The 64,188-nt window shown below is 42.2% G+C and overlaps 1 protein-coding gene across 2 annotated transcripts; it reads right to left on the bottom strand.

The window, feature by feature from the left end:
• Nucleotides 1-3,633: 3,633 nt before the first annotated feature.
• On the bottom strand, nucleotides 3,634-55,872 carry stox2b (storkhead box 2b). Of its 2 annotated transcripts, none has more exons than XM_063498653.1 (4): nucleotides 54,912-55,872; nucleotides 28,323-28,475; nucleotides 14,068-16,456; nucleotides 3,634-7,403 (listed from the first exon to the last, which is right to left on the bottom strand). In XM_063498653.1, the coding sequence occupies exons 1-4, from the start codon at nucleotides 55,246-55,248 to the stop codon at nucleotides 7,199-7,201; spliced, it is 3,084 nt and encodes a 1,027-aa protein (XP_063354723.1). In that variant the 5' UTR covers nucleotides 55,249-55,872; the 3' UTR covers nucleotides 3,634-7,198. The 2 variants fall into 2 exon arrangements, with proteins under 2 accessions (XP_063354723.1, XP_065325992.1); XM_065469920.1 differs by lacking the exon at nucleotides 54,912-55,872 and adding an exon at nucleotides 32,692-32,819.
• Nucleotides 55,873-64,188: the final 8,316 nt, after the last annotated feature.

Raw genomic sequence — 64,188 nt, 5'->3', positions numbered from 1 at the left:
TTATTTTATTTTATTTTCACTTGCTAAACATGGGACAGACTTGACTGGGGAAAAGAAAAGGGAGAAAGAAAGAGGGAAAGAAAAACAGCGGGGAAGAGGGACGGTGATAAAGGGCAAAAACAAAAACCAACAAAACAAAAAGACAAAAAATACAAATATCAATCACCTGGATCACCTGTTGAGAAAGAAAAAAGAGAAAACAAGCAAAGAAAAAGAGCAATATAATAAACAACATCATCGCGATGATCTATGTGAATATAACAGTAAATACTAAATATTAAACATTATTGTGCAGCACGTAAGATCGACAGCGCACAGTGTGCTTTGAGGTAGGAGCCAAAAAGGGTGTAGTTTGTGTGTGTGATCACCCGTGTGTACACCTGTGAGCATGAGCGCGCTTGTTTTTAAAAGGTTCCTTCATGTAATGATCTGCTAGAGGGTGTGGGGGGGCCACAGCCCCGTCCTCCAGGACATGAAGCAGGTATGGAGGAGATCCATGCTCCAGACATCCAGAGGCCCCCAGAACACAAGAGACCAAGGAAGACCAACAGAGGGGCAGCCGCGCCACTATCCCAGAAAGAGCTGAGGAGAGTCCCAGATGAGGGGTCACTCAGCAGCCATGGTGCAAAAGCCAGCGGGGGTTGCAGTGACGTGCCCGTGAGCTCCGCCGGCAGCCAGCTGTGCCAGAGTGACTGAGCCCCAGGCTCCAGGCCCCGACAAGCAGCCACCAGGAGTGAGCCGGTGGGTACCTGGACGCCCATCCCCGGACACCAAGAACCACCAACGCACCGATGTCTGAGGGCGTCTGCCACTGGCAGGGGGAGTGGTGGGGGGAGATAGGCCTCCATACCTTGGAGAGCCTGAGATGTCCCCAGAGAGGTGGCGTCTGATACCTGACCTGACATATAGACACAGACATACAGGCACACACAGATACAAACATCCATTCCCACCCTCATGCTCTCATATGCAATTACTCAGCACTCACCCAACGTGGAGACAGACATAAATAGACACTGTACACACAATCACACTCCCCAAGTGTACTCTAAGAACCGGGTCTAGGTACCCTTGCCCCCGGAGGGGGAAACTGCACCCAGACCCAGGTAGTGTTACCCTTTTCCCTGGGGTGGGGAGAAGCAGACCGCCCCGACTCCGCAGCAGGGAGGCCCCTTTATCCAGACCCCAATCGGACGGCCAACTCCTCCTCCCAGCCCCCCCGCTCCAACAGAATGGGGGTGTGTAAAGACTCCAAACCTCCCTCCGCCCACTCATATGTAGTGTTGATGCATGTGTGTCCTAAGGTGCATTTAAAACCCAGGAGGGCATGGAGCTACCTGCCAGAGCAGCAGGTAAGCGCATAGCCCCTCCTGCTAGCCCTCAATGTCTACGTGTATTTAAAACTGAGAGGTGGGCAACGACGCCAGGGGTGAGGTGTACACCCTGATGGTCTTTTGGATTCCGTGTAGCGTGCCCACCCCCAAGATCCTATATGTATGTGTTATGAGAGTGTGAGTAATGTGAAAGTTGTGAGATAAAATTGAGGCACAGGCAGCCAGAAGAGGACAGGGGGGGGATGCCTCCCCTGCACCCTGGTGATACACCTTTACCCCAAGGCCCTGCATGTGTGGGTGATTGTGGTGGAGCGGGAAGAGGGAGGCAGCTGGAGATGGGGAGGGAAGGAAGGGAGAGGCAAGTGACCCCTCCCTGGGGCCAGCTCCCCAGGGAAGACGTAAAGCCCATCTTGAACATCCGATGACCTGTATAGTGCACTCTATGTAGTATTTTGTATTGAATTAATTGAAGACTGGGATTTCTAATTAGATGAAAGGTTTTTAAGCATATCTGAGACCAGAAGTTTTGGTCTAAGTTAACTGATAAATCCGCTTCCCATTTTGATAGTGATATTGATTCATCTGTTTTAGAAAACATTCTGTATATTTTGGAAAGTAATTTTGGGGTTTTAAGACTAAGAAATTGTACCACACTTGGTGGTGTTTGTAGTTCAACTTGACCCGGTTTAAATCTCTTTTTTACTATGGTATACTAATATATGTTCTAAGTATTTAATTCCTTTACAACTCCAATCTGAAAAGTTTATCATATTATTGTTTTGTAATATGTCAGGGTTGTTCCAGATAGGTGTACGTTTGCATGGGATTAATGAAGACTCCGTCAATTTTACAAACTCCCACCATGCTGTCAGAGAAGAGCTGATGTTGACGCTTTTGAAGCATTCATGTCGTTGGATGTTTGAGCTGATAAATGGTAGATCTGAAATCTCTAGATTATTGCAAAGTGCTTGTTCTACATCTAGCCAAGGTTTGTCTAAGAAGGTATGTTTTAGCCATCCTGAGATAAACTGAAGCCTGTTGGCTAAGAAGTAGTGCTGAAAGTTAGGTAGTTCTAATCCTCCTTTATCCTTGGTCTTTTGTAGTGTTTTTAAGCTTATACGTGGGGGCTTATTTTTCCAAAGGAATTTGGACATATATGAATCTAGAGATCTGAACCAGTCTTGCGGCGGTTTAGTTGGGATCATTGAGAATAAATAATTTATTTTTGGTAATACCATCATTTTTATAGCGGCAACCCTTCCCATGAGTGATATGGGTAGACATTTCCACCTAGCCAGATCGCCTTCTACTTTCTTTAAAAGTGGGATATGGTTTAATTTAGTTAGATCTGCAAGTTTGGGAGAAACATTAATACCTAAATATTTTATATTTCCCGATTGCAGTGGTTTAGAGGAAGAATTATGGAAGGAGCAATTAATCGGAAGGACTGTAGATTTTGACCAGTTAATTGAGTAATCTGATATTCTTGCAAAAGAGTTTATCAATTCAATCACCCCAGAGATATTGGTTTGTGAGTTTTGGAGAAAGAGTAACACATCATCCGCATAAAATCATCAGAGCAAAAACATAGTAAAACCAAGAAGCCCCAGACTGGTCGCAACTGATAGCAAAGACTAAGAAGCACAGAACACCAGTGTGCTATGTGAGAAACCTGTATGAAGCACTGCACAGATGTTTAAAGCCCCCACAGAGATCTACCTGAGTACCACTCTCCTGGAACAGAGCAGCACCCATCCCAACCCAGAGAGCGAGGCGAAGAGACAGAGTACCAGGCCGGCAGGGAGGACCCAGGCCTGCACCACACCAGACAGCACAATGTATTGGGGGGGGGGTGCATCAGCCTAGACCTACTGAAGCATAGCTAATGGAGGATAGTCCAGCCAAAAAGTAATAAATGCATGAACTCATTTTTCAGCATCACTCTGAGACAGGATGTGCAATACTGCAATTCTTTTGTTGAACCCTTTGAATTAAAGCTTCAGTTACATATTGGTGTTTGGTGGTGTACTGAGGCAAAGCGACAACATACTCATGAAACTATGTTGAACTCAAAGATATGATGCAGACTAATGACATGTATTTGTTTTATCCACATTGAATATCAAAAGAAATGGTGTTTTTAAAATGTATCAAACAGTAAAATCACTCAAGTGGCAGATTCCACACATACATGCATCCGTTTCCATTTTATCTGCATGACCCCTTCTTATGCTGGGCTGCAGGTCTGGCAGTATCGCTTTAAGGAAGGCTGTAATAATGGAATGAAAAGACAGCGATGTAACCAAACATTGTTATTTTATTATCATAAAAAGTAACACAATCCCCATTAGGCATTACATACACTACAACAACAGTAACACCAGTACGACACATCAAAGGGACTTTTGGATATTATAGACATTTTAAAAAAATCCCTCCTTTTTATTATTTAAATTGTTTTGACTAGTTATAACAGATGAACATAATTTACAGGTATGACATATTGTCACCATTAGAAACATTGTTATTGTTGAGAATCTCCAGTCTTAAAAACAACCGCTAATGTTAAGGGAAGACATTTCATGGACTGTCACTGTAGAAACAGGGATTGTGCTGGAGAAGACAAAGGGTTGATGTAAGGCCACTGGGCCAGGAGACAATGTGGAGGCTCGGGGTAGGGAGCAGTGCAAACATTAGAGATGAGAGACGTAACACGTGTTCCAGCAGGCAGACACAAAGCCCTATTTCACTGGTGGAACAAAGAAGAACCCCGCTGCTGTGGAACAAGAGCTAAAAACCTTCAAACATGGTAAAAGAGATGCAGAGATTAATTTCTACTACTGAGGCTTCAATAGCTGTAATAGTAAGCCTAAGATTTGTTTGAAAATACAGAGTAAAAATCCTGTATCTGCAGGGACAGGACTCACTCTCAGTGGTGAAGGTGGAGCAGTGATATCAGGACTTATTCTCATCTTTCTATAGTCTTTCTATAGTCTTACAACGTGGGTACAAATGGCACAAACAACCTATGTGTAAAAGTATAATTGGGACTAAAATCCTAGTGTAAAGGTAGTAAGAAAAACTACCTACTCTAGGGAAAGAGGAGAGACAAGAACCTTATTACAGATAGATAAAGGATGTTTCGCAGATTTGTTGAATACTGACAAAAGGTGACTAAAACTGGTAAAAGTGGTAGAAACCTTCAGGCATGATTGACTAAGGGCTACAATTCTAGAATACTTAACATTGAACACTCTGTTCCAGAGAACAGAACATCCCTGAGGGATACAACCCAAGAACTGCAGGGGACCCAATGTAGAAGAATACTGGGGAAAAATGCAAAGACCAAAAAATGATGTCAGTTACACAACAAGTGAAATGTAGATGTGAAATAGTCTTTTAATGAGAACTTTTCTGAAGGTCAGCACTGGATGGAGTCTGTTACTGTTGTAACATGTAAAGGAAAAAAACAGTGACTTCAACACTTTGATATGTAGTGTGATAGTATATTTATGGTGCCCTCTAAAAGTCAATTGGAATCCAACACAAGCAGCGCCCGGCTTCAGCTTTTACTCCACACTATTCATGTGTGAGTTGAATATGCCGTATATACACAGACGGTAGGTTGAAATATCACTGTACCGTTAACCTACTCTTGGAGAGCACTGAATACATGTGTTTGTAAGACATTCACAGGCTAGAGGCTAATGACAGTGATATTTCAGACTGTCTTTTCGCTTCTATGGAGGTAGTTGGTATAAGTAGAGAGAAACTTACCGGATGGCAACAATGGAAACAGTCAAACGGATGAGAGGAAATCACTGCTCTAAAACACTACAGAGGTTTCTGAACCCAATTTCAAGCATGATTTATAACAATTTTCAAATGTAGCTTTTAGTTCACATATCACTGTGACATAGTCAGGTGCTCCACCTGTTCAGTCAATCTGGACTCTCTGTGCTGCTGGCCAGTAAAAGGGAGAATGGTCAGTGCCAGAGATATGCAAGTACAGCAGCCGTATGATACTATAATCTTACCATATTGTCTTTATTTGTAATTATAGTCTTTATCATGGCCTTCACTGACCATAATACATCTTAGCACCAGGAGTGAATAGCTCAAGGTTTTGATTCAAGCCGTTTGAAGACAAACTGAAGTATTTATAAACTTGATAAAAATATAAATTGGCGAAAAAGCTGTGCAAAAATACTAAAAATGTCAAATCCCTGTCTTTTTCTCTGTGTGTGTATATAAGACTGGATGTTTTGTTTGTTAGATCTTGCATTCTGTGTTGGACTCTTAAGTCACTACAAGTGCAACTGCAATGTTGTACATGGCACATTAACATGTAGCACAGACTTTGCTGTTCTCATACAAGGATTTATAACGTGAATTCTCATGCACGTCCTGTCTCTGGAACATGGGTGGTTATTTTAGTTGGTTAAAACGTCAAAAACATTTAAACAAGTAAACGTTGACCCCTCATGTCCACTGAATAAAGCTGCTTCACATCAAGGAGTCTAAATTTTGTTGTTTGGTTTGCTTGTTCAGCGTTTTTTTTCCTTTATTGTGTTGTCTTGTCGAGGTAGTATTTCCAACATCGCACTGCTTTTAGTCTCCAGATTGTTGGTGGTGGTTACTGTGACTAGAATGACGATATCTGTATTATAGGAGGAAAGACGTAGTGGACAAGCAGTTAAATAGGCTGTAATAACGCCTTTAGAGCCTCAACAACTTGCATCTAAAACTCATCTTATAAATACGTCCAGAAACTGAATGAAATGAATCTCAATGAGAAAAACGACTCAGGATACCAAGAAATATTTCATGTTACCTACACACATAATATACTACACAAATGTAGTTGTCAGTGTAGAGTATTGTAATGTATATAATGCATAGATTTATAATGTAAATCTGATCATTAATATTGTTTTTTTTTTCTTCTATGAGACTGGACAAGGGACTCTATATCCACTGGACTAATAACACAGTTTTTGGATGGACTGTACCCAATGGACATGAAGGGTAACAAAAAGAAAAAAAGGTAAAAGTCTAAACAGTCTGTAATCATAAATCTCATCTCTGGACCTACAGCTGTCCATGTTTAACTACTGCCTGAACAGAAACCGCCAACAGTGTCGGGGAGTTCAGATGGGCACCATAGACATAAGAAATGCTTACATACATTCTACAGAAATGTTCTCGTGTAAAACAAAACAACTGTCCTTTATAACCACTTCACATGTGTTATCATGTTTTGGAGTGATGGTAAAGGTTTTTATTGCCATTTTCTGTGGCACTGCACCTTAAAGGGTGTTGCCATTGGCAAATGTTAGTTGAGGGCAAACAGAGACAAGTAATGAGTAAGAATTGGTTAGTGAAACTCTGGGAACCCCTTATAAGTCAGGAGAACTGTTGCTTCTCAGTGTGTAATACCAGTTGACACCACAAGAGGGGGTTAAGTAATCTTAAGCAGCTGAATGGGCGTGAAAATAACATAACCTGAGATTACAGATTATCCAAGCATTCCCTATTCAGTCACTCGCTCAGTCACTCACTTACTCACTCACTCGAACCCACACGTATGAAAAACACAAAAGCTGTAGTGTGTAAACTAGAGGCTAGAGAATGACAGTGTGCAATATCCTGGTGTGTGTAGTTCTGTGTGAACGAGCTGCTTCCTGGGGATCTAACTTCCTGTCTGTGTCCATCCATATGTGTGTTAGCAGGTATAATCACAAAGGACCTGTCACAGCTCCACTGCCAGTCAGTCTGTCAGTTTTCACTGTAACAGTCAATGCAGATTGGATTTTCTGACCAGTCCACTGGCTCTGTGTCCTGCCCAGCTCTTAGTTCTGACCCTAGACGCTGGTGATTGACGCAAGGCAGGCACTGGGCTTCTGGAGTTTTTCTGGTTGGGTGCCAGCAGGTTCCGGAATGGCACGGAAGGAGAAAGGAGGACCATTTCCAGTAGTGATGTTGAGGTGGCCTGGGCTCAAGGCCAGATTCTGCCGTCGGTTACTCTCCACTATTGAAGAGGTGTTAGATGCTAAGCTCTCTCTTGTTCTGCAGAGTGACAGAGACACAATTAGAAATAACACAACCATAAAAGAAGGTGCTTCAAGCTGACATTGGTGTGTGTGTGTCTGTGTGTGTGTACATATATATACACACACATGTATGTGTGTACACATGTGTTTGTGTATATAAACTACTAGTTAAAAGTTTGAGAACAGCCCAGTTTTTCCAGTTATTTGTTGCAGTCGTTCAAGTCCAATGAACAGCTTGAAATGGTACAAAGGTAAGTGTTGAACTACCAGAGGTTTAAAACAAAGGTAAGGTTACCAAACTGAAAAATAATGTACATTTTCAGAATTATACAAAAAGGCCTTTTTCAGGGACACAACATGGGTTAACAATTTAAATCTGTTCTGCAGCAACAGAGGCTGATCAAGCCTTGAAAGCTGGTGCTGTTACTTCCTACATGCACCTAGTTGGTCAGGGCTTCATCCTACAGCAGGATAAAGACCCCAAACAGTCCAAGCTGTGCCAGAACCACCTCAGGAACAAAGAACAAGATGGTGAGCTTGAAAACACGGAGTGTCCAGCACAGTCTCCAGACTTAAACCCCATCGAGCTGGTTTGGGATGAACTGGACAGAAGAGTGAAAGCAAAGCAGCTACAAGGTCCACATTTATGGGAACTTCTGCTACAGATATGGGAGAAGATTTGATTTCTATTGTAGAAAGAAGCCACGACTGTGTTCAGCTGTTATATCAAAGGGGGCGACTTCGATGAGTCAGAAGGTCAGAATATATTTGGTCTATAAACTGATTCCACGATTTCTTTTTTTTTTTTACTCCAATTGCTTATTTGTACATGCTTCCATTTCAGAGTGCAATGAGACATTAAACTGTATAATTTTCAATAAAAAACTGGAAAAATTGGGGTTTTCTAAAACTTTTGATTGGTATATATATATATATATATATATATATATATATATATATATATATATATATATATATATATATATATATATATATATATAGAGTAGATGTTATTGTTATTTATCACTGCTAAACTGATTTGCACAGCTACCTCAAATCTCACCTTCTATTGCACATAATTTTTTGTCTAATTTTATTATTGTTATTATTACTATTATATTTATTATTATGACCAACTTTTGTCTTTATTTGCATTACTTCATTTTAGAATCACTCAGAATCAGAATACTGTGGTGACAGCCAACACAGTACAGACAGTAACTGACTAAACTAAATGAAATAATACATTACAGAGTTACAACATTTACAAAAGTATTGGCCTCTTTCCAGATTTCCTATTTTTTGTATGTTTTTCACATTTAAATATTTCTTAAATGTTTCTTGAACTTAAATTTAAACATTAGACAAAGATAACAAGTTAACACAAAATGCAGTTTCTAAATAAAGGTTTTTATCATTAAAGGGGAAAAATTGAATCCTACATGGCTCCGTGTGAAAAATACAAATAGCTCAAATATAATTATCCCAGTACAAAACACAAAGTATCAAAATGTAAGACTTTGTTGTGCAACCTGAATGATCTGAAGGATGATTTGTAGAGGCTCCCATAGGGTGGCTGGGATGGGAAAGAGGGCAAAGGAGACTAACTAAACCTTTGTGTTTACAGTGATCCAGAGTAGGATGGCACGGTTTGCTCCTTCAACTTGAATGGGCTCACAAGGCCTTAAAAAAAACTGACCCCCTCCTCAGAGGCTGGAAGCATTTTGTTTTTCTTTTTCTAATGGAGGCTAAATCCTTGTGTTCAGCTTCCTCCTATAAAATGTTTGCAATTTTACTTAAAAAAGAATAAAATAAGACTTAAAGAAAATATGAATATGTTTACCCAACATGAGGACGCATGCTACGCTCACTAGTGTCCACAGTGATTGATGCTCTACCAGGTGCACACGGATGGGCCAAAAGACCATCAACAAGAAGCTCAGTGAGAAGGCAACAATTGTTGTGCTGTTATTAAGAAATGAAAGAAATATTAAATTCCTATAAATCACCTTCTGTCTTGAATTCCATCCTATGAGGTAATTATGGTCAAAAGAAAGTGAAAACAAACTTTATTTCTTAGTAAGAATGTACTGAGCTTGAATCACATATGTGGAACATGAGCACAGAAAAAGAAAGATTTCTTTTCTTTTTAAATCTATTGTCTGTTGCCTACATTGCAGAGGGGGCCTCCACACCTAAACAGGAAAATGAGTCACTTCTGTTGTGAGCTCCAGTCAACATTATGAGTGTACAGGCTGTGGTCAGCTGCCCTGTGGTGCTGCTCCGACGGGCTCTTTGTGGATTTACACAACTAGATGTAAGCAGATGTTTCACGGGCTGTCTTAATACTAGATGGTACAAAGTTGGAATGAAATTTTGGAATTCAGTAAATGAAACTAAGCATTATCAGCTAAACTTTGTGTTAATCTCTGCTACATTTATGTAACTCTGACCGTAGCCATAGCCACTGTGCACCAGTGCAACACAGCAACTTCACATCCAGATCCAGAATCTGATTTAACAAAGGAGCCTTGCATGTGACCTTTCAATTTTCAGTTTATTCTTTGTCTCCTGTCCTGTCTTTCTTATCTTTCTCCATCTCTGAGTTGGCTTTCATTCTTTTGTCTCATTGGGAAATCTAGCAGCTGTACTTTTTACTAGCAGACAGTGTGCAACAAGCTGCACACAGTTTGTATGCTTACTGATATTTGTTGATCTGATAAAAATGTTGCATTTAAATTACCTGCAACTTAAAAATCATAACTCCATCTTTGAGCGCTCCTCGTCTGTAGGGCTAGCTAGATGCTGAAGTATCGTGACCACAGCTTATGGACATCCGCACTAATTCCAGTGTTGACAAGACCAAAAGATAAACCACTGGCCCACTTTTAACTTTTAATAAATTATGCATAAATGACATAGTTTTGTCTCTTTCGTCTCTATGTGTGCAATAGCCCCATGGTGGCAGATACATCATTTGGATCGACTTTCATGTGTTACTGTTTAGACTCTAATGGTTTTAATGTTTAAAGGAATGCATTGACAGGAAAGCACAACTCCCCTCTTAAATCAAAATGTAAGGAGTTCACGTAAAAAGCTGTCAGTAAAATAAATACTCAGCTAAAGTATAGATACCAGAAAATTGTACTTAAGTACAATTAAGAAGTAGGTGTACTTCAGTACTTCACACCTCTCAAATGACTTTTTAAGCAGTTCATACAATATCACAGTCAATCGTGTTGACTAATGTATGGAGATTTGCCACTATAAGAGCAGTGATAATGTAACTGTAGGATCAAACCCTCGGTGGAAATTAAGGGAAATTCTATGAAATGCAGTTATCACATTAACCTTTTTTTACTTAATAAAGTCAAAGCTGTCATTGTGAATATCATCGGCATGCACCATAAAACCCGCTTTTAGTATCAAAAAGCTGGTGTCAGGGTTTAGCAAAGAGCTGAGGTGCCAGCTTTGTGACTGTAAGCTCTCAGTTAAATTAGCATGATGATGCATTTGCAAAAACTGAAGAGGGTGAAAAAAATCTTTGGGTGGCCTAACAGTGCACTGGTTCATATACAAATATGTAGTCAGTTTACTCCAAGGGCAGCTTGTGAGTGTCAAATATTAGAGTGCGAAAGAGTAACTGATGTGCTAACAAAATGAATACAGTGTAAGCAGAGGTTTTACAAGTCTTTCACTCTGAAAGTACTGTTGCAATTAAGGAAAATGAAAAACAAAGTCACAATACTTCACTATAAACTGGACTCGCCTGTTAGAAGTGTTTGGTAACTATGTGTGGTCTTTGGCACTGAAACTCAGGTGCACTATTATAAACTATTCCACCTTAAAAATCAGAAATCTGTGTGTAACAGCTGACCTCTGTCAAGTGTAGAAGAACGCAAACATTTACTGTCCAATCCCAACTCATCTGTGAGTGAGAGACCAAACTGATGTTTTATCCTGTGTGAGGCTGCAGGAAGTTGTTCTAGTCTATAGCTGTGTTCAAATTCATGGGCTGCATCCTCCTGAGGACCCGGCCTTCGCGGTCTACGTGGGCCGGGTCCTCAGGAGGTCGGGTAGGCCGGAAGTAAACGGCAGTGAAATTGGACGGTCTAGCCTTCAGATTAGCATCACCGCTGTTTCGATGGAGTTTAATAAACTCGGCCGTCTGCTCCTTGCTATCTAAATGATAACAGGACACTGGCGTAAATTCTCGACCGTCTCATACTTCTGTTTAATCAGTTTTCTGTTTGACGTTTATTCAGCTGTGTGAAAACCAAGGAGGAACCCACCTGGAGGATTAATACAGTTTTATTTTATCTAATCTAATCTAATAACTTTAATTTCAGCCAAACCGATTTACTCACGAACAAATAAAACACTGAAAAAAGACAGACAATAACATTTTTAGGTTGACTAGGTGACTTGTATATTACGTTTAACCTGAGTAGCGAAAGTCCGCGGTGATCTGAAAATGATGTGCCGGGAGTTGTGCCGTTCTCGGCGGCTTCAGTGACCCTCGAGCTCCCGGCTAGCTATCGAGCTGGTGGGTAACAGACGTCTCCGAAAACGTCGAAGCACTTTTGCAAATATGCGATGTCTTGATAAACCGAGCAGATATTTGAAGTTTACACACCCACATTCTATATGTTAAAAGTTTATTTTGCGACCCAGAAAGATTAATAAGAGTAATTTTAAAACTTAGTAGCGGCCACCATTGCCGGAAACTGGAGTTTGGCTGAGCTGCGCTATGAATTCTGGGATATCGTGGGCCACGAAGGAGACACCCAACCCATCCTTCAAATTCGGGGAAAAGGAGGACGCATTTGTCGGCTGCAATCGGAGGAGTCTACGAATTTGGACAGCCTTCGGCGCGTCGCTGTGACGTAATCGGTCTACAAATGCGGCCTCAGGAGGAGGCAGCCCATGAATTTGGACACATTTAATGATTCATGATCAAAAAGAAGAAAATGTGTGTGTCTGTGTGTGCGTGTGTGTGTCTGTGTGTGCGTGTGTGTGTCTGTGTGAGCGTGTGTGTGTGTGTGTCTGTGTGTGCGTGTCTGTGTGTGCGTCTGTGTGTGTGTTTGTCTGTGCGTCTGTCTGTGCGTGTGTGCGTCTGTGTGTGCGTGTCTGTGTGTGCGTCTGTGTGTGCGTCTGTGTGTGCGTGTGTGTGTCTGTGTCTGTGTGTGTGTCTGTGTCTGTGTGTGTGTCTGTGTGTGCGTCTGTGTGTGTGTCTGTGTGTCTGTCTGTGTGTGCGTGTGTGCGTCTGTGTGTGCGTGTGTGCGTCTGTGTGTGCGTGTGTGTGTCTGTGTGTGTGTCTGTGTGTGCGTCTGTGTCTGTGTGTGTGTGCGTCAGTGTGTGTGCGTCAGTGTGCGTGTCTGTGTGTGCGTCTGTGTGTGTGCGTCAGTGTGTGTGTCTGTGTGTGTGTGTGTGTGCGTCTGTTGATAAAAGAACATGTTAATGATGTACCTGTGTCTCCATTCATTAAAGTTGAGCATGACTTGGTTTCAATGAAACAATGAAAATGACTGAGTGTTACATTGAGCTTAAATCAGCATGTCCCAAACTTACATAAATCACATTTTTATGATTGATTTAAATATTCTCTGAAAGGGAAACTCCTAAAAATAAATAAAGTGCCTTGAGGCCAGCCAACACAATAACTGCATCCACACCTTTCAGTTCCAAACTAATACTGGCCCTCTTTATGAAACCCTGACAGAAGCTTTTCAACGTAAAAAGCGTGTTTTGCTGTGGTGCAGAGCGTTAGTAAATCTGGCCCTTGGACGTAGCTATTTTTTGCAGTTGACCTCATTACATATTTATTTGTAGGAACTTCTCTTTCAGTGCCATGGGGGAACCATAATAGAAGATGCATGCAGGCAATCAAGATAGTTTTTAAAGTGAGCCAGTGGATTAGTAGTGGATGTTTAACACAGTGAGAAATGAGTCCATACTGCACACGAGCAGTCACACAGCTCAGCACTACACGTGACCATCTGTGATATACATCATTCAGCCTTGTGTCAAAATGCTAGAGTTAAAGCTGTCTTATACACTGTTATAGTCAAACATTAATTTCATACTGACTTTATTAGATACCTCAGCAGGTCAAACACACAGTAGGTCTGTACCTTTGATTTGTCAGACTTTCACTGGATGACCTCCATAACACAAACCAAAAGGAATATCCATCCCCAGCAGGTATCCACTACACTATGGAGTCACATTCCAGATGATCTAATAGCAATGCAATTTATAAGTGCAGTATAAGAGCAGCTTTTACATATGTGTCTCAAGGTCAATTCAGATCGGTTAGAGGGAACTAAAGGGGAATAATCACGTTTAGAATACAAGAATAAGATTTTCTGTTAGGAACTGTTTGGGAATGTGCCTGGATCATGTGTGAGCTCTGCATCTGACAGCTTAGGTGGAGCACAGGGTTCATGAAGCAGGTTGCTGCAAACTATCCATCCATTTTCCTCCACTTATGGAAGTCGGGAACGTGGTAATTTGAGATTGAATAAATGTAAAATGTCTCATTTAGATACTAAATTATAAAATATATAGATTGACGAACAAAGGCTTAATCTGGGGTTTTATTATTCTGAAGTGCATCCACCCCCCATGTACAGTGTTGGTGTTTATGGCTGTAGTGTGTACAGTATAAATATTCTCACCGTGGGGAATTGAATCCACTGTCAACAGTGACCGAGCTGGAGTCCATACTGTCCAGCCGAGCAGAATGAGCTGACTGCTGGTTCTGACTGGGCTCCGGAAGGTTCTCTTTGACACCTGGGAAGGCAAGCGTTCTTTCAAACCTCCTCTGCAGATCCCTCTCTTTCTCTCTTTCCAGCAGCCATTGCATGGTTCCTGCTCCACCTCCTCCCATGACAGCAATGCTTCCTCCAGGCTTCTCATCCTCTCCTTGACTTTTCGCGCCTCCGTCTTCAAGTTCATCATCATCTGAAACATTGTAGTAGTCAAAGTTTGCATCTGCAGCACTGGATGTGGGTTCAGTCCCTTGTGATGGAGCAGATGATGTTGCCAACAGAGGCTTAGGAGCATCGAAGGCTTCTTGGGAATCAAGAGCATCGCAGGATGATGACAGATTTGAGGAGGCAAGGGCTGTGGGTTTTCTCAGAGAGCTGTAACCTGGCAAAGGCAGGCTAGGCGGAGGTTTGAAGAGCGTATCTTTACTAAAGATCTCCTTTCGTTTCTCCTGATTAGAAGAGGTGCTGTGGGCAGGTCGTCCATTAGAAAGAGGGAGGTCAGGGATAGAGAGGGGTATTGGTGGCAAACTGCTGCCCTTAGGTCCCACCTTTGTTAAGTCCTCCCTATTTTCTGGTGGATGGGATGTCTGTCTATCAGTCTGCCTGTCAATACTACCTGGTTTTAATCCATCATGGCTGTTTTTGCCCAGAGTTCCCAGAGAAGCTGTTGATGTGAGAATACCCTCAGAGGATCCAGGGCATTGGAAGTAATCATCAGGAGAGGCAGAGTTAGGCAGTGGTTTTGGTGAATATGCTGGGAGGCTATCCCTGCTCTTACTCTTCTCCAAGTTCCTGCTCCCATCCAATCTCAGGGAATCCCCAGGCACCTTAGTTGAAGTGGGTGTGGCACGAGAGTAGTGAGAAGAGTTCTGATTAGCTCGCAGGGTGCCATCATCAGTATAGTAACGGCTCCGGTCATCATAATAATCGGGTGGTCCAATCAGTCCAGCTCCAAGCGGACCTTTAGAGTTGTCCATTGATCGGGAACGTTCCTTGGCCTTGTCACTGCGTTCATTTCTGGATTTCCTCTCCTGGGTGTGGGAGTGCGAGCGGTGGACCTTAGAATGGTGGGCTGATTTGCCATGACTTGGCTCAGGGAAAGGCATTTCTGTGCGTCGCTTGGCAAGTTCTCCAGACACATCCCACTCTGGAGTAACGGGCAGGTGTGAGGAGTCGAGAATGTTAGGGTTGCTGTGTGCCAGGTGAAGTCGGGCCCTTTGCCGCTCCATGGCCACTGACTGTTCCCTTGGTGACCGAGCCAGTGAGCATGAGTAACCTCTATAGTCCCTTTCGGCCAACTCTAAATGGGAACTGTCACTTGGCTCACAGCGAGTAGTCCTTGTCTTACTATGCGAGCGGCTAAGTTTGGTCTGGGACTGCTTTCTGTGTCTACCCCCACTTCTTCTACTTCTGGAGCTGTGATTGGCCGACGATGCTTTGCTCCTCTGAGCACGCTCTTCTTCAAGACGCTTCATGACTGCTGTGTGTCGAGCAAGATTCTCCACTGTGAGGTCAGGATTGATTCTACGGATGATCTCCATCTCTACGTGGCGTGGCAGCTGGCTGGGTATGTCCTCATCCCGTAGTGGCCATTCCTCAGGGGGGAACTGTGCAGAGAAGGTTGCAAGCTGCTTGGCCTTATCTTTCTTAAAACTCAAGCGAAACAACTTCAAACCAAACTTTCGACTTCCTGTAGCACTAGCTCCAGCTTGTTTCTCTATATCTGCAGTTCCTGCTACCCCTCCTCCTGCTGCGCCCCCACCTCGGTGCTTGTTTAGTGTATCCGTCTTGAACGGGAACCCGAGTGAACTGCGGCTCTTTTCAGTGTTCCCTCCTGCTTGCTGAGGGGGTGTTTGTGGGGAGTGAGGTACCGAGTACGCCTCCCGGTGGTCTTTGGGGGATCGCCGCTGCAGGGTGGTGTGGTGACTAGGGGGGTCGTCTCCACGATAACTGTTGTTGTAAAAAGAATCCCCACCTCCCCCGCTGTGATTCTGGTTGGACTTTGGGTGTGTTCGTTCTCGCACACCCCCGGAGGTGGAAGGGGTTATGGTGCCAGAGAGAGGGGAGGTGCACTGTGTCTGCTGATGCTGCTGCTGCTGGTTCTGATGTTGGTGTCGGTCAGCAGAACGCTCTTCCAAGTGATACCACTTGGAGCTAGTTCGGATTAGGCTTGGAGTAATGAAATAGGTTTGAGGAGTTACGATAAAATATCCATCAGATGTCGGGTAGATCTTCCGCTCACGGACCAGCATGTTCAGAGTATGGCGCAAAACCTCCTCCGTTGGTGTAGGTACACCTGACCAAAGACAGAGACATGAAGCAGTAAGTCCACTGGCTCTTTACAAAAACCTCATTTAAACCCCGCCCCCTAACATAATTAACTAAAAGACAAACATACAATCCAGGATTTTTATTAATCGTACTATGCTTAAAAGCAAAAATTCCCTTGCCACAGAAATTTTATTGTTTGGCCCACACGTGTACACTAAAAGCTTTAAAAATTAGTTCCAGAGTGAAGATTTGAAATAACTTCAACATCAGTGAGGACAGCAAAGGTTTCATTTTGCAATATCAATATCAAAGGTATGTACCTTTATCCCCTTTATCAACATCAGCCAATATTTCTGACTAAAGTGATGCTAACCCAGAACAGGTTAGTGGTATTTTATACTTTCAGTGTTTCCAGTCATAGCAAACAATAGCGTCCAAGTCTTGAGCCACCCCTCATGTCTTTACTTAGCACAAAAGGTTGCAAAGCCTGTTTATTTCAAATTTAATGGTGCCACATTTGTGAGGAAAGGCATTTGTGTGTTGAGTATGTGGATTGTGCCCATGAAAATCTTCTGGTAATGAACCACATGAATGAATCCGGATGAATCTGGTTCATTACTAGGGATGGGTATCGTTTAGGTTTTATCCGATACCGGTGCCAAACCGGTACTTTTGAAACGGTGCCGGTGCTTAAACGGTGCTCAAACCGGTGCTTAAAGAATGGAGAACACAAAATTGGTCCAAAAACCTCTCATGTTTAGCTGTTTTTTTTGTAAAAAGATAACAATGTAAGCCTTTTCTTCAGCTATAGGGCATATATGGCATCACTCTTGGCTGGAAGCAGTGCTTAAACAATGGAAAAAACACAAACTTTGTCCAAAAACCTCTCATGTTAAACTGTTTTCGACTTTTTCTTTGGTCATTTTAGCCTTTTTGGCCAGGGTGAAGGGAGTATCTGCCATCAAACAAGAAGACAGCCGCATGTAACTACGACGGTGTTTGCTAGTTCACCTTACATGCATTAATTTAATAATGTGGTTAGCCTACTCAACGTGAATTACACACGAACAACATTAAGTCACTCACGCAGAGAATTAAGCTACTCACTGCCATCATCATCCGTCATCATTTCTGCTACACTGGCAGGGCTAGGGGCCAGGACTCTACTCTTCGAGTTTTTGGGGGATGTTGCTAACTCCGGGTCCGATAACAGGCACCACACCCGCAGTAGATGTGCTCGGTGTGAGGTCTCGCAGCAAGCTATCAAATACGGTGCATTTTTCGGCTTTAAAAAAAAAAAACGCTATGTGTCGCCAGGTGTTTCATCGGATTCGAGGTGTTACCTCCTTTGACAGCATCACAGTATCACCTTAAAGCACTTGTTGCAGGCAGCCGAGTTTGCATATTTTGCTGTGAAGTACAGCCAGACTTTTGACCGCTTCGCCTTGGGCGTTTTTAATCTGTAGCTCTGCTCTAAAAGAACGTACGTACCTGGGCCCGCCTACTATCCTCGGAAAGGTAAAATGATTGGCTAGAATTGGCTCAGGAAAAAAAAAAAAGCACCGAAATAAAGCACCGAAATGTGCGCTGCTTTTCGGTCTGGTTACTACCGTTTATGTCAGAACCGGTGCCATCATGGCACCGGACACCGGTACCCATCCCTATTCATTACAGTATATTTCTCTGAAAGTGCTGTAATTCAGTTTAAGGATAACATTTCTTCACTGTTATGCTCTTCAGTGCCATGTGCCAAAACATCCTCACTGAGTACTGTGGCTCCTTTAAAAAACAAAGTGTTAAATCAAAAGCACTCGACTTCCTGGTATGACTCTTAAAAGTCCACCTTAAAACAGATAACTTGTACCCTGGAGAGGAAATGGCATCTCACTAATTTAGATCTTCATTTAGCCCGGAAAAAAGTTTATTGTAAATTGTAAAGCTAGGACATCTTACTATTCATCACTGATTAAAGAGAATAATAACAGCCGCAGGTTTCTTTTCAGTGATGGAGCCAGTCTGACAAAGAGGAAGAACTCTGTTGGGCCAAGCACTCCTTTAACCTTAAATAGCAATGACTTCATGAATTTCTTTACAAATTTTAACCATTTGAGGAAAAAAATTATACATCCATCTCACAGACGTATCATTATATACAGCGGCATCCAATACTACTGATCTTTATAGAGACTCTATAGTTAATTTCAGCAATCACTTCCTCCAAACCATCAACATGCCTGTTAGACCCAAAGTCTCAGAAGACTGCTCAAAGAAGACCTACTATTAATAAATGCTTCAATCTTAAATATGATCAAACTATCACTACTAAGCTACGCACCACATGCCTTTAAGGTGGGAATAATTAAACAGCTTGATCCAGCTGTCTGAACTAATTATACACCAATCTACAAAGTTCCTTTTAACCCAAATGTTCTTGAAAGAGTAGTTGTAAAACAGCTAACTGATCTTCTGTAGAGGAAATGTTTATTTTAAGGGTTTAAGTCGGGTTTCAGAACTTATCACAGTACAGAATCAGCAGCGAAGATTACAAATCATCTTCTTATGGCCTCTGACAGTGGAAGCAAAGTCACTGCCTTTCTCTAAAACCACCCATGGTTTTAGAGAAAGGCAGTGAAGTAGGCGTCCCTGTCAGCCCTTAGGAATCGAATGCAGTCTTCTACAGATCTACACTCAAGGTTTGCAGGATGATATGCTAACGGCTCTCTACCCAGACAAAACCGCACACAGCCAATCTGGTGTCACAGGGCTGGTATGAGTAAACACCATGAGTATTAAACTCCATGAGTGTTTACCCATTGTAAATAACCAACATCATCATCAGTTTAAGTTTATGGACTGGTAAACAGCACAGGAAAATCTGTTTATTCTTTTTGGGTTACAAAAATATACCCTGGAGTGAAAAGTGATTCTATGTCAATCCTCATGGGATTTTCTCTGGAGTTTTTTTTATTGATTTTTCTTCTTTGTTCTACTTTGTTGCTTACTGTTACTTTTTCTTTCTGTAACTAACCCCTCAATTTCCATGTTTCTCTTTTCTTTTTTAGCATCTCCTTCACTCACTCCTCTACCAGTCTGGAGTTATTACTGTCAGTTACATCATAGCAGCTTTTCACTGCATCCAGACTGATGCAATACAAGATAGACTGCATGCACAGAAACAGTGAGTGTTTGTTCAGCCACCTCAATCATGCTAAGACGACGACCAGGTAGCGAGAGTAATAAGACACATAGTGAATCGCTTGAGAAATTTCTTTGTTGAATTAGGAGGGGTTTAGTATGTTATGGTTCAAAGAATAATGTTTCATAATGCATGGTACACAATATGATGAACATTGCTGAAGCAGTGTGGGATCGTCTTGACAGAGAGAACAAAAGGCAGCCAACATTCAAAGAAGAACTTCAATAAGCCCAGAAAACTATTCCTGGAGACTACTTAAAGAAATTACAAGAAAGCTCACCTAAGGTTGAGGTTGAAGAATAAAGGTGGTCGTACCAAATATCAATTTTCAAGCTAATTAGAATTGTACAAACTTTTACTGCCTTATACACTACCGGTCAAAAGTTTTAGAAAACCCCAATTTTTCCAGTTTTTATTGAAAATTATGCAGTTTAATGTCTCATTGCATTTTGAAATGAAAGCATAGGACAAATAAGCAATTAGAGTGAAATAAATAAATTGTGGAATCAATTTATAGACTAAACTTCGACTCATCAAAGTCGCCCTCTTTGTCAGATATAACAGCTGAACACAGCCGTGCCATTCTTTCTACAATAGAAATCAAATCTTCTCCCATGTCTGTAGCAGAAGTTCCCATAAATGTGGACCTTGTAGCTGCTTTGCTTTCACTCTTCTGTCCAGTTCATCCCAACCCAGCTCGATGGGGTTTAAGTCTGGAGACTGTGCTGGACACTCCATGTTTCCAAGCTCACCATCTTGTTCTTTGTTCCTGAGGTGGTTCTGGCACAGCTTGGACTGTTTGGGGTCATTATCCTGCTGTAGGATGAAGCCCTGACCAACTAGGTGCATACCAGAGGGTCCTGCATGGTGCTGCAGAGTGCTGTGGTAGCTGTTTTGGTTCAGGGAGCCTTTGATGGTGAAGGAAACTGTACTCACTGACACCTTGACTTTCTTTGCAGGTTCTCTGTAGCACAGACCTACATTTATAAGTGTTATGATGGTCTGTCTCTCTTCCACTGTTAATTGTCTGTTTCTTGCCTTTTCTGTAGCCACACTCTACTTTCTGCAGTACAATACTGTTCAACTGATGCTCACAAGGGTATGGTACCACAGTGTGTTCAACACTGCTTTTATGCAGACAGAGGGGGTTGGAAGTAATCCAGAAAAGTTGGAACATCTGTAGGAATTAGTAGCACCATCTTTCAAGGCTTAATCAACCTCCATTGCTGCAGAGCAGATTTTAAATTGTTAAGGGGTGTCGAACTCCAGGCCTCGAGGGCCGGTGTCCTGCAGGTTTTAGATCTCACCCTTGGGTAACCTCACCTTTGTTTTAAAACTCTCACAGTTCCCTTTGTACCATTTCAAGCTGTTCATTGGACTTGAACGGCTTGGACTGCAATAAATAACTGGAAAAACTGGGCTGTTCTCAAACTTTTGACCAGTAGCATATATTGTATTTCCATTAATGTGTGCACATTCAGTCATTTGAGAGTGTCGCAGAATAGAGCTGCTACTCTTGAACATCAAAAGCAGTGAGTTGAGGTGGTTCTGACATCTGACAAGATCCTCCTGGGTGGTTCCAGGCATGTCCTACAGGGAGGAGGCCCTGTGGCAGACCCAGGACATGGTGCAGAGATTATATCTCTCACTTGACCTGGGAACGTGATAGTCTTCTCCTAAATAACCTGGAGAAGGTGGCTAGGGAGAGAGGTCTGGACCTCTCTGCTGCCCCAGTCACCCAGCCCGGATAAGTGGGAAGAAATACCTGGGTGATGTGTTTCAAAGAATCTTTCAATGAATGAGATCTATTCAACTCATTTCAATTCAGTTTAATTTATATACAGCAAAATCATCAAATAACAGTCACCTCAAGGTGCTTTATATTATAAGGCAAAAACCCAACCATAACCATAATCCAGATGTATAACTGATTGATTATAATCACTGTGGCACATGAGCATTCATTCAGCTTCATTCAATCATTCTGGCTGGTTTGGAGGTGATCAAATGCTCACTAAACTCAATGACAACTTCCTGTTGTGTCCACAATTTCGACACTCGGATCTCAGACTGAGACGGATGTCTAATTGTTCCTGATAAATTAAAGTGATCAGTGCGTTGTAGGAAGACGCAACCAAAAGGCATAAAAATGTTTTTTATGCCTTTTGGTTGCATCTTCCTAATTTATCAGGAACAATCAGACATCGGCCTCAGACTGAACTTCAGACTGGGCTGACAGCACCCAAGCTGAGATTGTGAGATGCCCGTTATTGTCAGGAACAGCAATCACCTCCATCAGCAAACAGCAGAGAGAGCACCCGGAGGGCGTCCATATTGTTGCTGTGGACTTTAAATAAGGCATGTTTGAAATGTGTAGAAAATGTGACAGTAACAGTTGTTCCTAACCGAAAACCTTGGATGATGAGTGGAGTCCAGGCTCAGATCAGAACTTGAAACTCGGCCTTCAGGCTGATGGACAGGTCTCTATACAGCAATGCAAGAGCCAAGAGGAGGGGCATCAAACAGGCCAAGGTGGGAGGCAGGAGGAGGATAGAGGGCCTCCTCTACAACAATAACCCCCTCCAGGTGTAGAGTGGGATCCAAGCACTCAGCAACTCCAAAGGCCAGAGCCCCCTGACCCCCAAAAGCAGCCTCAAATTCGCAGTGGAGCTCAACACCTTTTTTGCTCGATTTGAGACCACCCCTCCCCAGCACCCTCTACCCCCCAATTCCCCACCACCAACCCTCTCCCTCAGGAACATGAGGTCAGGAGGGGACTGAGAGCGATGAACCCGACAGCATCCCAGGGATGGTGGTTAAAGCCTGTGTGGACTAACTGGCAGGGATCCTTACCAGGCTGTTTGATCTCTCCCTGACTCATGCCATGGTCCCCACCTGTCTGAAGGCCCCCACCATCATTCCCATCCCCCAAAACACTGGCATAGACATTGTCAATGACTACATACATACATAGTCCTCACGCCTATAGTCATTTGAGTGGATAGTGTCTCAGCACACCACCTGCTCCTGGATCAAAAACTTCTTCACAAACCGGCCTCAACCAGTCTGACTCTGCCCCCACCTCTGCCCCGCACTGTCACTCAGCATCGGATCCCCACAGGGCTCTCAGCCCCCTAGTTTGGTCTCCTACTGCCAGGGTTTTTGGTACACAGGGGCCACAACTGAGAACAGGAAGGCTGCGCAGAGGATAATTAACACTGCCCAAAAAATCATTGGCTGCCATCACTAGATCCTCCTGTCTCAGGAAAACCAGGGCCATCACAGGTGACCCGCTGCACCCCACCCACCACCTGTTTGAGCCGCTGCCCTCTGGTCAGCGCCTCAGGTCAATCAAGTCCCACACCTGAGACTCACTAACATCTATTCTGTTTTAGCTATTAGCAAACTTACAGATAGAATAGCAAACTTCCTTTAATGGTTAAATCTGAAAGAGGACTGCAGCTATGACAAACCTGGCAACCTCAGCAACCTTTTAGTCTAATAGTTAGCAACTTTTCCAGTAGGGGTGGGCGGTATAAACGGTATACGGTAGAAACGATATAAATTTGGCCAACGGTAGAGATTCTGACTATACCGCTCTACCGCGATAGCGTATGTTGATGATGTCATCAAGCTGCACCTGTTTTGGTCGAAAGCATGGCAGCGGCTACAAGCATTATCATCTACAAATTATGCCGGGCGACAGTAATAGCAAAGAGACGAAGCACTTTTGAAATATGGGGAAAGCCAAAAACTGCACTTCCTCCACTTCCGTACCATTGATTCATTAATGTTGAATTCTCTGGCAGCTGCTCTATTCCCATGTTGTTGTAGTATATTAATGACTAACCTCGTATTGTGGATGGATTATCTCAGTTGTTCTCCTGACTGAAGTTTGGTCCGTTTACAGCATCCTGCCATGCGATTGCATTTGTCTCTAACCATCGGGAACCCTCACGTTAACTCGAGTGGAAAAAAGTTAGCGTTCATCCTCCAGCTTCACTGCGTTTATGTTATGCTAACATAGCTGTGTTGCTAGCAATCACGTAGCACATCATTATATACCAGCTAGTCCAACTTCAGTAACCCTACAAACGTCACTGCTGTTTAGTTTTCTGTCTTCATTTATGTTGGAAGTGACAGCAGAGCTGTACGTTTGAATTTTGTCACAAATCTCTCAGTCAGAACATGCTATATCATGTTTAAGGTGGAAGCTAGCGAGCTAACTTCCTGCTAACTTCTAACTCCGTTAAATTTAATAAATTCTGTTTTCATGGATGCCTGGATGTTAAACTTAATTGTTACACCTGGTAAAGCAGCAACGCTGATCATTTTATTAAAGATGAAAGAATTTAGACAGTTTTTAACTCTCAGTGATCCTGCAGTGTTCGTTTGACTTTGGGACCTGAAGCAGACGGAGTTTTGGACCCAGATTACTCCGCGAGGCTCCTGACAACGGAAGCCGTAACGCTCCGACAATCCATCAAGCGGTGCGACTTCGTAGCTTACCAAAGTCGTACTAAAACATTTTTTGACAGATTTTTGAGCGCCGTGTACCACATAAAATCGGTTCAAGGTCAGTAAGCACAACCAGAATTCATACATAAGGTTCACTCTCAATTTTTGAAAAATTAAAGGATTTTAAGTGTACCTTATAGTGTGGAAAATACGTTATACAGAAGAAAAGAATATATCGTGATATATATCGTTACCGCATGTGCTTCAAATTATACCGTGATATGGATTTTAGGCCATATCGCCCAGCCCTATTTTCCAGCCTCTATAGTGTTTAAACACATATTTTTAATAGTTATCAGTCTGGTTTTCAAATTTTTTCTAGAACTGCCGACCAAAGCAAAACAAATGTCACGACACATTAACAACCTGTGCCCCATCTGCAAGGACCCTGTGTCCATCTGTGTGGCCTGGTCCAAAATGCTGGAAACCACTGCTTTAAACTAATCAAGAATAGCCAAGGAGACATCTTGTTGATACATTTGATTAACATCCATGATGAAAACTGCCTTGAGATGATGAGAAAAGTTATCCCATTCTGGAAATACTTTTGTTACAACAGTTGAAATGAGTAATAATAACAATGATAATAATTACATCACAAGAAAAAACTATTTGAACCAGAAAGCTCACATGGTCACAAAATGTGACCCTGGTACCACTGTCACTTGGATGACCCATTTTAATGGGTGCCCTAAAACCAATAAAGCAACAGAATTTATGAGACATTGATCGGTCACATTACCTCTATTGGGCTGTGCTATAAAGGGTTTATTCTGCTGTTAAACTTTTTCCTTACCCGCCCAATTTTCACAATCCAGATTATCTTGTATCTATCCTGAAATCATTCCATACTGTGATGGATGCAACATTGCTGAAGCCTTGCTGATATGTACTGGTCTTGTCCCAGTCTCGGTCAGTTATGGACAGAGGTCTTTCACTCCCTGTTTAAGATTCTCAATGTGAGCCTACCACCTAATCCCCTAATGGCTCTCTTTGGAGTGGATGAAGTGTCTCTGCTGGCCTTTAAGACAGGCGCTATTGTTCTGTTCCTTGTTTGCCAGGAGGGCAGTTCTAATGGAAGCTGCCCCTCCCACTCAGAAAACAGTGGTCATATGACCTCACGTCTTGTTTAAAACTGCAAAAAATAAGACATGCACTTCAACACTCTACCAGGAAATTTCAAAACATACCAGGTCCTTTCTTTAATGCATTTCAAGATGTATCTGAATTTTTCAGCTGCATTTGCTTTTGCCTGTTTGCAACTCCCTCATGTCAGGTGTGGAGATACAGTGTGCAGATTTAGCGTGCAGTCACAACACATTAAATGTTGCCAATTCAAACTGGTTATTAGGACTGTGAAAATGTGGTAATAACAAAGTCTGATGTCTTGATGCATGCTCAATCATCCAGATAAGGAAAGCCCAAAAAGTTGATTCTGTGCATCTGGACGTAGCGTTTTCAGTGGGAGAAACGTTTCGTCACTCATCCAAGTGACATTTCTTTAGTGTCTCTGGTGACTGAAAACGCTACGTCCAGATGAACAGCATCAACTTTCTGGAATAAAGCCTGATGGATTTATTGACTTGTTTATGCTCTGCCCAGCTCTGCTGGTGTTATATTTCTGGTATTCCAAATGTGTGTTGTCAACAGGAAAAGTACTTTTAGTAGACAAGATTCGCAGTACACACACTCGTAACATGGTTGAGATGTTTTTTTCCTTTTCTTCTGTAGTTTTTACATTTTCATTTATCCAGTGTTATAAATGCTGATGCTGAGATTTCCCCAAATATCTAATATCAACCAATTATACTGGCCAGCTGATAAATTGCTGGGGCTCTAATAAAAACATGTCACTATAGGAATATATATTGACTATATTATCTAATTTGATCTAAAATGTTTCAAACAAATTGCCTATAATAATAATGTTAAAGAGACTAGGAATAACGAATAAATAATAAAGAAACAGCAATTTTCTCCCTGTAATTGTTGCATGTGCAACACAGCAGAAGGATGAGGATGTGTAGACCTCATGTGTTGGGTCTGTGTTTCCACAGGCCCTGCTAGTTAGAGACTTATTCCTCATGAAGAACACAAGACAAAACAGAACATCTTCAACTGGTCTTTAACTCGCTAACGAGGGAAGCCTTGGTCAGAACCAGGCGGTGGAGCTTAATGCTCATCACCTGTCTCTAGCCCAAATCCTTCAAAGAGCAGCTCTCCTCGCAGCTATTTATTGACATGACAGTTACAATACACATCACAGCACAAGCACCTCCCACCATAAAACCCCCCAATGGTTCTAAGACAAGGCACTATGTGTGTGTGTGTGTGTGTGTGTGTGACCTCCTGCTCACCAAAAGGATCATAAAAGCAGGAAGCTTACAACACAAGAAACAGATTTTTCAGATAGGATGTATCTACAATAAAACCTCCCCCAGCACAGAGTGGCTGGAGAGCTGGTCAGGATCAAAGGAATGTCTTTGATCATATAGTTTGAACTAAGACTTTACAAATTTAAGAAACACAATGACAATATTCAACAATTTGACTTAACATTATGTACCATGTGCAAATGGGTTGCAAACACTGTTTCTCAGCTAGTATGCATTTAAAAAAACAAAACTGAGTCACAGGGACTATGCTGGCTGATGCGATCATTAGACCAGACATGGGAATGTGTGCAAATTTCCCACAAATTCTCAAGTTAATAAGTCAATAAATCTCTTACATGGTAACTTTTTTGAATTATAAATGCTTACCATATTACAAGCCAAAGGTAACATAAAGAAATACATAAGTAACGCTCCAAATAACTAAAATTCCATAACATGCCTTATGACAAAAACTGAGGAGACAGTTACAAGACAAATAAACACTTTATGCTTCATTTTTAAAGACATAATGCAGATAAATCCGACATTTTCGACTGCTTAAGAAGCTGATTAAAGTAAGTGACTCTTGTTGCCACAACCCTGCTCATAAACAACACTTTCTGAGCTATACCGGGAGTGTAGAGAGACAGCTGTGTCATACTTTACTACCACATCGAATCTCACTGTCCACCTCACTGAGACAATAGACAAATTTGGAGCGTATGATACAGTCAAGTCATTCTGTATGTGTGCACAAAGTGGTGACAGAAAAACACTGGAAAAAAGTGGAAATAAGTATAACTGGGTTTCAGGTTAACTGGTTAGATTTGTTTACATGTTCCATTCAGGACAAAAATCTCAGCTCGTGCAAAATGCATATGGAAAATGGAAAATGCATATGTTATCTTTTTATTTTGGATGTTTACATTATTTTATTTTGCCCACAGGAGCAAAATTATTTCACAAAAACTACCTGGGTCAAAATTATTAGCCCCCCTGATACTAACAGTCAGTTGTGTATCCTTTGTGCTAGATAAAAGCTTGCAGGCATTTGTAGTAGTGTTCAACAAGTCTCACACACACATCTCCTGAGCAATCCCAGGTCACTTCTGTTTGGTGAATCTCTTGATCTTCAGTTCAACCAACAGATTTTTGTTGGGTTTCAACTCAGGGCTTTGCGTAGACCAGTAGATAACGTTTACTTTGGTTTTCTGAAGATAGTTCTTCACCATGAGCAAAGTGTGTTTTGGGTCATTGTCATGTCGGAGGTCAAAGTGATATAAAACTTGGGCAGTCTTTTTCTTTCAAGCTCGGGTCCTCTACCAGAGGCCTGAGAGCTCGAGGGTCCGGTATCTTAGCTGTTCCTAGGACTGCGCTCTTCTGGACAGAGATCTCGGATTTTGTTCTTGGGATCTGCTGGAGGAGCCTCAAGCTCCCAGGTCTCTGGTAGAGGACCTGAGCTTGAAGGATAAGGACCGCCCCACAGGGGCGGGTGGGGATATATCACTGACACATTTACATTTTTAAACGGTTAACTGATAACAAGTTTGGGGTGGAAAACCTCTTGGAATTGCATTTAGAAAAATGCCAAATATTGCACAGGCAAATCTTTAACACTTGAGATAAAATGATTTATCCTCACCTTTAGAAAGCAAAAGAAATATCAGACACTTCAAAATGTAGTGTGAGTGCTTGGATAGATTAAGGAATAAGAAGGTGATAAGAAAGACAGTTACTTGAACCTGTAACTGTGATTGAGTAGACAAGAGTTTACAGACAGTGCTGACTGAGGCTGGTGTTACCTGGAAAACATGTCTGCAGGTGTTCAGTTAAGGCCTCCTGAGTGACAGGCTTATGGGCAGAGTTCATAGCAGAGATAGCCAATAACAAAACCTCTCCCAAAGGGATGAACTGTGATTGGCTGATGGGGGACATACTGATCGGTGACACATCACCTGTGAAAACACAGAAAACGGTTAAGTGACAAGTTTCCTAAACTGCACAATACAAAACACAACACATCTCAGAAATATATCAAATAAAAAGTCCTGTGTCTGGCCAGCTCTTCAGGCTTTCTGAAGTCCTGTGAAAATGTGTCTTTAGGCACTGCATTACCATCCTGTCACCAAAACAGATCATTTATTCCAATGTTTTAGTTGAATCTGTGAAGTATTACCAAAGATAACACAGTTTGAAAAGTATTTTTACACCATCAGGTGAATCCCAAGGAGCTATTAGCCAAAAACTTGAGGTGTCCTTAAAATGTGTGAGGTGTCTCTTTTAAACACTTGAGGAAGCTGGACAACCGGAGGCCAAAACAAAAAAAATTAAGCAGCAAGCATAAAATCTACCTACAGCAGAAGAGTATCTCAAAGTCATGTCATTAAGAAATAAGAAAAATCCAGCAAAAACCTGACACAGAAACAGAGAGATTTATTTGCCCCTTCAGTTGATCCATTTGCTCTTGACCAAAAATTTGTCAGAAATGGTTTCAGCGGATCAGCGGCTACCAAGAAGCCATTCTTAAAGAAGGGAAACAAGGAGAAAAGGCTGAGGGGTTCCAAAATATCCGACTGTTAAGTGATGACTATGAATCCTGCTTCCAAGTCCAAACTACTCTGCGTTTATTAAGGCTGTTGTGTTTTTAACATGTTTTAATGCTTTGTATCTTGTTCCATTTAATCTAAACAAGCCACTAAAAAAAAGTCAGTGATCACTGTTGGCCTCTTGTTTTTTCTTTTATTACCACTGTTCATAGGCGGTATGTTTTAAAGCTCAGTTTTTAAAACATTACAATGTAACTATGACATTTGCAGAATACTGAAAGGTAAGTAGGACCAGAGTCTAATCTGATTAATGGTCTTTCCATGGATTTGTCAGATAATTAGGACAACGTTTAACAGAACAGAATATAGAAACTGTACTTAGATCTAACTACCCAAGGAACCTCTGGATGTGTGTTCCTGCTGAGAGTTTGAGCACTAGTAGTCTTTGTCCACAGCAGAATTCTCACAAAAAAGATTACCATAATAAAGATTAGAATAACATACAGGGTATCCTTGTCCAAAGATATTTTGACATGCAGACTGGAGCAGCTAGGAATCGATTACTTGGCTCTGCCTCCTGAGCAGTTAGCATTTAGCAGTTAGCTATTCAAGTTGTCTTACATAGTTCAAAAAATAATACACTAGGATAACTGGAAGCAGAGAATTATTTTAGTAATCGCTCAGGTAGTGCAAATAAACAAATGAAAATAACTTTTAGGTTATTAGATCACTACAGTACCTGCCTTCAAATCTACAGTTTGAGTGACAACAAAATGCTTAATTCACAGGGTTTATCGATCAGGTCCAGGTCAGGACTCAGTGCAGAGAAGTCCATTTTTTCCACACCAAACTCATATCCATGTCTATATGGACCTTGCTCTGGGCAGTGGTGGGCAGTCATGTTGGAACAGGAAAGGGATTTCCCCAAACTGTTTCCACAAAGTTGGGAGCATGAAATTGTCCAAAATGTCTTGGTATGCCAAAGCATTAAGAGTTCTTTCACTAACTAAGAACTAAGAGACTGAGCTCAACCTTTAAAAACAACTCCACATCATAACTGCCCGCCACCAAACTTAACATTTGACACAATGCAGTCAGACAAGTACTGTTCTCCTGGTAACTCCACACTTGTCCAAGTGTGATTCATTACTCCATAGAGCATGTGTTCACTGCTCCAGTGGTGACGTGCTTTACACCACTGCATCCAATGCTTTGCACTGTGCATGGTGATGTGAGGCTTGGATGGAGCTGCTTGGCCATAGAAACCTATTCCATGGAGTCCTACGGACTGTTTGGAGGCGTGTAGCAATTTAACTCTGCAGAAAGTTGGCGACCTCTGCACACTATGCCCCACAACATCCACCGACTCCTCTCTGGGATTTTACATGGCATACCACTTGGTGACCTGAGTTGCTGTCAGTCCCAACTGCTTTCACTTTGTTATAATACTACTAACTCTTGACTCTGGAATATTCAGTAATGAGGAAATGTCAAGATTGGAGATGTTTTTAATAATTAAATCTTGTTGAAACGGGAGCTTTACTGACCTGACGCAAGTCCTCATAAAAACCTGGGTGTTGCTCTTCAAGATGCTTTGAAAAGTTTGTTATGCTACTGTTCATGGGTTCAAAAACACGTCAGCGGGAAGAATTTGGGGTTCAGAATTCTGCCCACTACAACATTCCAATCTCCAGTAGAGATAGGAATTGATAAGAATTTAGCTATTCTGATTCCATTATTGATATCACTTATTGATTCAATTCTCTTATCGATTCTCATTGGCTCCACTTTACAAGTCCACACCATCTCCAAGCATATCAAGGACATTAAATTTGTGCAAATTAATTGCATGCTGTGTGGGCAAATGTTTGTCCATGTTGGCAGTATTTACCCCTTTTGTTGAGAACAGTGTTGGGGTCATTACTCTAAAAAAAGTAATGTATTACACATATTACACAGAACACTTTTCTTAGTAAATACTTGGCAGGATTTTTCTCCTCACGGGAGAAAGTAATTTCTACATTACTCATTACATTACCTTTGTGTTTCTCCATAAAATGACCTGACAAACATAATCTCATAATTACCATTTAACAAAATAAACCTGAGACAGTCCCACACACCAACACTAATAAGGACACACATACACTCTTTCTCGTAGATATGAACACAAAGCAAAGAGAAAAAACAGCACAAAGAGACTTAATTGCCACATTGGTCTGCTTTAGAAACATGAACAGGTAGAAAGGGAGACTGCATCCATTTGTTACCTGTTTAGGGTCTAGCTGCTGGGCTGTGGTCAGTGCTCACCCTGCTTTAACGTCACTCTGGTTTCTTGGCTAGCTTTGTGTCAGCATGCTGTGTGCACAGAGGCTTGCAAACAGCTGAAGTTGTCTGTTTATCTCCTGGATACCGTTCCCACTTTACCTTTACACTGTTGTCCTTATGTGCGAAAAAATTAAAGTACTGTCCATATCTCTACAAGAACCACTTCTTCCCAGCCCTAACCACCAACCTTTCAATTAGAAGAAGCCTTGATCTACCTCCTGAACAGAGTCCACATGTTTTAAGAAGGTGCACCTCAATCATTTATTTTCAATCTTCTGCTTTTGGCAAATATTCTACCTTAAAAATGTGTCTTTTGTCACTGGAGCAGCTAACATGATGGTAAATGTGTTTCTCTACTGCTTTCATAGGCTGGTTAAAACACAAGATAGCACTGTGGAGTGTCGCTTTAACAAATAAAATAAAAATAACAATCCAATTAGATCACTACTATGCAGTTCTACTAATTCTACTAGTTCTTTTCATGCGTACTTCTTCAGGTAGTAGTGTTTATGTGCTTGTGGTAGTTTAACAATTTCCACAACTCCTATCAGCACTCCTATCACTAATACTGTTTTCTCCCATGACTACTATTGTATTTTCCAGAAGAATGAAAATGACTAGCATAGCGGATAACTAGTTTTAGCCAGATCACAATCTATTAAAAGAAATACATCATTAATTTTGAGTAAAAGCATCAGCCTTCCCTAATTGTGCATCTGCTGTAGTTTTTGGTCCAGTCTGGGCAATAAAAATCACTGGTAAAGATTAGCCATTTTGAAGTAGCTGCTGTTAGCTTACAGCGCTTCTCTCTTCTTGCTGCTACAACTTTCTAATAGCAGACAGGTAGGGAGACAGAGCTAATCAGTAAAATCAGAGGACAAATCATATACAGGAGTCATCTTCAGAGAAAAACCAGGATGCTAAAAAAGAGATCAACGAGCAGCTGTATGAAGCAGTGTAGCTGGGTAAGAAAAGAAACAGCAGTACAGAGCAAATTACTGAACACTGATTGTTTACTGCCACCAGAGTCAGAGACACGTACAATCAGCCAGCCTCCTTTGTCCACAGCACTAAACCACACCCCCTCCACTTCTAATGCTCTTTATAAACCTCCATTATCCTTCTTGCAGCATGTATGCCTTATTCCTTATCCGTGTAATCTTGTCCCATCTAATTATTCTATAACATTAAACCATGCTATAATGCTACCTTTCATAAGGTAGCAAGTTGTGAAGAGGCCAGTGATAAAAATAGGGGGAGAAAAAACCAAACAGATAAAGTAAAGGGAGATTCATACCTTAGCTGATATTATCCACTTCCTTCTGAAAATTTAAATCCAGTTGGAAAGCTGCGGCCTATGGCTTCTAACGTTAACGCAAATCTCTCCCCTTGCTGCCTCACACAGCAGTTCATCCTCCTTTTACCTCCAAACACACACACACACTGCTCCTCCCCCTCTCCTCTCTTATTACACAGGCATCATGCTCCTCTATTCTACTCACACAGGCACAGCCCCGCCCCCACTCTTCACACACAGTGTTCAGTCAAAGGCTACCCACAATCCTCTGCACCACACAAAGACAAGGGGGTGTGACCAATCACACACTGCCTCACTCTGCACCAGTGTTTTTTAGCCCTTCCGTCACTGCATGCATGCTGACATTCCAGTTGTAGGCGGGCTACTGAGAAGGTTGCCATGACAACGTATCCCAAGTTGCTCTTTGTTGCTAATACTTTGCAGTAGACATTTGTTGCTATAGAAGTGCAGACATAGAAGTCTGCTCTGCTCTATATGTGTGTGTGTGTGTGTGTGTGTGTGTGTGTGTGTGTGTGTGTGTGTCCTACATCAATCCTTAGTGTCCTAACTGGGTCACACCAGAACCCAGCTGCAGTACTGCAGCACTGACACACACGCACACATACAATTACAATTATTCACTCAGAGTCAACTCTGAATAAACTACAGAATAACTGCTTGCACATACACCGACGATTTCAAAGTAAATGTAGTTAAACATTTTCTAAGAATGATCGTCACATCTGGTAAATTCAAAGTAGCCTACACTACAAGTATGAGACTAATATGATGATACCAATTCTCTACCATGATTTTGGCTTCCCACAATTAAATGAACATATTAAGAAACACTGAAAATGCATGCTCCCCAACAGAATACAATGCAGATGAATATTAGGCCCTCCATCACTGCCTGCACGGGGGATGCATGTCAATCCCAGTTCCTGCATGTTGCAATGTGAAGTTTGCTGGACTTGTCTGGACAAGTAACACCGCATTAAGACACAAGAAAACTGAAATATCTGGAACAGCAGAAGAGCTTGGAAAATCAGCCATTGATTGGAAATACTTTGGATTCAGCAGAACTGATGCAAGTAGAAATGATATGCAGAGTGTTGTGGAGCCATGTCTGCACCGCCTGAAACTTACTCCACCACCTGAAAACACACCAACATATTCTGCACTATAAAATAATGCCAAGAAAATCAATGCAGTTGCTAACATAAAAGCAAGCATACAACACTTCTGTGCATCCATCCAGCTGGCAAAGACGCAATGAAATCACCAACCAATCGCATTCCATTGACCATTCCGATGTGTGTAAATGTTGATTACATATTTTGTATGTGGAGCCTAATTGGTGACAGAAAGTTACAGCTGTTGCTACCAGTGTCATCACTTAACGCTGATGACACTGGCTAGGTTTAAAACTAGGTTTGTTTCGTCCAGATACTTAATCATTTACCGGTGCCCACTGATAAACTAAGTTTTAGTAATGGGAAGATGTTTCCTGACCTGTACTCACTGTCGGTTCAGTGGGTCAAAGGTCCGACTGGCCTAGGTTATAGGGGCCCGACATATTTGTGTGCCTTGTTAAAAAGAAACGGAAAGGAAAAAGGAAAAATTTGAGGCTTGCAAATCTTTAGATGGCTATAAACTTTGTCCTGTGCAGTCATTGTCCTCGGGATTCCCATATACTTGTTTGCCATTCACCTAGCGACCATTTTTGGCCCGAGGACAACACAAGGGTTAAGGACATCGAATACTGACATTTGTCAGCTGAGTTTTGTGCGCTGCAGCTGCTGAGCCAGAGGCATGGACATAAAACAGAGCTGTACAAGACGTAGGCCATTATCAACAAGCTAAACTCCATACTGACAGGAAAATGTAATTGCATGTCTGGGTTAGTATTCCTTCTTTTCCACTGTAAATCAGCTGCTGCTACTATTTCTATGTAAAAAGTTTATGTATAATGTTTTAGTTAAACATCACTTAACTAAAGGTTACATTATAGGGGTTAATATCTCATGCTGGACCTGTAATTCTGTATGTCCTATGTCAATTCCATATAAGAATATTATCTAGACTGTTTACATTATTAATCTGGACTAATCTTTACCACTTAGGATCATGCTGCAAATATACAAATAAACATATACTGCTATGATTACTTTATTCTCTCTTTCTTAAAGGCATTGCACCCAGTGCAGCTGTTCTTACCAGTATGGATCTCAGTGATGAATCAGACACCGAAACAGATCTACCAGAGCCACTTACATCTGTTTATAGACAGTTTAGGGGCCTTCCACACAATATTATATGGGAGAAGAGTCATGAGGTGCTGGACAAAGTTAAAAGGACGCTTAATACAGATTGGTGTGAAAATCTGCCTTATTATGAGGGAGAAGTCAATATGGAGGGCTTGGCACACGCACACAGAGAAGGCAGAGTAACAAGCACAAACATTTACCATTTTTGGAGAAGCTGGAGAAGCTACAGACAACACCAGCAACAGGACAAATCACCTTCAAGTTCCAGACATAGTTTGGGGGACAGAAGGGAGGATGCTGCCAGAAAATGCTCTACTGATTAAACGAGTAAAGGTCGCATTCATTTCTATGCAACATGCCAGATTACCGCAAAAAAGATCTGTGCCACATGCAGAACAAACTTCCAGTACAAGTGTGTTTAAATGAAGACGAGGTCACTAACAAAAGTAAACAGGTCGTGAATATTGTCCATTTTTAATGTGCATATTTAGATCAGCAGCAAGATTATCTGTGTACTTTAGCAATTGACATTGTGCTTAATATCTATTGGTTTTAACTCACTGATTATATTTTTTAAAAAATCATTTACTAACCCTTTCATGCATGAATTATGACAACCTCGGTCAGGATTTTTTTCTTAAGTATTTTTATTCATCTTTAGGCATGAAAAAAAGATTTTGGAATTTCATTTTGTAAACATGTACTTTTCAATGTGTTTTTTACATGTCCACTTAGGTGGACAACATACCGTTTGACTTATGAATTTGACAAACGAATAAATAATATACACTGTGTGTGTGTGTTTCTGTGCAAGTATACCATCAACACTGACACATATACAAGAAAACAGCCTTTGAATAGCCACTGTAGTGACCAGTACGCGTGAAGGGGTTAGACAAGAATGTTGCTTTTTCTGTCAAAATGTTGTCATTTGACAAAATGGTTATCAAATGCAAACACTGATTTGTGAACGTTTGACATTTATTGTGTATCCTAGCAAACGTAGTATTAAAGTTAGTCAAAGAAAAAAATCAACCTCATTAACTTTTATCCAGGAGTATACTGTATTTTGTCTCACTTTTAAATGCAAAGGGGACATGTTCAACTATTCAACTGTTCAGCTGGTGAAAAAATGTGATAATTACATCAGACATGCACACATTTATATTATATACTTATAAAAATAAAAAATGTTGAAATATTGAAATCTTAAAATGTTGACATAGCTGTCACTTCTCATTAAAAAATAAAATCACAAAGATAGAACTATCCCACATGTCTGGGCTCAGACAATCAGATTACTGGGTTTAAAAAAAATCTGTGGAATCAGTTATACAGCAGCACTGGTTATATTTTCTTTGAACACATTTTGGCATTTTTCAAGCCAGTTTCTTTAAATGCTGGAGATGACAGTGTCTGCTTCATTAAACCTAAAGACAATGCTCTTATTACTGATCCCCAAAGCGTAGTTTTAGAAGCTTTGTGGACTTTATGAACCATCTTTATCTGAAATAAAGAGATGACAACATGTATGAGAGGAAAGTTCTGCTGAAAAACACCAACTCAAAATCTTTAAGTGATCATTAATGTTTTATTTCATAATACAAGATGTTTGCAACAGTTTACTAATCAAATAATCAAGATTACTGGACCCTAATTAACCCCTAACAAACTCTGGTAACAGTGTACAGGTTGTTATGTCTCATAATCACAAAAGGAGGGAGCTCAGACGTGTAAAACTTACTGCTGTACTAGTAAGTTTTACACAGTCTGAAGAGTTAGGGTGTGTTGTTGACAGGATGGTGCAGGATCCCAGGACAGCAGCAAGCAAGGACTTCAGCTTGCTTTCTTATTCTGTTCAACCTATAATCAAAATAAGTAGGGACAAGGACATATTATTAGGGATTAACTTTCTATTTCCACACACTGGCTCTGTGTCGTATACATGAACAATGATGGAACAAAGACTGGATTTTCTGCAGCCTCCCCTGCTGCAGAAACTCAGTCATCACATTGCAGCTCCAGGATCTGTTAGGCTTAGCTAAGTTTGTATTCAGTGCCATTACTTTGTGCCATCATTAAATGCTTGCGTTAAAATCGACTCATAGCATCTAAACATTTACATGCTATGTCTGCTAACATGCGGCTGTTGCTAAATTTATTTTAGTGTTTACCGTGATAAAACAGCCACTGACAACACTACCTAGGCATTTGCTGTCAGTACAAGTTCATAACTACATGACTGAGTTTGCTTTTCCCTATAATAAACCGCAGAAACCTGAAAACTTACCTGATATAAAGTAAGCACTGCAAAGACAAGAATTTCTCTGTCCAATCAGTCCGTTTGATGGATTGCAACCATAAAAGCCTGCGGATGGCTCCAAAAGTCATCTCTGAAAATGGTATTCTATAAAAGTGAACGCCACTTTTCCTCTGATTTCTGTTCTAACAGCCGTCTGTACAACAGGACAGTTCTTCCTTATTCTGACTATCGCTCCAGTTATACCTATTATGCCTATTTCCAGTGTCTCTCTGCACACACGTACAGAATGACGTAACCAAGAAAGCAGTCTGTCATATTATCACTCGTGTTTTAAGGCACTCAGTTTATAGGTTATCACCTTTTTAATACATAACAGTTTAAATACCTGTACTTGTTCCAGAATAATTATATTAATACAAACACACACATCATAATCATAATCATGCAGCCCTGGTATAGAATACGCAGGACAATTTAATAGTCTTGTCCCGTCTTCCTTCTCTCACAGACGCAGCAGATGGCCCCGCCCCTCCCTGAGCCTGGTTCTGCCGGAGGTTTCTTCCTGTTAAAAGGGAGTTTTTCCTTCCCACTGTCGCCAAAGTGCTTGCTCATAGGGGGTCATATGACTGCTGGAGTAGTTTCTGTTGTATTATTGTAGGGTCTGCCTTACCACTATATATCACACAGTGTTTTTAGTACAAATCATGCTGTGATAATTTGGGTTATTAAGTTTTGCACACATTTGTGGAATTTGTACCACATTTAATTTAAATATGTATCATTGTTATTGTATTTAAAACAGTTTTAATTTAAAATTTAGTTGTAATTTTAAATCCGTATTTAAATACAACTACTACTCATTTTGAAATAAATGCAAACTATTATCTAGTAATCTCAGACATATAACAACTCTACATACAGTGACATGAAAACTATTGGACCCCCTCCACAACACAAGTATTAAAAGATAACTGTATTTCATGAGCCAAAATGCTAAAAACTTACATCTCTAGTGTACAAAAGTTCTCTTGTCCCTGAACAAAACAGCTGGTTATTTTTGTAGAGCTGTTTTGTAGAAGATGTTTCAACTGCTCTTTTGGAGTCATGACATACACTATATTGCCAAGTATTCACTTATCTGCCTTTATGCCCATGTTGGCTCACCCTTTGCAGCTATGACAGCTTCAACTCTTCTGATAAGGTTTTGACCAAGTTTAGGACTGTGTTTGAGTTTTTGACCATTCTTCCAGAAGTGCATTTGTGTCAGTCACTGACGTGGGATCAGAAGGCCTTGCTCACAGTCTCCACTCTAATTCATCCCAAAGCTGTTCTATCGAGTTAACGTCAGTCCAGGACTCTGGTATGGAAGAACTTGATTGGTTTGGACAGTCCTGACCTGCACAAACTCAATCATCGTGTCTTTATGGACCTCGCTTTATGCACTGGTGCGCAGTCATGCCGGAGAAGCAGAGAACACATCTCCACGGCTCTAGAGTCCACTGGCGAGTAGGCAGAGGTTGGCTGGTAGTTTGAGACCGAGCTGGCTTCGTCCAGCTGTTCTGGGGGACATTCATCTCTTCCAGGTGCCAGTCAGTTCTTGGGCACCTGAGGCCCTGTCCTCAATGTGTACTGGGATTGCCAGCCTCTGGTGGAGTCACCTTACGCTTTGGGGCTCTTGCCCATTGGCCGTGGGGGCTCTTCCCAGGGCCTCCTTGGTTATTTGTGTTGCCTTGAGTCTTAAGTGCTTTTGTGAGGCTCCACTTAAACTATGCATATATAAAAATAAAAAAATTTAAATAAAATTGACTAACAAGAGGAGCCTATAGAGAGCTTATGGAGTTCCTCTTGGCAAAGGAAATCAAAGTGCTCTTCCTAGATGAGAAGCAAGTTCTAAAGATGCCAGTGGCAGATGCAATGATCCCATTATGTAACGTCTGAAACATCACACAACCCAGTCTGAGTGCTCAGAGTAGAAATCTGCTATATGAATACCTGCCTATTAACCAGCTGCCAACATTTTAACTTTTACCATGTGACTGTTCTAAAGAGCTTGAAGTAGGTATGTTGCAAACCAACAGAGAAGGCTAAAATACAGTAAGGTTTTATGTATGTGTGTATAGAGTGTGTGTGTATAGAAGAGAAAGACCCAAAAATAGCCCTTGCCAGTGAAGGCTTAGGACTGCAGGGGCTGGCTCCCTAAACTAGGCCAGGGCCTTGGGTAACCTGATGGTTCCAAATTTAAGTTTGTAAAGAGAGGTTGCCAGATGTGAGAATTAAAATATGTGTCACAGATGAGATAGTAAGGAAAAATACCTTTTATATGCACAGAAACACAGGTGTGTGTGTCTGTTGTGAGCATAGCTAAGCAAAGACGAGATGGATCTAAAGTTGCATGGAAGCTGCACGAGAGGAGCTCCCATTACATCCGATTGTGTGTGTCTATATCTCTGTGTTCTGTGTATCTGTCAGGCTTCCAACAGAATGACAAAGCAAGTGTTAAAGTGTTAAACAGGCACAACTCTAGCATGTATAACAGCAGCCTTTACATAAATTCTGAGGCTGAAACGAGGGAAGGAAGCAGAGAAAAACATCAGAGGCAAACATAAGAAAAAGTTACAGTGCTGTCCAAAAGTCCTGAATTACTCTTAATTTCTTTATATTTTGCAAGGGGAATGGGGAATAGATTCACTTTACTGAAACATCTGTAAATATATAGAAATACAGTTTAAGTATATAGGGCAAAAATCTATTCTGTTTTATTTATATAGCTCTAATTCACAGCAATAGTCGCCTTCTGTTCCATTCTCTGCCAGGATTATCCCACACTGCTTCAGTAATGTTGAGGTCCAGGTTCTGTCTGACAGGGTTTGTTTTTTGGTCCATTCTACATGGTGATGATGGACCAAAATCTCATGGCACTTTTCTGCAATCACTATTCTATTAATTTTGACATGATCCCTAATACCACTGACTGAAATGCCTCCACTGATTTTTATAGAGGTCTGTAGTCACTCACTGCTGTACCCTCCTCATCATTTCTGTACATATTAATGATAATTTCAACAAAAATTTTCAAATTTGGATTCATCACTCCATTAAGATTGCCACCGATTTTCAGTCCAGTTCTTATACAATTTGCTATACCCCTCTAATTCTCTTCCTTAACAACGACTTCTTGACTGAGATCACTCCTGATGACGCTTTAACAAACTGTAGATGGAACAGCTGAAGGTCTTATACTATGTCAGATCTGTGCTGGATTTCTCTTATTTGTTAAGGACATTTGATACAGTGAGTAGCATTGTTCTCCTCCATGTACACCAGTTTTTTTCAGATAAAGACTGCAATGACTTTTTTTTTTTTTAACTATTTCTAAATAAGGTCTAAGAGAAAATACAACTCCCTTGTTGTCCAAATTAACTGAAATGAAACCCGCAAACCCAGCCCCGAACTCAACCACGCTCCAATATGTTACCCACATCCTGTTTCTTAAACTTGTTGACTCCACTGGGCCCTCTTTGGTCACTCTGAATTTTCGATGCTCAGATCCACCCATCCTCTTCCACTTATACAGCGTCGCTGAAACCTACACAAAATACCATAGGGCGAGGGGCAGGGTACATCCAGGGATCTTGTCCAGATCACCAGTCTGGCACAGTCCAGGTTGTCAGTTTGTCACAGGGCTAACACAGAGATAGAGACAACCATTTAAACTCACACCTAAGGTCAATTTAGAATCAATAATCAACCTAACCCCACTACCTGGACATCCTTGGATTTGGGAGGAAGTGGGAGTGCCTGGAAAGAAGCTAAGCAGACACTGGCAGGACAGGCAAACCCCACAAAGAAAGGCCCAGGCTAGCCTTACTAAACATAACATCTTAGTTTAAATCAGTGTTTCTCAATTGTTTTCTGTTACGTCCCCCTTAGGAAGAAGAAAACATTTCATGACCCCCACTCTCCCCTGCAACTATAAATAGTATCATTTGTCTATAAAGTTGTTAGTATAAGTACATCTCTGCATAACATTGTATCCTTATTAACATTAAAGAAAATAAAAAAAGAAATAAATAAAGATCAACTTAAAATAAAGAATAACTTTATTAACACTGTTTTTAGTCTGTAACAGAAAAGATTCAAAATGCATGTAGTAGTGCTGCAACTCTCTAAACTACTGCTACTACATTTGAAGTGCATCAATATGCCAGTGAAGCCAAGCGCTGCACACGCGTCGTCAGCTTTCCTCATCTTAGCTTTCAGGAGACTTTCGTCCCCCCTCCACCTCAAACCTTCTGTAAACAATTAAACAAATAAAAGTAAACTGCAATAAATTACAGGTTGCAATAAAATAAACTACTACCTCTTTTAAATAACAGAAAAACAAACCATCTTTATAGTGTAATTATTTTACGTGTAGTTGTTTTTTTTAATGTGTAAGAATATTCAACATTGCTATCAATACATTTTTCAAAAAATGCCTCTCTGTGCAAAATGGGTTTACAACATAAACTGTGGGATACTGTTTGTCTGTCATTTGGACAGCCCAGCGTGTGCTCCCGATGATGCAGGGGAAACGAATTCTGTCGGGGAGACCTACCCTGGCACCAGGGCTGGGTATCGTCACCGATTTCTATAATCGAGTGGATTCCGATTCGATGCGATTCAACTTTGACTCAGTCAGAAATTTTATAATTCTGATCATTTCTCAGTACTGACACTTGTGAGACTTCATCAGAGGTGTGAGCATCACAGCAGATGCCTTTGTGTCAAAGTAACTGAAGATAAAACAGAAAAACATGAAGGAGATTTTCCTGGCCTGACTTTTTATAGCAGATAACCTTAAATATAATCTGCAGTGGATCAAAAACTGAAGAAAACCATGAATCAACATATAAACATTACCCGATGAATTATTATTATTATTATTATTAGTACTGCATACTTGCAATGAATAAGTTGTCCTAACATACTCATCTTAAGTAAGCTTTACTTAGTTTTTTTGAGGCAACTAGTTTGAATAGTTTTATAGCAAGTTCATCAGATGATCTCATCATCCTATTATGTGACAGGCCACATGAGGCAAGGTCTCTGACCCAAAGCCTCTGCTGATAATGACCCATGCCATTTTTGACACCTTGGCTCGTGTGAGGCACATAATCAATAGTGGGTCAACGACCCTCTTAAGAGATAACTCCTACTCGAGTTTAACCCTAGAACACTATCGCTATAAATAGTAACACAATCACTAATGCCGGGTGATTTTTACCCGATATAATATGACCAACAAAAAGTACTTGTCATCAAAATATATCAAACACATGACAAATCAGAGTGGTCAGCTTTTACTTTCAACTGTGCCATGTCTAACAAAATGAAAAAAAGTGTCATGGGGGGATGCTAAAATAATGCTCCAAAATTACAGAAAAATCTGGAATTCAAGAACAAAAAATTCCTAAAAAAAAATAAAAATGACGCTGGAAAGCTGGTCTTTGATACACCCATTCCTGGGACATTTGAGACTTCCCTGGTGAAGGCACAATCTCCTCGACACACTAACAGCTGCAGGAGAGAGAAATCATGTAAATGTATTTGCTCGGGTGAAAATCACCCAGCGATAGTGTTCTAGGGTTAAATACCTGGGACCCGCCACCATTTGGTTTTCAAACTGAAGAACTGACAGACCAGAGAACTGTTCCAGGAATATGAAGATATGATCAGGTCTTTTGCTCTCTCAGCTGATTAAACTTGGAGGTATATTTCAAATTCTAAGTCAGACCTTCCCAAAGTGTGGGGCCCGCCCCCTGGGGGGGGGGGGCGCGGGACGAAAAGGGGGAAAAAAAAAACAAAACCCTTGGACACTGCTAGCACGGGGCGCCTACAGAAACGCAAAGCAGGAGATGAAGCATCGCTGAATATGTTTCCAAACCAACTTCATTCTAAGCCAAAGACTAGAAAATATGGTGAAGCATATCTTCTCTTTGGTTTCACCTGCACAAGTGCTGAGGTAGGTCTCCCTGCAGAATTGGTTTTCCCTGCGTCGGGAGCAGAGCTGGGCTCTTCAAATCACGGACAAACAGTATCCCACATTCGTGATTTTTAGTTCACAAACACTTCTTGTAATGACTAACTACTCCTGACATTTTGGAGATATACATACTATACTATACTTTATACAGTAAAGTTACAGTGGGATACAAATAATATCAGGCTGATCCTGCCACGATTTGTTCCCCCGTCACAGACAAACAGTATCCCACAGCTGTTTATGTTTTTAAACCCATTTTGCACAGAGAGGCATTTTGTGAAAAATGTATTGATAGCAATGTTGAATATTATTACACAGCAAAAAAAAACAACTACATGTAAAATAATCACACCGTGACGCCTCTGCCTTTCTAAATGGAGGGACAGTAACTGCGTGTGTATGTGTAAGCGTGTAAAACCTGCAGACAGTCAGATTAACAGTATTTTGTCTCTATCTGCCATTCTGCAATTCATCTCATGTAAACAATAACGTGGCGCACAGCGTGACGTGGAAAAAGGCACATACCTTTGACGTTGCGTGATGAACTCTGTATTCCTCGTCCACGCGTAAACGCAGAAAAAGGAGTTTTAAAAACATCTCAGTTTTCGGTGATTCGAAACGTCGTTTACGTGTGGACGAAACAGCTGCGTTTTCAAAAATATCCATGTAGGTGTGGATGTAGCGTAAAAGAGTTAGTAGTTTATTTTATTACTACCTGTAATTTATTGCAGATTACTTGTATTTGCTTAATTGTTTACTAAATGTTTGAGGTGTGAAATAAACCGCAATTGAGCAAAATATGGGTGTGTGTGGTTGGAGGATGTGTGCGTGCGTGCGCGTGCACGCGGGGGGGGGGCGCGAACATTTTTCTTGTAAAACAAAGGGGGGCCCAGCAAAAAAAGTTTGGGAACCACTGTTCTAAGTGAAAGATTCAGTCAAGCACCATCTCCTTCTTTCAGTTTCATCTACATCAGCTCCTCCTCAGGCTACAGTGCAAACTCAGGAATCAATTCAACTCAGTCCTTTTATTAATCCACATTTTATTCAACAGTTTAAAAAAGTGTTTCACAACAACTGTTAGCCAGAAGATGCCTCCAAAAACCTAAATCTCTTAGAGAGATTAGTGGTAGACTACTCAGTCGATTTCTAAACGCAAAGCTCAAAAAATTAAAGCAAAGCTTTGTACTGATGAGCTCGTGTTTAAAATGTATTGGATGCCATTTTTGTCCCTCCTTGATCAGCATAATCAAGTTCAGGTTGAGATACTGGAGGAAAGTAAGCTTCACACATTTTCTCCACACATCATCTGTTCACAAACTGAATGTAGACCAACTTTATCTAGTTTTTGTGTTACAGTTACTCACAATTAAAAAGAACAGCAGATCACACTGTTGCCAGTTTGGATTCAGGAGACAGACACCCTCTCTACTTTTAAAGTAATCTTAAAATGTTCCTTTGACCTGTGACCCTGAATCCTCAGTTATGATTTACAGAGTGTTTCTTTTTCACTCACTGTGTGTTTACGCACCACTCTGCATTTAAGTATTACTTATAATTTATCTCTAGCTCTCTTCCACAACATGTCCTCGTCACGTCTTCCTCCCATCACCACCAAGCTGTTCCTGTGGATGGCTACCCCACTCTCACAGGGTTTTTCCTGTTCAAAGGGAATTTTACTTTTACCCACTGTTGCCAAAGCACTTGCTTATAGGGTGTCATATGATTGTTGGGCTTTTCTCTGTTTTTGTTCAGTATTATTGTAGTGTCTTTACTATACAACATAAAGCACCTTGAAGCAATTGTTGTGATTTAGTGCTATATAAATAATACTGAGTTGAATTAAACTGAATTACCACGGGGACCGCTGTTGCCTTCACCCTCCACATGTTCAGGCCTTGTTGCCTTTGGCATTCTTCAAGCTTTTCATGTTCTTTCTTGCTGATGTTGCTGTCTCTTGGTATAGGTACATCTACCACTATGGCCTTCTTTCCCTGTTTTCCCACCACTACTATGTCCACTTGGACAGCCATTGCCAGTTTGTCCGTCTGTATCTGGACGTCCCACAGGATCTTAATTTGGTCATTCCCAACCACCCTATGGAGCATTTTGAATTTTAACCGTGGGACTTCCAGGCCATACCTGGCACAGATGTTCCTGTATATTATGCCAGCTACTTCGTTATGGCGTTCCATGTACACCCTGCCTGCTAGCATCTTGCACCCTGCTGTTATGTGCTGGAGGGGCTAAAAGGCATCTTTGCAGAACCATCACCTTGGGGCTTGTCTAATGTGGTAGACCCCAGCCTCTATCAATCTTGTGCTTATAGCTTGTTCCTGTGCTGCCATGCCATGTACTCTCTTTCAGTCCAGCCATTGGTAGGATTTCTTGATATCAGCCACTTCTTCTGCCAGTCGGTGTTACAGGCTCTTAGGATCCTGTTGATCTTGTACAGGTCTAGGCATTCCAGGATCCATGTGTGAAGTACTGAGTCACAGGCTTTCTTGTAGTCAATCCAGGTGGTGCACAGGTTGGTCAGTTTGGTCTTACAGCCCTGAGTGAACACTCCATCTACCAGGGGTTGGTGTTTTGCTCCTCTGGCATTTTTACCCATTTCTTTTTGGGGCCCTACTCATATATATCAAGCTATGCACCTTTTCATCTTAGTTGCTATAATACCTGACAAGAGCTTCTATGTAGTGCTAAGCAACAGTAGTTGAATGGGACAGAGATGGGATTCTGGGTTAGCAGCTGGTTGATTTGGGCACTCGTGGTGTGCCATTAGCTTCTTTAGCCCCAGGGTGTGAATCAACTTTTCATAATTAAGACTCTTTTTGAACGTCTGCCACCATGATGGTTACTGGACCCTGTTCAGTTCAGTTCAGTTCAATTCAATGTTATTTATACATCACCAAATCACAACAGCAGTCACCTCAAGGAGCTTTATACTGACAGGTAGACAGTACAGTAATACAACAGAGAAAACTAAAACAATCATATGACCCTCTTTGAGCAAGCGCTTTGGCAACAGTGGGAAGGAAAATCTCCCTCTGAACAGGAAGAAACCTCCGGCAGAACCAGGCTCAGGGAGGGGCGGGGCCACGATCACTTGGTTGAGAGGAGAGGAAGACATGATGAAGACACGTTGTGTAAGAGAGCCAGAGAATAATAACAACTAATGATTGAATGCATAGTAGTGTATAAGAAAGAGAAACACTCGGTGCATCATGGGAAGCCCTCAGCAGCCTAGACGTATTGCAGCATAACTAAGGGAGGCTTCAGGATCACCTGATCCAGCCCCAACTATATGCTTTAAGAAAAAGGAAACAAGTAGAGACAGTGTCTGTCTCCTGAATCCAAACTGGAAGCTGGTTCCACAGAAGAGAGGCCTGAAAACTGAAGGCTCTGCCTCCCATTCTACTTTTAAATACTCCAGGAACAACAAGTAAGCCTGCAGTGTGAGAGCGAAGTGCTCTAATGATGTCTTTAAGATAGGATGGCACCTGATTTTTCTAGACATTGTATGTTAGAAGAAGGATTAATTCAATTCTGGATTTAACAGGGAACCAATGAAGAGAAGCCAATACGGGAGAAATGTGCTCTTTATTTTTAGTCCCTGCAGATATTCTTGCTGCAGCATTTTGGATCATGGTGGTGGCAGTACCATGCTGTGGGGATGTTTCTTTCTTCTTTTTTTTTAGCAGGAACTAGGTGACTATTTAGGGTCAGGGGAAAGATGAATGCACCAATGTAAACATCCTTGATCTGCTCTAGAGCTCTCTGGATCTCAGACTAACAGAACAGAATGACTCTAAGCGAGGACAAGAAAGAAGTGGCTTTGGGACCACTCTGTAAATGTCCTTGACTGTCCCAGCTAGAGCCCAGACTTGAACCTGATTGAACTTCTCTGTAGAGATCTGAAAATGTCAGTGCACCGACACTGCCCCTCTAACGTGATGGAGCTTGAGAGGTTCTGCAAAGAATAATGGGAGAAACTGCCCAAAAATAGGTGTTCCAAGCTTGTACAGACTTGAGACCATTATTGCTGCCAAAGGTGTTTCAACTGAGTTTTTAACAAAGGCTTTGTATATATATATGCACAAAATGACATACAAAAAAAATTTAAAAAAAAAAAATATATATCCATCAATCCATCTTTTTCCGCTTATCTGGGGCCGATAAAGGTCACAGCAGAGATATAATAATTCCCAGTGTGTCCTGGGTCTGCCACGGGGTCTCCTACCAGTGGGACATGCCCAGAACACCTCACCCAGGAGTAGTGCTGGGCGATATGGAAAAAATGTTTATCACGATATGAATTATTTTATATCACGATAACGATATATATCACGACATACCACCTGACCCGTGGTCATCTGGAAAGTATGCAGTCTGTAAACAGCGAGTGGAGAGGGTGCAGTCTTTGATTTGAGTTACCGTAAAGCATGTCGCAAATCCGGGTGCACGTAAAGCAGCACCATGTCGCAAAACCACAAGACGGAGTTTCTTAGCGAAAAATATCATTTTTTTTATACTTTATTTTCTCTTGCATAAAGTTCAGAGTATGTATAGTGAGAAGACAACACTAATATATTTGTCACAGGCTATTTAACCCTTTAAGATCTACCATAGAACCAAGTCCGCCAGAGCTTATCTTTACATTTTACATGCTGTAGTGCCATTTGTGGGAGCATTTCAAGTTGCTATACATCAATACAACCGTTATAGCCCAAATTTTAATAATATGTATGCATTAAGTCCATAGTAACTACATAAATTGCAAAAAAGTGCAATAAACTACAAAAAAATTGAAAATTGTTTTTTTTGTTTTTTTACGGTAACATATATTTCTAGTTAGAGAAATTTAAGAGGCTTATCCCTCAAAACTGTAAATACAAAAAGTTGCACAAAATAGTTTCCAACCACGAGAAATTTAATTTGAGTGTGTTCATAGTTTTATGTTTGAGATACACTAATTTTTATATACTACAGGAAAAATGAAAATAAATATTATAATGCAAATTTGCAAAAAAAACAGCATGTGCATCAAAATAAACTATTTCCAACAGTGTAATTTGACTTCTAAGCATCCCAGAAAGGATACAGAAAAGCATAAAGTCAAACATGACTTTTAAAAACACCAACATAGGCTTTGAAGTAGGGCTGCACGATTTTGCATAAAATGAGAATCACGATTTTTTTGCTTAGAATTGAGATCACGATTCTCTCACGATTTTCTTTATTTATATATTTTTCCATATATTATATATATTTATTGCACTTATTAACTGCACATCAACTTCGTAACAGTTGAAACTGAACAACAAACAATAAATACACATAAAAACAATAAATGCCTCACATTTTGTGGTTGCCGCAAAATGTTGTACTGCTTGAAATTCCGTCTCCACCGTTGCTCGACACTGCGTGTACAGAGCAGGTAGTGCAACAATAGAAAAATAGTTGCGGGACGGCACTGTGTAGCGTTTGTCTAGGGTGTTGATCATTTTCCTAAATCCCTCGTTTTGCACAGTGTTGATATATCTTTGGTCAGGTGATAAGTAATAGCCTCCGTAATTTCTTTGTGCCTGCGGGAGTTCGACGTGTATAGGGAAGCGCTGTATAAGGTTCCCGTTATTGATGTTTGGGTCGTTGACCGGGAGGGATTTTCTCCTGTCACTTTCTCGTCACCCCTGACGTGTTCTCCGTTGTTTTTCCCTGCCAATTTGAGCATCACGGCACAGCTTCTGTATCACGTGGTATAAGGCTCCGCCCTTGTCATTTGTTGAGCAGGAAGAGTGAGCGCTTGTTTTCATGCAGATTAAGTCCCGGATCAAAATGCGGTACAATCGTCGTCGTCTTTTTTTTTTTTTTTTTTTTGAAATCGTTGTCATTTGGAAATGAGATCGCACATAAGTATGAATCGAGATCGCGATTTTCTAACGATTAATCGTGCAGCCCTACTTTGAAGGTAAAAAAAAACAACCTACATTTTCCGCGAAAATGACGTCACTTCCGGTTTCGGACAGGTAATGGCGGACATGCGATAGTTCGCGCTGACTTATATTCCAACGTAGGAAGTGTTATGAACAGCTGATCAGATCGACAAAGCCTGTTTCTGGAATATTGTTTTTGTTGCTGCAAGTCTGGAATATTATGTTTTTGTTACTGGAAGTGCTTTTTATGCAATTTTTGCAAAGCTTTATGTGGAAGGAAACCGTGACCTAGGGCAAGCTAATGGAATAAGATGTAAGTACAACTCCTCCGGTTTCACATGCAAAAAAAAAAATTATTGCGCTACCTTACGTGGTTCCAGTTCTACAGGGATTTAAAAATAGTTAGGCAAAACGGAGTGTGCCTGCTCCGACCGGTTGTAAAGGGTTAATGATATATTTTATGTAACAATTTATAAAATTAGGGTTAGAAACAATAGAAACGATAGAAGACAAATGGCACGATAGACACTTTTCTATTGTCCACACGATATATATCGTCATATCGCCCAGCACTACCCAGGAGGCATCCTTGTCAGATGCCCGAACGACCTCAGCTGGCTCCATTCGATGTGGAGGAGCAGCAGCTCTACTCTGAGCCCTTTCCAGATGCCTGAACTTCTCACCCTATCTCTAAGGGACAGGCCAGCCACCCTTCGGAGTAAGCTCATTTCCGCTGCTTGTATCCACGATCTCGTTCTTTCGGTCATAGGTGAGGGTAGGGACGTAGATCGACCAGTAAATTGAGAGTGTGGTGTGAATAAGGCACGGCGGGACCAAAGATCGTCATTTAGAGCCATTTTATTCAAATCACATCACACCACAACACACACCAACCCCTGAGTCCCCGTGTTTTTAACTCGGCGGACGTGATTAAGGATGCCGACCACCACAGACCACGCCCCACCACATACCCCCATCGCCCGATTGAGGCCGGGGAACCATCCGGCCAAACCTACTCCCCCACCGCGAGTGGGAGGGGGAATCAGCCCGGACCGTTGCCACCTGGACTCGCACGTTGGAGGTGCGAGTCCAGGTGGCCGCCTGCGAATCCAGCGGCGCCGGTGTTCTGACAAACCATCCTACTTTGGCCAAACGTCCTACCGTAAGTAGTTTATGCACATTTCTGCTGTCACAGAGTAAGTCCAGCAGAAATTTAAGTAGGTATGACAGTTTGCCACTTAACTTTGCCCATCAGAGTATGCTTGTAGCTCATAATTATGAAGGCAGGACGGTTTGCCACTTCATTTTACCCGTTAAAGTATGCTTGTAGGTAACATTCACAAAGGTAGGATGGTTTGGCACTTCATTTTACCCGTCAGAGTATTTTTCTGGCTAATATTCACAAAGGTAGTACGGCTCGCCAGTTAATTTCGTGTTGTGCGCATGCGCAGAAACAACGGGTAGGATAGTTTGTCAGGTAGGATGGATTCCCAGAACACCGGCGAAGCTGGTTCGGAGGTCGGCCGCGTGGCAGGTGGACGCGGCGCGGCCGGCACGGTCGTGAGTCCCAGGTCACAGGCGGCTGGGCAGATGTCCGGCGTGCACCGGCCTCTGGTGGCGGTGAGGCCGGTCTGGCGAGCACGCCGATCTCAAGCATGGCGCACGCCTCGATGGCCAGCTCCAATCGAGCAGGTTCCCCTGGCACGGGGACCTCTGTCTCCTTGCACAGCTCCTCCGTCACTGTCACCGCCAGCGCTCCCAGCTGGAGCAGCCCATCGCACGGCTCCTCCGTCACCACCGCCGCTCCCGGCTCGAGCAGCCCCTCGCGCGGCTCCTCTTCCTCCGGCCGGCGCAGACCCTCACGCGCCTCGTCCGCCGTCTCCGGTTGGAGCGGCTCCTCCACCGCTCCCGGCAGGAGCAGCCCTTCACCCGGCTGTTCCCCCTCCTTCAGCAGGCGCAGATCCCCGCGCGCCTCGTCTGCCACCTCCCGCTGCTGAGGTGCCTCACGCGGCTCCTCCACCGCTTCACTGCCCTCAGGACACACCTGTGGGGGTGGCGCCCAGGCCCAGAGCAGCACCGCCAGCTCCCCAATCCTTTCCAGGTGGCGCTCGGTCTCGTCCCGCAGCTCTTCCTGCTGGCGAAGCACCTCTGCCACCTGCTCCCACTGGGCGGCCGCCATTTTGGCCACCCTCTGGGCCAGCTCCTCCCTTCCCTGGCTCCGGTAAGGACCCGCCATGTCGCCTCCTGGGTTTCGGCACCAGTGTGGTGTGAATAAGGCACGGCAGGACCACAGATCATCATTTAGAGCCATTTTATTCAAATCACATCACACCACAACACACACCAACCCCTGAGTCCCCGTGTTTTTAACTCGGCGGGCGTGATTAAGGATGTCATGCAGGTGCGTCCGCCCCTCCCTGCACGGCACCGCAGACCACACACAGAGAGCTTCGCTTTTACACTCAGCTCTCTCTTCACCACAACAGACCGGTGCAGCACCCGCATCACTGCAGCCACACCACCAATCCGTCTGTCGATCTCCCGCTCCCTTCTCCCGTCACTCGTGAACAAGACCCCGAGATACTTAAACTCCTCCACTTGGGGCAGGATTCTGTCCATAAAAATTACGAACAGAATCGGTGACAAAGGGCAGCCTTGGCAGAGTCCATCACCCACCAGGAACGAGTCCGACTTATTGTCGGCTATGCGGACCAAGCTCTTGCAACGGTTGTATAAGGATTGAATGGCCCGTAGCAATGGGCCAAACACCCCATACTCCCGATGCACCTCCCACAGGACACCCCAAGGGACATGGTTGAATGCCTTCTCCAAGTCCACAAAACACATGTAGACTGGTTGGGCAAACTCCCATGCACCCTCGAATATCCTTAAGAGGATAAAGAGCTGGTCTAGTGTTTCACGACCAGGACAAAACTACATTGTTCCTCCTGTATCCGAGGTTTGATATGTATGTTAGTATACATACACATATATATATATATATGTGTGTGTGTGTGTGTGTGTGTGTGTGTGTGTATATATGTATATATATATATATATATACACACACACATGCTGTGAATACTTTCCTAATCCACTGTTTGTGATGTAGATAAGTAACGTCAGGGGCGTATGTGTATATGTGTACCAAGTTTAGTTGCTGTACTCCTAACTGTGGTAGAGGAGTTTGCAGACTGAGATTTCATAGTCCAACCCCAACTGCAAAAAAGCTGGGATGCTATGTATAAATTAAGCACAAATCTCATAAATCCATATTTACAATATAACAAAGAAAAATTTCAAATGTAAGTCTTCTCAACATTGAGACGATTTTAAAAATGTAATTATTTTATTTATACTACTTAAAATCATCAAAAGTCTGTGAGAATGGAGAAATCTCTGTGAAATCTCATCTTCCCTCAAGTGTTGCTGGAGTTCCTGCATTGTGAATTCTTTCATCCTCTCCATGCACCTTGGAAGTAGGTGAAGTTGTGCCAGAAATTTTTGCCTCGAGATGAGAGGGGCCAGTTGGAAAAGCCTGGCTGTCTCATGGTAACATACAGGAGTCATCACTCACTGTAAAGGTGACACAGAGTTCCCAAACTTCATGCATTACCACTGCATCAATCACCAACAGGCGTTACATGCAAAGGTGATCGGCTTCAGGTACATCATGACTCCCATCGTGAAGATCATAAACAGCATTCGCTCCAGAGCTAAACAGCACAGAGCATTCAAGGTGCTATTGAAGGAGCTGTCAGCTGACTGTGGTGACCTGCTACTAAATCCGATGGCTCAGCAGGGGACGGAATTTGCTTTGTTTTTTGTCACTTTTGGGTGAAATCAGGGAGTTCATGCAATCCAAGGCGAAGACACAACGCTGCTGGAGGACACTGAGTGGATACTTGACCTTGCATTTTTGACGGACATTACTGGGAAACTGAACCATTTCAACTGTAAGCTGCAAGGCAAAGGTAAGACTGTTGCTGACATGATAAGTGTTTTAAATGCTTTTAAAGCCCAGATGAGCATCTTCTCTGTGCATTTACAGAGAAATGCACTTTCCCTCTGTGCAGATGGTGCTGAAAGACAATGCTTCTGCATCTGAGACTTTTGACAAAGTTGCAGAAAAGTACTCTTAAGACCTTGATCATTCATTTCCAATCCCTTCATGAACGTGGACACAGCATGCATTGCTGAGCAACTAAGTGCAATGTTCAGCTTTATGCTGGACAGGTGGAAATCGAAATTAGAACACAGCAAAATGACCTCCACCTCAAAGCCAAACTTTGGGTGCCTTGTTGACACAGAAAAGTACAGTGGTGTATGCACAGCATCTATGAAGGTTGCCAGCCTGTATGGTTCAACCTGTCTTTGTGAATCAGCCTTTTCTGACATGAACTTCATCAAGAACAAGCACAGAACACGCTTCTCTGATGCACATCTGCAAGACTGAGAGCTGCAGTGTCAAGTTATACCCCAGATTGCAACACACTGGTGAACAGCAGGAAATGCCAGGGTTCCCAGTGGCAACATGGCAGTGTCATGGCAAAGCTGAATTTAATTATTGAAAAACAAACGTGTTCATTGAACGTAACATTTGATTTTTTTAAAAAATCGGCAGATTTTGTGACAAGTTCAGTAAAATCTGAAAGTTGATTTTTGTATGTTTCATAATTGATAATCTGTGCAGACATGGTGCAGTGCATGATTTGTTCAACATTGTTAGTGGCAAGTGAAAATGTTGCAGATTATTTGAAAATGTAAATACTTGCAGAGATTTATAGAAAGAAAGTGTATATATGTATCTGTTTCCTACCTTCTTAAAGCATTGTTTGTAATTATTGTGAGAAATCATTAACAGAATCAGTGTCTTTACAGAGATGAATACCATCAATTATTAATAATAACATATAATTAAAAGTAAATTGAGCAAATTTGTTATTTCAGAAGTGTAAAGTATCAAACTGGTAGCCCTTCGCATTAATCAGTACCCAAGAAGTAGCTCTCAGTTTCACAAAGGTTGGTGACCCCTGATTTACTTACCCCTGAGTCCAGTTTACTGTAGAAGACTTCTCAGAATGAAACAGACACCCAGGGTTGGAAAGTACAAGCCCTATCTGCTTTCAGTATTGCTATTCCAACCCTATTCCCAAAGAGATACAGCCGAGTTTCTCTTTGACTGCAGCTGTTGATTAAAACTGTCAATCATTATGTACTGTCTAAGTTTTACAGCATCAAGTTACTAATGAAAAACAAACTTGTGAGAAACATGTACCCTTGATCCAAAATCAGCATTAAAACAAGTACTCCAGTTTTTGTTTTAGTCTGAGCTGTCCGGTCCTCTAACATGGGTATGAAGAGTTATTATAAATGCTCTAAACAACAGAATAATTCAACTCTGTCTTATTTTATCTAGGCCAAATTGTCTATCCCTGAAGATGCGTGATTATAAAATATACAAAATAAGATAATAACAAAGTGTAGTAGGCGAATATAAAGTGATATTTACATTTTTCTGCCTAGAAGATTTAACAAATCATAAGCTACTTGTCAATTATGACGGCCCTTAAAATAAACACTGGTGCTCAAACTAAAAACATTTCCAAGTGACATAACAGGCAGTGCACATGAAAATGGCTTTCAGCGTCAAGGTGCTGTATTAAGGTTTAACAATTGTATGGGATATCATTACCATAAGTACACAAGACTAGGTGTAGAGGCCTTACCGAGGTATTTAATGGTGAATCCCCGAGGCGGATTAAGAGACCTCCGCATCCATCCCTCCCTCAGCACCTCCAGGTGGTCTTCCTTGCCTTGAATTAATAGCACATGCTCGTCAATCCATCCCAGGAAGAAAGTCTCGGACACGGCCTCTGTAATCCGCTGGTTCCATACATGATGCTGGGTATTTTCTGCTTTAAAATCGGCAAAAATCTCATAGCCGGTGTGGTGTCTCGGGAACTCCTCGCTTTCAGACACCCTGCCCCCTAACGCCTCCCCAGCCCCGACCCTGGATAGCACTATAGCCAAAGAATGGGGAGCTATCTGCAGGAAAGACTCCATTGTCGCATCGGCCTTCTAGCTCTCGGTCGAATACACTACAATCGTTTTATTCATCTCTAACAACGTCAGGCTTCACGGAAAACAAACAGTCCATGTTGGCTAGCAGTGCAGCTACGTTTTGCGGTAGCCGCATAGATTATAGTTGTATTTCATGAAGCTAGTCTGCTAGCTGCAGTTAGCTCTTTAACCTTACATGTACCCAATTTCTACATTTTAAGGTCCGTCTTCCTGTTCGGGCGTAATGTAGAGCCCCGAAACCGAACGCGAAAATTAGTGTTGATTCATCTCGAGTGCTGTCTACCAGAAGCAATAGATGACATGATTCATTCTCGATTTAAACCTCGTTGTTGCGCCTGAGATCTAGAAATATTGCTACCTAGCTGGATGCTAACATTTTAATCAATTCACCCCGGCAACAGATGCGGCGAGCGCCCCTCTTCTTAGCAACAGACAGCAACGCAGTTTCGTGGGTCAATTGGCTTTGATTTGCCAACCTTTACGATTAAGGGCTAGGCGTAATTTTCAGTTGTCAGATGATCGTGTCGAGTCTTGCGATACGCTTTAAAACAATACGTAAGAATACAGCTGGATGCAGGACTGTCTCATCCAGGTACAGTGGTGACAGACGTCGCTACGGAGCTACGCTTTAATAAGTGTGAAAACATTCTTCCGGGTACATTTTCAACTTAAGACTCTTAGTGCCACATATATATGTGGGCTAACTATTCTAAATAATTACTATTACCTTGTTAACAAATAATTATACTTGAATAATACATATAAAAATGACTCACATATAATTATACTATAGTAAATCTTTGTTCATGACTAGTTCACTTGAAATTAGCAGTTTTGAAACACAAATTTTGTAGTAGTTCAGTAGATCATTTTTATGAATTTTCTGAACGATTTGGGAGTGATTGTAGCCTCCCCGAAGTAACGAATCACAAATAACTGTGTTTTTTGTGTGTCTTGGCTGTGCATGGGTTATGTGCAATATGTGTGGAATATTATGAATTCTGAAGTCCTTTCCAAGCTAATATCACACACACACACGCACACACACTAACTGCCATAAAACTCGCATAAAATGTTCTTGTCCTCAATTCTTCCACATTTGTACACACTCATTTTAGTACATGATTTGATAGCTTACACATCCCATCACTCAGTGCTGCTGCTCCAACACCTCTGATTCAAATGACCAGCTGGATGTGCTGCAGCTGTCCGATAACAGACTGATCATTTAATTCAGGTGTTTTGGAGTGGGGAAACACCCCTACCTAAAAAATCTAAAGCAAGCAGTCCCAAGAACCAGAACTTTGAACTGCTGCATTGCCATTATTGCCTGAAGAAAACTGGCCCAACTACACAGTGTTGCCCTGAGACAACGAACCAAAATCTGTCTATAAACAACTAAAAATACTTCTTCAATGCTCTTAAACATGCACATATTTTAAATATATGCTTATTTCAATTTAAACGTGCATAAAATTGATATTAGTCTCAGCATTAGCTAGCACTCTGTCATGCAGATTTGACATCTGAGAGGATTGCTCCACCCCCGAGTCAAAGGTCAAACTCTGTGCTTCTCATCATTTTACTGAAAACTGAAGTGTGTTGTGTCACAAAATAAGTAAATACGTCTTTTTTAAATTAAGGGAGAGTGTAATCACAACAAAACTGGTTTAATTCCTGAGGCAACACCATGCCATAGAGGGTTATTAGTAATGGGTGTAAATGGGTGAATGTGGTATGCTCTATATAAGAACCAGTCTATTTACCGATTCTTCAACCTGCATTTGTGGGATTGTAAGTCAACCAGTGTGGTTGTGTTGGTCACTCTGGCAGAACCAGTGCACTCAAGCTGATGGGCTTCCAGAAGCTCAAAAAAAGAGTCAGCAGCAGAATCAGCTGTTTGACACTGGCAGAGAAGATTTGGCAAGTTTTCAACCCACATACTCAACCCTACTCTTTATTTTTTGTCCTAAGTTTATTATTCAAGTCAAGGGTAATCATTTATTTACATGGGCTGTTTGGTTGAGTCATTCAGCTATCTATCTATCTATCTATCTATCTATCTATCTATCTATCTATCTATCTATCTATGTAGATAGATAGATAGATAGATAGATAGATAGATAGATAGATAGATAGATAGATAGATAGATAGATCAAATAAACCTGAAGTTAATTCCTCCCTCACATAAGACACTTCCATTTAACACAGAGAAAAAAGGAGAAAAAATAAGTTGCAAATAAGAGAACAAAAAAAGTTCATTTCAAAACATAGTGCTTGAATTATCTGGGGGGCAAAACTTTACATCTTCTGCAACACAGGAACACTGATCGGGAGTTGCTGAGGGGACAGTGTGTGATTGGTGTACCACCACATGGCCAGAGGGAGGAGCAGTTTGCAATCTCAGGTCAGGGAGAAGGGGAGGTTGGAGGTTGTGGCTGATAAATCTGAGGGGCTGATGAGAGTGCGAGGCTGTGACCCTGAGCGTTTCAGCATCTCTCAGGTGTGGATGTTGAAAATTTAAAGGGCAAAGGAGCTGATAATGCAGGTCACTGATGGAGCTGAGGCTGTACAGGTACGAGACAAGCACCTGGTTTGTTCCCACCTTTGGGGACAGGTGCACTGTAAGACCTGAGAGGATTGTAATGAACAATTTGAGACCTGACCTGCTACAAAGACCAAGAAGCTTATCGTGGACTACAGGAACTCCAGGGTGGAGGGCACACCCAGCAGTTTGATGGGACAGAGGTGGAGAGAGTCAGTGGTTTCAGGTTCCTGTGGATCAACCTCAGTGAGGAATAATTTGTTATTTGCAGGTCACTCTGGAATGGTTATTTGGTGGCTGCACGGTTTTACTTCTCTTCACTTTTCACGTCTCTTCTCTTCTTTGTCTGTACTTGTTATGTCTGCTTTGCCTTCAGTGCTGGAATTTATCACATAAACATACAGCACAGACACATACACATACCACACACACACAAACACACAGCAAGCTTCATGCCAACAACAGCCTCGGCCCTCCTGATGTTCAGTCTGTTTGCGTCCTTTGCTTTGACGCCTGCACCCCAGCACGCCACAGCAAAGACGATGGTGCTGCCAACAACAGGCTGATAGAACATATGGAGCAGCTGCTGCAGACACTGAAGGATCTGAGCCTTCGTAGAAAGTAAAGCCGGCTCAGACCCTTTTTGGAGGCAGCGTCCGTGTCGGCAGACCACTCCAGCTTGTGATCCAGTTGAACTCCCAGATACTTGTAGGATGTGACTATTTCCACATCAGTCCCACTAATGCAGACAGGAGAGGCTGGGGACCTGTTTCTGCCAAAGTCCACCACCAGCTCCTTTGTTTTGGCCACATTCAGCTGCAGGTGGGTCACCTCACACCACCTCATAAAGAGATCAGTCCGTCCTCTGTACTCCTCTTCCCGTGTCCACACTTCCAATAATGGCCGTGTCATCAGAGGATTCCTGGAGGAGACAAGTTTCTGTGATGTGCTTGAAGTCGGCCGTATGGATGGTGAAGAGGAGAGGGGACAGCACAGTTCCCTGGGTGTTCCTATGTTGCTGTTCAGACTCTCTGACACACAGCTCTGCAGTCTCACAAACTGTGGTCTGCCTATCTGGTAGTCGCTGATGCACTGGACCAGTGGAGCCTCCACCTGCATGGACTCCAACTTCTCCCTCAGCAGCACGGGCTGGATCGAGTTAAAGGCGCTAGAGAAGTCCAAGAACATTATCTGAACTGTGGTGTTGGGTCGAGGAATACGCTCTCTGCAGCACATGTATCACTGCATCGTCCACCCCCAGGTGGGGCTGGTATGCAAACTGCAGAGGGTCCTGTGACTTACTCTCCAGGGTGAGTAAGTTGCTAGTTGTTACACTACAAACGTAAGAGACAGTCTATTTTTTTCCTGTTATTATTTAAATTTGTCAGTGTGGTGGTTGCATTTGGTTACCCATAGGTGTGTGTGGGACCATGCAGACAGCAGAGGGCAACCCCGCAGCATATGTTCGTATCATCACACACACAACAGCTGTGTGCATTCTTAATGCCTTGTCGTAGGAGGTAAGTGTTTGCCCAGACTGTGTTCAGTAAGTTCAAATCAAATCATCACATCACATTACTGGTACACTGGTACAGCACATGTGGGTGAAATTCTTGTGTGAAAGCTTCCCAAGCAACAGTGGTGTTGTCACGGTGAGCTGTGTGGCAGGCAGAGGTTGGACCCAAACGCGGGACTCAGAGATGGGAGATGGGAGATGGGAGCACTAGAAACAAAACCAACATTCAAACTCGGAAGGATGAGCTAAACTGGGAGTTCATGACATAACCTGACATAACCTGACAAAACATGACGGCCGAGGAACACACAACTAATGCGGAGGACGCAACAACTGGCAGGGAATAACACAGGGCTTGAATACATACTGGCGTTATTAGGGAATGCGAGACAGGAGGGAGACACAGCTGGGACAATGCAGGCATGATGAGGCACGGGGACACAACACTGAAACTGTCACGGCTGGGGCAGCAGCCGTGTGATGTGTGGACTCGAATGCAGCACTTACTGAGATGTGAGGGTGGTTTATTATAAATGACAGAACACAAAGTGGGGATGGCAAAAACAGAACTTAGGATAAACTAAACTGGGAGAAACTAAACTATAGAACGGCAAACCTGAACACGAAGGGAGGACAGCAGGGAGAGCACACAGTGGATTCACAGAGAGGTTCAGGAGATGAATACAGAGTAATGCAGAGTAACACAGACGACGCAACGAGGAACACAGGCAGACACACACTATAAATACACAGAGGGACACTGGGAAATCACACACAGGTGGGAGACACAGCTGGACCTGATGAACCTGACGAGACAGAGGAACACTAACACCAGGGAGCACCAACCCAGAAACCCAGAATCCAAAAATCCCAAAACACAAATCATCCTAAAACAGTCCACAAATAATAATGAGAATAATAATAACAATAAATACACCAAACCCAAAATCACTGAGTCCACGGACTCAGGACCATGACAAGAACTTCCTGTGTCCGTGTGGTCAGTATCAGGCTCGGTCTGACGATGTCTTCTTGTTGACCGTCTCTGTTTGTTTCCACTGCTTTTCTCTTTCAGGCTGTGTTCACACACCCAGACTCGTCAGCCAGGTAAGGACACGGCAGAAGTAAGCTACAGTGTAACACTCGTCTTCTTCCTGTCCCCCGCTATGGCACACTGGACTATCAGGACCTTTCTTTTCGCTGATGACATGAATCATGTCCTCCGAATAGCTGCGCAGTTTCCCGAGATTTGGGTGTGAGGTTTCTCACCAAGGCATGGTCACCTGGCTGAAGCACAGAGCTCCATGCGCGTTGGTTTTTCTGTGCTCTTCTTGCACTCCTTCTCATATTCTGCCTCACAATTGCATAGGCCTTTTACATAACTTCTCTCCATAACTTCTGAGACTCGTGAAGTGTCCGCAGCATACCTAGCAGTGTCCTGTTGAAGCGCTCTGCAGGATTGGCCGGTGGGTGGTACAGGGAGGTACGAGAATGGCTGATGTTGCAGTAGTCTTGGAGCTTGCGGAAAAGGTTGTTCTCAAACTCTTTCCCCTGGTCATGCTGTATTTTGGATGGGAAACCAAAGTTCATGATAAAGTCATCAAAGAGCTTCTTTGCCCCAGTCTTTCCAGACTTGTCCTTTGTTGCGTATGCCCGAGCGTATTTGGTGAAATGATCCACGACTCCGAGTATGTATTCCTCACCTCCTTTGCATTTATCCAAATGCAAACAGTCAATGGACATCATCTAAAATTGTGCAGAGGTCTCAGTGCTCTGAATTGGTGTTCTGGTTATTCTGTTAGGCGTCTTCTTCTTTATACAGCGACACACCTGAGTGACATAGTGTTCCACTTCCTGCCTCATTTTAGACCAGAAGAAGCGCTCCCTGGTGAGAGTGACCATCCTGTCTGCCTCTAAATGTCCCATCTCCTTGTTTAGGTGTTTGTAGACCATGGTGTCAGGAACTAACTGCTGTCTCTGTGTGGTCTCTCGCCTCAAATGCAATCTCCATCAATCTACAAATGGGGCCACTGCCAGAGAAGGTACCTGACTGCCTCACTCTCCACCATCTTGTCTTTATGATCTTTTCAGGGACAACATTCGATTTATGGCTACATCTGCATTCTGGGCATCTCTGATGTCGTCAACTGCAAAAGGCTGAATTGTTTCTGAGATGATGCATCCTTCTGGCAATGCGTCGACATTACAGGTGACAGCTGAGACCCAGCTCACCTCTCCTGTTTTCTCTCTCTATAGAGCTTTCCCAATATGGCATCCTGCTGGCATTCCTCTGCATTCCTGCATGAATGGGCTTTCCTCTTCTTGATAAGAAATCTCGATTTGCTGATCCAGGACTGTACTTGAGGGTGAACCGATAATCTGCCAACTGTGCCACCCAGCGGTGTCCAGCTGCATTAAGTTTTACTGACTTCATGACATATGTTAAAGGATTATTGTCACTGTACACAGTAAAATGAGGTGCATGAAACAGATATTCACGAAAGTGTTCTGTTATGGCCCATGTCAGTGCCAGGAATTCTAGGTTGGCAGAATGTAGCTTGTAGTGTTTTTCTGCAGCTGTCAGCGTCTGCGATCCATAGCCTATGACTCTCAGAGCAGCCCGTTGATGCCGGTACAAGACTGCACCCGAGCCATCCTCAGAGGCATCTACATGAAGAACAAATGGTTTCTCTCTGACTGGTGGATTTGTCAGCTGGTTTACTATTTTGTTGAGTGTCTCTTGGTGAATTGCCATGGATGGGGTGGTGGCAGCTGAGCAGATTTGCGGTGACACCCCTTACTCTTTTCACTCTGCTTCTGTTCAGACTTAGGCTTTGCTAAGAGTTCATAGACGGGTTCGGCTGTCCTCGAGAAGTCTTGTATATAGGGTCTAAGGCAGGGGTGCCCAATCCCAGTCCTCGAGAGCTACTGTCCTGCAGCTTTTAGATGCATCCCTACTCCAACATAGCTGAATCAAATGGTTTGATTGCCTCTTCAGCATGCCATCAAGTTTGGCAAATGCCTGATAACAAGCCATTCATTTGATTCAGGTGTGTCGGAACAAGGATCCATCTAAAAGCTGCAGGACGGTAGCTCTCGAGGACTGGGATTGGGCACCCCTGGTCTAAGGAAACCCAACAACTTTCTCACTCTCTCACGGTCGATGATCTCTCATGTTTCAGCTTCAGCTTCTTTGGGGTTCATCTTGTGTCCCTCTGAAGAAACTACCCGCCCCACATAGTAGACTTCACGTTTGAAAAATCACACTTCTGTGGCCTCAGTTTGATACCACATTTTCTTTGTCGCTGTAGCACTCTCCTCACATTTTGGATGTGTTGCTTGAAGCTAGAGCTGAGGTTGAGTACATTATCCAAATATGGGACACAAACTTCATCCCTGAGGTTTCCCAGACATCCCTTCATGTAGCGCTGGAGCCCTGCTGGGGCATTAGTAAGGCCAAATGGGACCCTCACCCATTGACGGAGTCCTCATGGTGTTATAAATGTGGTGCAGGGTCTGCTTTTCTCAATCATGAAACCCTGGTGATAAGCCTTCCCCACTTTTGGATCCAGCCCAGATTGAGTAAGTCCCGTATGTTTGCTTTAACTTCCTTATAAAGGTGTCTGGGGATTGCGTTACATGTCTTTTGCACAGACACATTGTCTTTTAGCTGTATATTCAGCTCTAGAGCTTTAATGCATTCTGTGTCCCAGTCATCTTTCACAAAAACACTGCATTGGTTTCAGTGCCTCCTAAGAAGGCACGAACCTGGCATCTTTTGCCTACCAGCTATTTGCTGTTGTTTACCGGCACTTTGAGGCTGAACGGATCTGTTTGGTGCTCCTCCCCTTCAGTGTTAAGTGTGATTTCAATCTTACTTGAATTAGCTGAGCACTTTTTCCTACGACAACCTGATGCCCAGTGTCCCTTTCTGTATTGGACGTTTGACACTGCTGGCACTGTCTAATGTTTGTGCTCCTAAACTGTGATTGGTTTGTCAGGCGATTCGCCCGCTCTCGTTTGCTGAGGTTTAGCGGTCTGCTGAAGACTTGCAATGTGAGCGGGTTCTGCAGAGCCTCACATATAACCTTACTGCCTTGATCAACTGTGTAACAGCGTAAGTAACTTTTCCTCTATCTCCTCAATAAGCTGCTCCCAGTCAGGTACATCTGTTGTCCTTTATACATGAAGGAAAACTTTTTTAGTCACTTGTAGCTTGTCTTTCTTTGCGGTGAAAAACTCCAAGGTTGTGTTGCACCCTCAGAGATATGAGTCCATTCTCCTTTTGGCAACTTTATTTTCTTCAGTTCAGGTTTGAAGTTTGCATGCACAGCATATCATCAACAACCGATGCTCTCTCGTCTCGCACTGTTGACATCATCAGCCAGTCTGAACTCCAACCTCCCGAAAAATAGTAAAACTAAAATAATTCACTGAAAATGTGTCCAAAAATTAAACATAATTAAATCCGTATATGCCTTAAAGATTTTCCAAAGACTCACGAAATGTCAGTTTTCTAAACACACCTAGATCACAACAATGGCAACAAAGACTGAAATATCTAAAATGGGCAGTAAGAGAAGTGAACTCAGAGGGTGTGGGTGTCCTGAGCTCGATGTGAACACGAGCACATGAGAAGACAAGAAAGGCTGAGGTGAACTGTTTGCCACCTCACGCACAAGGAAAGTTTGGAAAAGGAAAGACTGCAACTTCTTGACAAAGTGAAGAAGAGGAACAAGTATCGGATCATCAGTGAAAAAATGCCCAAAACATTCTCAAATCACAGACAGGAAGTCGTTAAACTGGCATCACCTGTGAATGACTGCAGAAGTTGATGGCCTGCACTTTTTGATGCAGCAC

The sequence above is a fragment of the Pelmatolapia mariae genome, linkage group LG2 (genome assembly GCF_036321145.2).
Source record: "Pelmatolapia mariae isolate MD_Pm_ZW linkage group LG2, Pm_UMD_F_2, whole genome shotgun sequence".
Lineage (NCBI taxonomy): Eukaryota > Metazoa > Chordata > Actinopteri > Cichliformes > Cichlidae > Pelmatolapia > Pelmatolapia mariae.
Note: the sequence above shows the minus strand (reverse complement) of the source record. Positions and strands in the feature narration are given on the sequence as shown.

What these genes read in the sequence shown, in the direction of transcription:
- stox2b (XM_063498653.1), bottom strand. Translation starts at nt 55,248, where the DNA reads ATGGAGTCTTTCCTGCAGATAGCTCCCCATTCTTTGGCTATAGTGCTA. An exon ending in ATTCACCATTAAATACCTCG is followed by an intron (nt 28,476 to 54,911) that starts GTAAGGCCTCTA and finishes GTGTTTTCACAG; the next exon opens with GTGATGTGTCACCGATCAGT. An exon ending in AGTGGATTCAATTCCCCACG is followed by an intron (nt 7,404 to 14,067) that starts GTGAGAATATTT and finishes GTCACTCTGCAG; the next exon opens with AACAAGAGAGAGCTTAGCAT.